This window comes from Pseudophryne corroboree, chromosome 9 (genome assembly GCF_028390025.1).
Source record: "Pseudophryne corroboree isolate aPseCor3 chromosome 9, aPseCor3.hap2, whole genome shotgun sequence".
Classification (NCBI taxonomy): domain Eukaryota; kingdom Metazoa; phylum Chordata; class Amphibia; order Anura; family Myobatrachidae; genus Pseudophryne; species Pseudophryne corroboree.
The window spans coordinates 133,339,974-133,412,062 of NC_086452.1; positions in this window are offsets into that span (position 1 = coordinate 133,339,974).

Here is a 72,089-nt window from a genome sequence, read left to right on the forward strand (position 1 = left end):
CTTCTAGCAGCGATACAGGAACCTGACAGAGTGGCTGTTATCAAGTGTAAAGCCCATACATACAGCCAAGACCCAGTGTCACTTGGTAACAGCCGGGCAGACGAAGCTGCTAAATCAGCAGCCAGCACCCCCATGCAGACAGACAGCACACAACTGATGGTATTCAATACTGTTAACACACAAAAATTGTGTGAAATGCAAAATTTGTGTTCCCCACAGGAAAAGGCAGTTTGGAGGTCAAAAGGATATGGGCAGTAGTCCTCAGGACTCTGGACAGATGGACAGGGTAAGCCAGTGGCACCCAAAGCATACCTTTCAAGTTTAGCGGAAGTGGCACATGGGCTGACTCATCTAGGCAAAGAAGGAATGTGCAAGTTGGTAAGAGCTTACTGGTGCGCGCCAGGTTTTTCTTCCCATGCGGGTAAAAGAGCAATGACATGCCTCACCTGCTTGAGGAAGAATATCGGAAAGGCAATACCAACAGAACCATCCCATATCCCTCCTACAGATGGCCCTTTCCAGGTAATACAAATTGATTTCATACAATTGCCACCCTGTAGAAATTTAAAAGTACGTATTGGTTTGTATTGATGTGTTTTCACATTGATTAGAAGCGTTCCCCGCTGCCACAAATATCGCTGTGTTTACTGCAAAGAAAATTGTGCAGGAATTTGTGTGCAGGTATGGTATCCCTAGGATAATTGAAAGCGATAGGGGTACCCATTTTACAAGTGAAGTCTTTCAGGTAATTTGTAAATTAATGGGAATTAATAGTAAGCTGCATACTCCGTACCTCCCCAGGCGAGTGCGAAAGTGGATAGAGTAAACAGCACTATTAAGAACAAGTTGAGCAAAGTGATGGCTGAAACAGGATTGTTGTGGCCGGAAGCTTTGCCACTTGTATTGTACAGCATCAGAACCACTCCCAGGTCCCCTCTTAACCTGCCACCCTTTGAGATTCTGTTTGGTCAACAACCCCATGTAATGATTGACCCCCAGGATAATTTGAAATGTAACAATGAAGTAACTGTGAAATATCTGGTTAAGATAAGCAAGCAGTTGAGGAATCAAAACAGCAATCTAAAGCTGGTGACTCCTGATCTGCCAGACAGTAATTGTCATGACATTGAACCTGGGGATTATGTGATGATTCAAAACTTTCTACGCTCAGGTTGCCTTATTGACAGATAGGAAGGACCATACCAAGTCTTACTGACCAGCACGACAGCATTGAAGGTTGCCGAGAGAGAGACTTGGGTCCATTCGTCTCACTGTAAGAAGGTCGCTGACCGAGAGAGGTCCCGTTACAAAGAACAGACGGTAGAGGAAATTGTATCACTGGAGTGTCTGTTCCGGGAAGGTTGAGACGGCACCTGAGCACTGAGAATAATAAGATCGGAGGCGGTTGTCGCGCAGGATTTCTTTTTCCCTTTTATTATTTTCTCCACTTCCCATCTCCCTCCTTTTCTCCTCCCCCCTTCTCATTCTTCTCCTCTTCCTTCTGCAAGATGGACTTACCCCAAGAGACTGTGTTCCGGATTTTCCTGTTGACCCTGTTGTTGATCAGAGCAGTCTGTTTCGGTGAGAGTACCAGAGAGGTCAAGGAAGGATCTGGAATGGGTTCTAATGACAAGGACGGACTCGTAGGATTCCAAGAGCAACACAATCACTGAGCAAAGGCGAGTATCAGAAAACGATCTGGTAGCCATGACACTAGAAGACATTGTGAAGGATTGTTAGCTGAAGAGAACTGCATCTGTAGGAATTGTGAAAATATAGTTGAGGACGGGTGCATCAAGAAATGTCAGTCCAGTTTTAATATCAACATAGACCGGCATACATTGAGTGACTATCACTCATTAGTGGGAAAAGTGTTAAATCAGACAGACTGCTGGGTGTGCTCACAAGTACCTCAAGGTCATATTTCTAGTCCTCCTAGTTTGAAGCTCCACCAATATCATGTGGATAGGTCCTTAGTATGTTTTAACATTTCCAATCCCCGAAAGCCGGGAAATTGGGAAGTGACATGAAATAATCAAACCATGGCATTTTCACACAGAGCCGACAGAATGCCCGTAGACTCAGAACTTATACGCCAAATCACCGACGGTGGAAGATATTTCCGGTATAGGTACACTCTAGGAAGTAGGACCATGCGAGTTGGAGAAGTATCACCAGGATACTGTGCGCATATCATACAGCCTGATACGTGTACTGAGCAGATGAGAGAACTAGGGATAGGACTTGTCACATGGAAGGTTTGTAATATGGTTGTGTCAAATTCTGTCCCATATGTTCTCCCCGATGACGCATATTTCATATGCGGGAGAAAGGTGTATAAGTGGCTTGCCCCAAACTCTGAGTGATTGTGTTACGTTGGAAAAGTGTTGCCTGAAGTAATGACCATTACCCATAATAAAATGTAAGACATTCACCGCAATGCTCAAGCTCCTTACACTCACACTCATTACGAACACATCGTTAAAAGACACCTTACAGAGAGGACAGAGCATCCGGCCTCTGATTTGATTCACGAATCCACTGGGATTCAATTCCTTCTCGCGATAGGTATCACCCGTACCGCCAGAGGAGTTATAAATTTTAGGTATATTAATGCGCTAGCGAACCTGATAGACAATATCACCGAAATGTATGATGACACGTTCAGGTGTACTGGGAGGGAGTTGCAAGCCTACAAAACGGAACTGGTCCAGCATAGGATGGTTCTCAATTACATCACAGCAGTAACAGGCGGGTATTGTGTCACCCTAGCAACTCAGTATGGTGTGAAGTGCTGTACATATATTACTAACAGCACTGAGGACCCGACCGAGGTCATAGATGAAAAGATGGATGATATCTTGCAATTGAAGTGGGAGTTCCGAAGGAGGCACAATCTTACACTTGCTGCTGTGGGTAATGAACTGACCGGCTGGGTTTCATGGTTGAACCCATGTAATTGGTTCTCAGGTTTAGGAGAATGGGCTCAAAGCGTTATCATGGATGTAGGAAAATTTCTCTTGTGTATCCTGGGAGTTGTCATAATGATTGGATTGATATTCAGATGTGTTCGGACTTTAATGCATTGCAAGCGCAGTACCAAAGTGATGAGTCTGAGGAGCGAGGGCATTGTAACAACAACTGCTTTAATTTATGACCCATCAATTGAGACAATGTTGTGATAAGACATGATTCCACGATCTGTTTCTTTCACCCGTTTCTCCTTTGTTTTTCTCTAAGGTAAAAAGACATCCACCTGGAAGAAGATTTTGACGCACATCTCTACAGACCTTTGATGAACTTTTTCACTGACTTTGCAAGATACTTTTAGTGACTTTAACTTTCTATGGACACTTGAAAAATAAACGTTATGGTAAGAACTTACCGTTGATAACGTAATTTCTCTTATGTCCACAGGTATCCACAGGATAACATTGGGATATTGCCGAGCGACAGCGAAAATGGCACCAACGCGGTCACAAGCTTTCTGGCCTCCCAGGATGCATTGGGGCCTCCACTATATAGTCCCGCCCACTGACTCAGTCAGATCAGTTCTTTCCACAGCGATTATAGGCAGGAATATTAGGTAGAGACCTGTACAGGCGATAAGAACACACATGCACACCCTTCCATACAAGAAGGAAGAGGTTTTAGTGATTGTCTAGATCCTCAAATCAGATGCGTCAGGGTGGGATCCCTGTGGATACCTGTGGACATAAGAGAAATTATGTTATCAACGGTAAGTTCTTACCATAACGTTCATTTCTCTGGCTGGGTCCACAGGATTATCCACAGGATAATATTGGGATTTCCAAAGCCATTTTAGTGGTGGGGACGCTCCTGATTGCACAGGAGGACCTTTTGCCCGAAGTCTGCGTCATGAGAGGCAAAAGTATCCAAGGCATAATGTCTAATTAATGTATTTATGGAAGACCATGTGGCTGCCCTACATATCTGTTCTGCTGAAGCACCCTGCTGTGCTGCCCAAGATGGACCTACCTTACATGTAGAGTGTGCAGAGACATTATCCGGAATAGGGAGATCTGCATGAGAATAAGTTTCAGATATTACCATTCGGAGCCATCTCGCCAGTGTCTGTTTACTAGCAGGCCAACCTCTCCTATGGAACCCATAGAGGATGAAGAGGGAATCTGTTTTCCTGATGGCACTAGTACGATCTATGTAGATTCTTAAAGCCCGGACCACGTCCAGCTATGCTTCTCCTTCAGATAGTCCCGATACCTAAAAGGCTGGGACTACAATCTCTTCATTCAGGTGAAACTTTGATACCACCTTTGGACGATAACTAGATCTCGTTCTGAGAACTGCTCTGTCTGGGAAAAAAACTTAGGAAAGGAGACTTACATGATAATGCTCCTAAATCTGACACTCTTCTGGCTGACGCCATTGCCAGTAAAAAAAGAACTTTAACCGTTAACCACTTAAGATCTGCTCTCTCAAGTGGTTCAAACAAAGGACCCTGGAGAAATTTAAGAACTAAACTCAAATCCCAGGGAGCTGCAGGAGGAACAAATGGAGGTTGAATATGTACTACTCTTTGGAAAAACGTACATACATCTTGTAGGTCAGCAATCTTCTGCTGAAACCATACCGTCAATGCTGAGACTTGCACCCTCAAGGAAGCAACCTTCAACCCCTTATCTAATCCTGCCTGAAGGAATTCCAAAATCCTAGCTACTTTAAAAGCTCTCGGATTGAAATTTTTTCCAGAACACCAATGAATATAGGCTTGCCATATTCTATGATACACACGGGCCGAAGAAGGCTTTCTTGCTCTAAGCATGGTTTGGATAACTTGCTTTGAAAATCCTTTAGCCTCTAAGATAGAGATTTCAGCAGCCACGCCGTCAAAGATAGGCGGTCCAGATGACTGTGACAACAAGGACCCTGCATTAACAGATCTGGACGTTGAGGGAGCAGTATCGGTGCTTCCACGGACATTCTCAACAGATCTGTGTACCAATGCCTTCTTGGCCAAGCTGGAGCTATTAGAATGAATGCTCCTTTTGCCTGTTTTATCTTTCTTACTACTCTGGGTAACAGAGATATTGGAAGGAACAGATATGCCAGCTGAAACGTCCATTCTACTGACAGTGCTTCTACCAGGACCGCTCCTGGGTCCCTTGTTCTTGATCCGTATCTTAGAACCCTGTTGTTTAGACGAGATGCCATAAGGTCTATCTCCGGTAGACCCCATCTGTTCACCAGTGTCTGAAACACTTCTGGGTGTAGTGCCCATTCTGTCTCTTGAATGGTGTGCCGACTGAGAAAATCTGCTTCCCAATTTAGTACACCCGGGACAAATACTGCTGACAATGCCGGGAGGTTACTTCCTCCATCAGACTCTTGCTGTGAGTCCCTCCTTGATGATTGAGGTATGCTACTGCCATCGCATTGTCTGAGCGGATCTGGACTGGTCTTCCTTGCAGATTGTCCTTTGCCTGAACCAGAGCCAAGTAAATGGCTCTTACTTCTAACAGATTTATCGGCAGGCGACTTTCCCTTGCGGTCCATTTTCCTTGGAACCATAGGCTTCCAAATACCGCCCCCCAGCCCTGCAGGCTGGCATCTGTCGTCAGGACTTGCCACTCTTTTATCCAAAAGGGTCTCCCCTTGTTTAAATTGTCTGTCTGTAGCCACCACGCTAGAGACCTCTTTACATTTACTGGAATCTTTATCATCTGTTTCTTTATCGTTTGATGATTTCCGTTCCATCTGGTCAAAATAAAATACTGCAACGGTCTGGAGTGGAATTGCGCATATTCCACCATGTCGAAGGTTGATACCATCAGACCCAACAGTCGCATTGCTGCATGGACTGACATTGTCTGGGCTTGCAACGCTTCCTGAGCCATGACCTGCACCTTGATTATCTTTTTCTCTGGTAAGAGAACTCTCTCTGTAGGTCTTAATCCAAAATGGCTCCCAAGTGAACCATCCGCTGTGACGGATTCAGGGACAACTTCTCCCAATTTATGAGCCACCCATGTCTCTGTAGACAAACTATCGTCTGTTGGAGATGGCTCAACAGTAAATCTTGTGACTGTGCTAAGATTAACAGGTCGTCCAGGTATGGGAATATTCTTATCCCTTGTTTGCGCAGACAAGCTGCCATAACCACCATGATCTTGGTAAACACCCTGGGTGCTGTAGCTAGCCCGAAGGGCAGAGCTTGTAACTGGAAATGTTCCTTGAGGATGGCAAACCTGAGGTAACACTGATTTGATAGTGCTATAGGCACATGTAGGTAAGCATCCCGTACATCCAGAGATACCATATAATCTCCCGGTTCCATAGCCAACATTATGGAGCATAACGTCTCCATGTGGAACTTCGGGATCCATATGTAGTTGTTCAACATTTTTAGATTTAAAATTGGTCGATATGACCCATTTGGTTTCTGGATTAGAAACAGATAGGAGTAATACCCCTGCCCCTTTTGTGATGGAGGTACTGGGACAATCACACCTGACTGCAGTAATTTTTGGACTGCTTCCTGCAGGGCATTGGCCTTCAACTCTATACGAGACGGGCTGGTGCAAAAAAATCTTTGAGGAGGCTGCCTCCTGAATGGGAACCCATACCCCTGAGATACTACCTTCTGCACCCAGGCATCTGTTGTTGACTGTTGCCATATGTGTGCAAACTGCAGGAGTCGGCCCCCAACCCTGGAATCCTCCATCTCTTCAGGCTGAGGGTTTCTGTTCAGGTTTGGAAGCTGGCTTCTTGCTAGCCCACTGCTTCCTACCCCTGGATTTAAACTGGGGTTGCTTAGGCTCCTCTCTAGCTTTCGCTTTACTTTGCCAATGAAAAGAGCAAAATTTTAAACCCTTGGAATTAGGGTTATAAGCTGCCGGAAATCTGACCTTTTTTGATTCATCCTCTGATTCTAGGATATCCGATGAAGGTTTTCCAAATAATATATTACCCTCAAAAGGCAATGCTTCCAATTCCTTCTTGGACTCCGCATCTGCCTTCCAGGTCCGTAGCCAGACTGCTCTGCGAGTGACTACTGCCAAGGCTGAAGCTTTAGAAGCAACAGTGCCTACATCGATTGCTGCTTCTTCTAAATACTGGGCAGATTGTCTTAACTGGCTAAAAAGATCCTCTTGCTCCTTAGTAGGAGATGGGATGTCGTTCTCTAGTTCCTCTATCCATTTGCCCATTGCCTTTGCTACCCAGGCCGAAGCCATAGCAGGTCTTACCACTGCTCCTACAAGAGTAAAAATATTTTTCAATAGGCTCTCTACCCTTCTGTCTGTAACATCATTCAAGGAGGTAGATGACAACGGTAAAGCAGACTTATGCACGAGTCGCAGAACATGCGCATCCACTTTCGGAGGAACTTCTCTCTTCGAACAATCCCCCGCAGGAAATGGATAATAAGAATCCCATCTCTTAGGAATTTTGTACTTTTTACTGGGTGCTGCCCAAGACTCATCCATCATTTCCTTCAACTCATCTGATGCTGGAAATTCAGCTTTCACTGACTTTGTTCGTTTGAATACAGGTGCTTTTGCTTTTAACGCTGTCTTGGCTGGTTCTTCCAGAGAAAGCACAGCCTTTACTGCATTAATAAGTTCAGCTACATCATCTGAACTAAAGCTCTGCGACTGATCATCATACGGAGTCGAATCTATTGTATCCGCATCATCATCCGATGTATCATCTTGTGTAGTCTGCCATACAGACATATCTGTCTTAGTCTTACCTGCCCCTTGGTTGCTTGTAGAGGCTACTGGAACCAAACCATAGGAAGGGAGCTGCTGTATGGGTTCATAGTGTAACCTAACCCTTGAGGGGGTGCTACTGTAGTTAACCTGTCCGCTATTGAAGACAGAGTCTTTGCGAACATATTCCATGGTGGCTCTACTGGAGGCTGAACTAACTCCTGTTTTTTACTTCGCTGAAAAGCGAAACAGTTTGCACACAAACCCTCATAAGTGACCAATTGATTCATATCAATTACCCCTGACTTACAAGATAAGCATGTTAAGGTTATAGGAGTACTAGGTAAATTCTCCTCATCACTTTTGCCGCTCATAGACATGGTATTAGACTGTTATCGACTACACGCTTTGTGACTGAAAAACACCCTATATGTCAGTATATAGAGGTGAGATCAATCTGACCACAGTGCACCTGATTTGAGGGTCAGAACAGGACTGACATTACACAGAAAAGTCAGCACACATACTAGCAGTCAGTCACATGTTAAAGCATTAGACATTGTCATATGAGAATACAACCTCCATAATAACTTATACATAATTGTACTTCTGTTTAACTGGTTCTTTTTTCAACATAACATGCAGAAAACACAGTAATATACAGGTCTCATATGCAATAGGTACTAAAAATTAACAATGCACACTAAGAAGTAGAAGGAATTTTTAGTACTGTATTCCATGCCTTCAGAGAGCGGGATACAGGGAGACTCACCACACTTCCATATCCAAGCAAAGACGCTCGCAAGACGCTGAGTGGATTCAGACGCTACTGGTGTACCCTGCCGCTCTTGGTAACTGATAACGGACACGGACACTCACCCACGGACGCTGAGCGACACCACGTGTATGCAGACGCTAAGGCCTGCGAAACGGTCTGGGCGGGTTTATATCCAGTGTACACCACCGCAGCGTCTAAGCTGTGACCGAGTACCCTCGTGTAGCTTCTGAGCCGGTAGTGAGGTCATTTAGTTCATGAAACGAGAGACCCGCAGGAACTGGCCATGAACTCGGAGGAGGGACGGCCAGGAGAGCGTCTGAATCCCCCTGTTGACTTAAACTCCCAGGATCGCGGCCTCTACCTAGTCCTGGCGCCTATGATCCCCCGGAGCATAGCGCTGTCACACTCGAGATGTTCGGCGCATCAACACGCTGTTTGTAGTCTCCACCAAATCAGCGTAGCTGTGTCCTGACCCCTCTAGTAAGCGGAAGTCCATATACTCACTGTCTCCCCATGCTCCGGCCACAGCCTGGTAACGTCTGCTGGACCTGCTAGAACATCCGACACAGACGCCCGTCGAGACAGCACTGTACTGCGGAGGTAAGCGTTGTTGCGACCCGGTGGGGAGTTGTTGGAGCGACTCTTTCTAATATGCGTTTAAGACGCTGTTAAGATAAGTTGCTTTAAAAATATAGTGAGACTATAAAAATAAAGTAATAAAAGCTTTAGACTGCCTTCACAGCAGCCATGAGTCAGTGGGCGGGACTATATAGTGGAGGCCCCAATGCATCCTGGGAGGCCAGAAAGCTTGTGACCGTGTTGGTGCCATTTTCGCTGTCGCTCAACAATATCCCAATGTTATCCTGTGGATAATCCTGTGGACCCAGCCAGAGAAACTTTGCTTACCACTTACAGCAAAGATACAAGACATCAACAGATGCCCAAGGACAATCACACTCATTACCACAGAACTGCATTTATAACACATGTTTCTTATCTTCATCTCTACAACCTCCAGGTAGTATCACACATAGTCGACAGGTGACATTCACATATTAGCATCCACATATGTTCCTCCCCCTCATGTAAGATCAACTAAATGTGCTCCCCTATTTGTTGTAACCAAAAGCCGAAAAGAGCTCGGTAGAGTTTGACAGCCCATCCACAGACCCTTAATACGGGATAAGAAGGATTCAATGTATACTTCGCAATACCTCAAAGCTTATCTAAAACATGTATGGCACAATGATACATGCCCCCCAGACATGGATTTCATACATACATGCTTTTACTATCCCACTAGGTCATACATCTCCCACCTTCTCCTCTCCTCCCTCTACCCAATCATTTATAGGTATTTCATTGAAGTGTATATTTTTCTGCTTGATTATTTAGATAGTGGCAGTTATTGTTGACTGCCAAAGGGTGGACTGTCAAAGTCGGAAAAATATCATGATGCGTATGCCTTGTATTAACCCCACGTGCATGCGCACGCTGCTCGTGCACCTAGTCCCCCGTGCGTGCACATACACGCAGGTTGCGTAAGGGATGCTCCAGCGCATGGGATGTGTAAATACGGCGGAGTTTGTGAGCTTGTAGCGTACGACTCGATCGTAACGTATTAAACTCATATAGTGCATTTTGTAGGTAATGTTCCCCTAGACAATGACAGTGAGTATGTTTAGTTTAAGCTGTTCCTAAACAGAGAGATTCCTCTTTACATGATAGGAAGGGTCAGATAAAGGTTGGACGGTGGAGTTTAGTATCCAGCTGTTGGGTATTTTGAGGGTAACATTTTGGTGTTAGTTAGGAAGGGATCACTCGCTCCTGTGTATAGTTATGTACAGTAGTATGTTTTGAACATTAAATGTATTTGCTGATGATTACACATGCGGCGGGAATCCGGAGGATATCACCCACAAGAGCAGTTGGGGAAAGACACTGCCCACCTGTTCAAACCCACCTATGACCTTTCTTGTAATGTAGAGACACATCCCTTTGTCCAATGAACAATGAGGTTACAGTGACCATTGTGTTGTGAATGAATGTTGTGTATAAAAAGGCCACTGTTTCCTGACCGGCCAGTACTCTCTCTCATCAACGTTATCTACCTGATATCGGAGGTCTGGATCCGGGTTGCGCATGTGAGTATTCAAATGTATGGTATGTTCTCTGTAGCCACTGTTATTTCTCTGTTATTCTGTTAGATTTCTAAGTTAGTTTGTAGTGTATAAGTTGTATTGTTTTACCTTTTAAATATACTCAAGTCCACGGCGGTGTTAGAGCTGCTGTGGTTTTAAAGCTAACTGGTGTTGTGTGTTCACATTTCTGCAAGAGGCTCTCTGAGCGTCTCAATCGCTCAAACAGCATACACATTGTTAAGGTTTTCCAGCGTTACATCGCTGTAGTAGTTTACTATTAAGGTTTAGAGTTTAAGCATATCATCACTGTGTTGTATTAACAAGGTTTACTGCATATTACTCTGTGAGTGCATGTGCCGCTCGTGCGTCGCGCTCTCGGCGAAGCGCCTGTCACGCTAAGTGCGTACCCTTACAGTACTCAGTGCGCAAATAGCGTACGCAGTCCGTAATAGTGTATAGCTTATGTTTAATGGTAATAAATTTACATTATCAACCCATTAGAGTGTCCTCTGTTTGCTTCTTTGTCTGTTTTAATACAGGTTGAGTATCCCTTATCCAAAATGCTTGGGACCAGAAGTATTTTGGATACGGATTTTTCCGTATTTTGGAATAATTGCATACAATAATGAGTTATCCTGGTGATGGGACCCAAGTCTAAGCACAGAATGCATTTATGTTTCATATACACCTTATACATACAGCCTGAAGGTCATTTTAGCCAATATTTTTAATAACTTTGTGCATTAAACAAAGTGTGTGTACATTCACACAATTCATTTATGTTTCATATACACCTAATACACACAGCCTGGAGGTAATTTAATACAATACTTTTAATAACTTTGTGTATTAAACAAAGTTTGTGTACATTGAGCCATCAGAAAACAAAGGTTTCACTATCTCACTCACTCAAAAAAATTCATATTCCGGAATATTCCGTATTTCGGAATATTTGGCTATGGGATACTCAAACTGTACATAAATCTTTCTTTCTTATTCCTTTGGAGCGTTAACTAATGACAATACACATTTTATTACATTGCAAGAAATTTATTGATTAAAGAAATCATTCAGGAAATAAAGCAACAATCAAGACTTCTCAAAAATATGAGCAAGCCAATGAGAATGAGAATTTCAGAAAATTATTAATATTGGTTTATAAAGATTCGGAATCAGTTTTCTCCTTTGGAAGCAGATGTACTTCTGATGGGATCATGGCTCTCATTCCGAATAGTTCACTCGCTAGCAGATTTTAGCAGCATTGCACACGCTAGGCCGCCGGCCTCTGGGAGTGTATTTAAGCTTAGCAGAATTGCGAATAGAAATTTCTTAGCAGTTTCTGAGTAGCTCGAGAATTACTCCTTCACTGCAATCAGCTCAGCCCGTTTCGTTCCTGGTTTGACGTCACAAACACACCCTGCGTTTGGCCAGCCACTCCCACGTTTCTCCAGACACTCCCACATTTTATCCTGGCACGCCTGCGTTTATCCGCACACTCACAGAAAATGGTCAGTTTCCGCCCAGAAACACCCACTTCCTGTCAATCACACTCCGATCACTTCAACTATGAAAATTCTTTGTTCGGACGTGAGTAAATCTACTAAGTTTTGTGCTAAAATACTTAGCGCATGCGCACTGCGTACCATGCACATGCGCATTTTTGCCTTAATCGCTCCGTTGCGAAAATCGACAACGAGCGAACAACTCGGAATGACCCCCATGTGACTCTGCAAAATAATATGTAACAATATAAATACATGTAAGAACATAGAACCATGATCTTATAACGAATGCACCAATCAGTTACCATATATGTAAGTGGAGCAGCTTAGTTTTCTCAATACATTGAAACACATTGAATTTTCTAGCTGTGACTGAAATATAAATAGATATTCACACTCCCAGGATGCAATGTGTTTGTGAGCCATTATACAGAATACTGCAAGATGCTCTGTGATTGAGCGTGGCTGCATCGCAGGTGGCAGTGAGCGGCATGCCTAGGAGCGCCTGTGGCTTGGCATGCCACAGTCGCACAGAGACGCTCCCATTCACTTTGAATGGAGAAGTTGTGCATCTATGATTCTCTGAGCATTCTAATGCTCCTCTAGTCTGCATCACATCTTTGCTATAATGTGTGGACTGTGTCATTGTAGGACAGTTACACAGCTAATATTTGTGAAGTCTGGAGCAGATTCTAATATCACTGGGGAACATTTAGTAGAGCTCCTGTTCTGGAAAATAAAAGGAAAGAATCCTGAACATAACATACACCATATGTATGAATACAGTTGTCCTTCTTCCCCCTCTGTGATCAGTGCAGCATTTTGCAGATTCTGTAAGTAAAAGTGGGTGTGGCTTTTACGGGATCAAATGGAAACAAGTAAGAAATCTATCAAAGCTTTTCCATTTGGTGCCTGGCTGTATTATTCTAGTGCACCTGCAAATTCCATCTAGTCATAGCTGCTCTGAGAGTTATCAATTCATGTTGTATTGACAGAGTAAGAAGCCTCACCATCCTGTACAGTAATAACTGAGCAAATGAATAAAACCATAGTTTACTAACAATTTAAATTTATTTTTTTGCACTGGTTTTGAAAACGTCAATATTTCAGTGATGCTGCATACAATACTAATTTAGTATATAGATAAACACACATTTATAATTTTTGTATATGGAACAACCAAACTGGACCTGGAACAGAAACATATCATATTACAATGTTACACATTTGTTTATTATTTGCTCTTTAGAAATCAATGTAATGTAACTGGCTTTAAGATATTGTGTATTTCTATTGTTTGCTTCCTAAGTATATTACACTAGGGTAAGGGTGCCCATAGTAAATACTTTGCAGTTAGAGTTGTGCTTGCTCTTTTATAGTCTGATGCTGGCCATACATCAGGGAGATATCGCTCCTGGCTGGTTGGAACGATAAACTGACAGTGTGTGAGAGCAAACGATTATCAGCCGTTTGCTTCCACATGCTAAAAAACGTCCAGAAACGTTTGGTCCAACTAGATGGGAAAATCAAACTTGTTTGATTTTCCCAACTAATCGTTCATGTGTAGTGGGAACTTTCCCACCAACTGCACGATAAGTAGGCGGACACTGGCCAACAGTGTCCACATGCTTCTGTAACTATCACTGCCGGCTGGGCTGACTTTGTCATCCCAGGATCCCCGGCAGCATTGGTGGCACTGTGGAGCAGGATCAGGTTCAGGGGTCAAACCAGGACCCCAGCATTGGTACCTTGCCTGAGACCACTACCCGCCCACTCCCATGATCGCGGCACCCCACCCGCGGTCACTGCCCCCCTGTGCGTGATCACGGCACACCAGCCCTGGCAGCAGCACTATAGTGTCCCCTTCCCCCATCCTACCCCCCATTATTACCCGGAACCTCTAGCGATAACCAGCTCCGGCAGCAGCACTATGGTGTCCCCTTCCTGCATTCTACCCCCTGCGATCACCCAACACCCATAGTCTTTACAGTTACCTGCCCCCATGCCAAATCCTCCTCCTGTGCCACTCAATGCCTGGAACATGCTTGGCACAAAAATTAATATTCCATTGTAGGCAACGCAGGACAATCTGATCCAACAAACGCAAAATAGATAGATCAGCAACTTTTTGTCTGTTAATTGCCTGAACTACCCCCAAATTATCACATCAAAAAACTACTGAAACACTGGCCCATACCTTGTGCCATAACTCCAACTGATTCCCTGTAAGGCCTTCATCAAACCTTGCTTTCGGCCAGGGGTACGTACACAACCTGCCCTCCACGTACGCTCCAAAACCCAAAGAACCAGAAGCATCTGTGAATAACTGCAACTCAACATTGGATCTGTGTTCAGACTGCCAAATTCGAACACCATTAAAATCTGACAAAAACTCTTCCCAGATATGTAAATCCCAATGAATTTCTTTAGATAAGCGTATTAAATGACCTGGCCTCTTAACACCAGCTGTCGCTCTTTCCAAATTCCTGCTAAAGACCATACCCATTGGAATAACCCTGCACACTAAATGAAATGACCCCAAAAATGATTGAGCCTGCTTCAACATCATGTCAATGCCACCATTTTATCATCCCTCAACTTTACTACTTTTTCATGGGCAAATGACAGCAGCCCTCAATCGTATCAATTTTAATACCAAAGAAGGTCAACACCGATATAGGAACCACAGTCTTTTCATCAGCCACCGGAACACCAAAATCAGTAAACAATGACAATGCATTCAATAAAATATTACCAAAAATATTGGACTCAGCGGGGCCCATGAACAAACAATCATCTAAATAATGAACAATTCCAGACTTGCCTGAATATTCTGAAATGCACCAATGCAAAAAACGACTAAACTTTTCAAAATATACGAACAAGATATAGAACAACTTATAGGAAGACATCTATCAACATAGAAACCATCTGCCAGGTTAAAACCAAAATATCGAAAAAATTCTGGATCAATGGGCAAAAGGCGAAAAGCTGACTCTATATCAATTTTACTCATCAACTCTCCCCTACCAAATGATATAACCTTTGCCAGCGCATCTTCGAAGAAAGTTGATAAATTACCATGGTCAAGAACTCCGGAATGGCATCATGAACAGAAGACCCCTTTGAACATGATAAACGCTGAATTAATCTAAACTTTCCCGGGGTCTTCTTAGGAACAACACCCACAGGGGACAAAATGAAATCCAGAACTGGCGGAGAACTAAAACGCCCTACCATTCTTTCCAAAGCAACCTCTTTATCAACTTTTTCTTTCAAAATCTCCAGAAACTGCTCAACCGAGCATAAATTACGAACCTCACCAGAACAAACTTGGCCCTTAATAGGCAAAGGGAAACCTCTTGAAAAATCCAACCTTAACAAATCAGCGTCTTACAAAAAAAGGCTAAAGAAAAGACAAGATAACCCTGGTAGTGAGCAATCTTATCTAAGGTAATGTTAAATTACTGAAATCAACTTAAAATAAACATTTTTATTAGATATGCCTTAAAATTGAAATGCACATAGCCGTGTGAATTCACAAATATATGAAAATATGTTGGAAAATGGGTATAGTCTTATCTGACTGACCTCAGTCAGAATAAATTATTATAAGGGCACGGTCGTGAATCGAACAAACGGAATTCTCCTATAGGGAACTTCTGAGATGGGGGCATGGTGTTTGAGGGGCTACACCTCAAAACTGATTGGACGTACTGAGCTGAAATTTGGCATGGGAGCGTAGAATCGTCACCCGCTGCTGCATGCCAAATTTCAGGGCAAAATAATAAAAAATGAGGAATTGGGAGTAACCTAAATTTCCACCTGTCAGTTTTTTTCTGCTACTTCCTTATTGGCTTTTTGACAACGTTTTCCCATATAGTGAATGAGAATTTTTTTGGGAAGGCATAACTCAGGATAGAGGACGAATTAAGACTTGGGGTTTGTTTTATTAGATAGAGTATGCCCCAGTGTAGTGCCTTTTGGGGTTGTGGTTTTTCAAAAAGTTAAAGTTTTTTTTTTAATTAAGAGAAATATGCCCCATTATAGAGATAGGGCATTTCAATTTGTTGCGCCTGCGCAGTGGCCGCCAGCAGGGGGTGTACAGTGAGTAGCTGTAGTAGCCTATGCACTGGCTGTTGGGCACGAGGAGATAGAGAGGGAAGGAGTCACGTGGAGCTGCAGGAGGACAGCCAGCGGTTCTCAGCGTGTGAGGCTGTCACTGAGGTCCATGAAGCGGGAGGAGATCAACAGAGCTGCACACCAGTGGGTGAGTATTGTCAGGCAGCCCCCCACTGTGTACCCTGCTTCTTTTCCCCCGCTCCCCCCCCCACGTGTCCGGCCACCCTCCCGTCCCGCTGTGTGCGTGGCCGCCAGCCGGACCACCCCTGGTGGCTGCCTGCATCTCCTCTGCCTGTGGTGCCGTGCAGTGGCGTAAGTACTGCCCCCGCAGCCCTCGCGGTAGCTTGGGGGTGAGGGGCTGCGGGGGCGCCACTGACAGAACAGATTGACATGCGGACGAGCATCCGCATGTCAATCTGCAGGTCTCCTTCCCTGTACGGAGGGACACAGAGCGCACAGCGCGCGCCCCCCTGTGTCCCTCCCTGGCTCTCCGGCTGTCTAATAAAGGAAGTGCCATTTCGTGAGCGATTGGCTCACGAACTGGCACTTCCTTTATTAGACAGCCATAGAGCCAGGAGGGACACTGGAGAGGCGCGCTCCGTGCACTCCATGTCCCTCCAACACAAAGGAAGGGGGGGGGGAAGAGCAGGCACTGTGGGGGAATATCTGGCACTGGGGGGATCAGGCAGTGAGGGGCATATGTGGCACTGTGGGGGAATATCTGGCACTGGTGGCATATACCTGGCACTGTGGGGGACTATCTGGCACTGGGGGCATATACCTGGCACTGTGGGGGACTATCTGGCACTGGGGGCATATACCTGGCACTGTAAGGGACTATCTGGCACTGGGGGCATATACCTGGCACTGTGGGGGACTATCTGGCACTGGAGGCATATACCTCCCCCCCCTGCCCTCCGTTTATTGGGGGACTATCTGGCACTGGGGCATATACCTGGCACTGTGGGGGACTATCTGGCACTGGGGGGAGCATGCAGTGAGGGGCATATGTGGCACTGTGGGGGAATATCTGGCACTGGGGGCATATACCTGGCACTGTGGGGGAATATCTGGCACTGGGGGGAGCAGGCAGTGAGGGGCATATGTGGCACTGTGGGGGAATATCTGGCACTGGGGGCATATACCTGGCACTGTGGGGGAATATCTGGCAATGGGGGCATATACCTGGCACTGTGGGGGACTATCTGGCACTGGGGGCATATACCTGGCACTGTGGGGGACTATCTGGCACTCGGGGCATATAACTGGCACTGGGAGCATATGTGGCACTGGGAGCACGGCCCTAGCAACAAGCACTACCCCCTAGCAATGAGCATGACACCCAGTGCATGAAACCCCTGGCAACGAGCATGACACCCAGTGCATGAAACCCCTGGCAACGAGCATGACACCCAGTGCATGAAACCCCTGGCAACGAGCATGACACCCTGAGCATGAAAACCCCTGGCACCATGCATGGAACCAAGAGCATGAAACCCCTGGCAAAGAGCAGGTAATTTAAAAGTAATTAGAAGCCATACTGTAGAACTTAATGTGTAATGGGCATTACGGTGTGTGGCATAATGTATCACGGACATTGCGGTGTGTGTCATTATGTGTCAGGCATTACGGTGTGTTGTATACTATATCACGGGCATTGTGGTATGTGGTATAATGTCTTGGGGTCATTGCGGTGTGGCATAATGTAAAACGGGCATTGCGGTATGTGTCATACTGTGTCACAGATACGGTGTGTAGCATAATGTATAACGGGCATTGCGATTCCTGTCATAATGTGTCACAGGCATTACGGTGTGTGGCATAATGTGTCGGGGGAATTACAGTGTGTGCATATTGTGTCATGTGCATTGTTGTGTGTGGCATAATGGCTAAGGCCATTGCAGAATGTGGCATAATGTATACTGGGCATTACTATAAGGAGGAAAAATGACAAATAATGTAAGGGGCATGAATCAGGATTATTTTTCTTTCCTGTGGTGGCTAACGTCTGGGCGTGCAGGTTGCAAAACTGGGGTATAAGGTAGTCTTTTCCTGCAATGCCACGCTCCTTTAAGTGAAGCCACGCCCATTTCAGCAAAGCCACATCCCTTTTTGGCGGCGCGCGCCTACAGCGCGCACATATTTGTCCCTATTACTACTGCCAATTAAGGGGGGTATGGGGGGGGGGGCACCGAAGATTTTTTGGGCTTGGGGGAGAAAAATTTCTAGTTAAGCCACTGTTGCCGTGGGCTGCCCGCTGCTGTCGCTCCTGACGGGGTACTACTGGCAGTAGGAGGCGTCTCCCGTAGTACTGTATGTCTCCTGCTGCCCCCCCCCGATGTGTGTCCCCCCCGCTGTGTGTGTGTCCCCCCGCTGTGTTTACCCACCCGCTGTGCCCTCCGCTGTGTGTGTCCCCCGCCCTGCCTGCTGTGTGTCCCCCCCCCCCCTGCCCTCCCTGCTGTGTGTCTGTCAATTTGTTGCGGCTGCGCAGTGGCTTTAGGAGAGCGAGAGTGAGGGAAGGGGTCTCGTGCAGGCTGAGGAGAGGTTATAAAAGTAGCTGCTGGTGGCAGAGCCAGCGGTACCCTGGGTGTGTGCTTACTGCGTTCTCCTCAAGTCCGTACAGAGCGGAGAGGAGCCACAGCAGGAGGAATGGCTGGAGCTGCGCCGCAGGAGGAGGAGACATCTGGTCCTGACTGACAGCACTTCCCCCCTTTACCCGAAGCGGGATCCGCAGCAGGAGAGGCGATACCTGGAGCTGCGCCACACGGAGGAAGACATCCGGATCAGTGGACAGGAGGACAGCACGGCCTCAGCACGGTAATGGGGGGGTGGGGAGATAGGAGGAAAGAGCGGGCAGCTAGTACCGCTGTGTCCCCCCACCACCATCCCAGCCAGCTGCTGTGTGTCCGGATACCCAGCCATCCGCCGGACCGTCCCTAGAGGCTACATGCTTCTCCTCCCTGGGTCTGTGGTGCCGTGGGCTGACAGGGTGTGCGGCTGGGAGTAGTAGGCGCCTCGGACAGCCGCTGACCGCCGGGCACCGTTCCGCTCCTCACGGCCCGACAGGGTGCTCCTGCTGTGCCGCTATGTCTCTTGCTGCAGGCTGTATGAGTGCTGGGGATGCCGCCCCCCCGCTCTGTGACCGGCCACCCCTCCTCCTCCCGCTGTGTGTCCGACCCGTACTCTCCTGCTGTGTCCGGTCACCCCCCTCCCCTCCTCCGGCTGTGTCCAGCCACCCCCTTCCCGCTGTGCGTCCGGCCACCCTTCCCACTGTGTGTCCGCCCCTCTCCCGCTGTGTGTCTGGTCCCGCCCCCGCTGTGTGCCCGGTCTCCTCCCCCCCTCCCGCTGTGTGCCCGGCAACCCCACATCCCCCCCCCCGTGTGTCCGGCCATCCCTCCCACCCGCAGTTTGTCCTCCCCCCTCCCCCCTGTATGTCCGGCCACCCCTCCTCCTCCCGCTGTGTGTCTGACCCCCACCCTCCCCCTCCTCCCATAGTGTCTGGCCACCCCCTCCCCAACCTTCCACTGTGTGTCCGGTCTCCTCCCTTCCTCTCCCGCTGTGTGTCCAGTCTACTCCCCATCTCTCGCTGTATGTCCAGCCACCCCTCCCCCTCCTCCTCTCTTCTAAGTGATTGACCCCCACCCTTCTCCCGCTGTGTGCGTGGGTGGGAGACAGTGTTGCTGTGTGAGTGGGTGGGTGGAGGGAGGTGCTGGCAGGGGAGACAGTGTTGCTGTATGTGTGCATGGGTGGGAGACAGTGTTGCTGTATGTGTGGATGGGTGGAGGGGGGTGCTGGCAGGGGAGACAGTGTTTCTGTATGTGTGGGTGGGTGGAGGGGTGTGCTGGCAGGGGAGACAGTGTTGCTGTATGTGTGCATTGGTGGGAGGTAGTGTTGCTGTATGTGTGGGTGGGTGGAGGGTGGGTGCTGGCAGGGGAGACAGTGTTGCTGTATGTGTGCGTGGGAGGAAGACAGTGTTGCTGTATGTGTGGGTGGGTGGAGAGGGGGTGCTGGCAGGGAAGACAGTGTTGCTGTATGTGTGCGTGGGTGGGAAACAGTGTTACTGTATATGTGGGTGGGTGGAGGGGGGTGCTGGCAGGGGAGACAGTGTTGCCGTATGTGTGCGTGGGTGGAGGGGGCTGTTGGCAGGGGAGACAGTGTTGCTGTATGTGTGCATGGGTGGGAGACAGTGTTGCTGCATGTGTGGGTGGGTGGAGGGGGTGCTGGCAGAGTAGACAGTGTTGCTGTATGTGTGCGTGGGTGGGAGACAGTGTTGCTGTATGTGTGGGAGGGTGGAGGAGGGTGCTGGCAGGGGAGACAGTGTTGCTGTATGTGTGCGTGGGTGGGAGACAGTGTTGCTGTATGTGTGGGTGGGTGGAGGGGGGTGCTGGCAGAGTAGACAGTGTTGCTGTATGTATGTGTGCGTGGGTGGGAGACAGTGTTGCTGTATGTGTGGGAGGGTGGAGGGGGGTGCTGGCAGGGGAGACAGTGTTGCTGTATGTGTGCGTGGGTGGAGGGGGAGTGCTGGCAGGGGAGATAGTGTTGCTGTATGTGTGGGTGGGTGGAGGGGGGGTGCTGGCAGGAGAGACAGTTTTGCTGTATGTGTGCGTGGGTGGAAGACAGTGTTGCTGTATGTGTGGGTGGGTGGAGGGGGGTGCTGGCAGGGGAGACAGTGTTGCTGTATGTGTGGGAGGGTGGAGGGGGGTGCTGGCAGGGGAGACAGTGTTGCTGTATGTGTGCGTGGGTGGAGGGGGGGTGCTGGCAGGGGAGACAGTGTTGCTGTATGTGTGGGTGGGTGGAGGGGGGTGCTGGCAGGGGAGACAGTGTTGCTGTATGTGTGGGTGTGTGGAGGGGGGTGCTGGCAGAGTAGACAGTGTTGCTGTATGTGTGCGTGGGTTGGAGACAGTGTTGCTGTATGTGTGCGTGGGTGGAGGGGGTGCTGGCAGGGGAGACAGTGTTGCTGTATGTGTGCGTGGGTGGAGGGGGGTGCTGGCAGGGGAGACAGTGTTGCTGTATGTGTGCGTGGGTGGGAGACAGTGTTGCTGTATGTGTGGGAGGGTGGAGGGTGTGCTGGCAGGGGAGACAGTGTTGCTGTATGTGTGCGTGGGTGGGAGACAGTTTTGCTGTATGTGTGGGTAGTTGGAGGGGGGTGCTGGCAGGGGATACAGTGTTGCTGTATGTGTGCGTGGGTGGGAGACAGTGTTGCTGTATGTGTAGGTGGGTGGAGGGGGTGCTGGCAGGGGAGACAGTGTTGCTGTATGTGTGCGTGGGTGGGAGACAGTGTTGCTGTATGTGTGCGTGGGTGGAGGGGGGTGCTGGCAGAGTAGACAGTGTTGCTGTATGTGTGCTTGGGTGGGAGACAGTGTTGCTGTATGTGTGGGAGGGTGGAGGGGGGTGCTGGCAGGGGAGACAGTGTTGCTGTATGTGTGCGTGGGTGGGAGACAGTGTTGCTGTATGTGTGGGTGGGTGTAGGGGGGTGCTGGCAGGGTAGACAGTGTTGCTGTATGTATGTGTGCGTGGGTGGGACACAGTGTTGCTGTATGTGTGGGAGGGTGGAGGGGGGTGCTGGCAGGGGAGACAGTGTTGCTGTATGTGTGCGTTGGTGGAGGGGGGTGCTGGCAGGGGAGACAGTGTTGCTGTATGTGTGGGAGGGTGGAGGGGGGTGCTGGCAGGGGAGACAGTGTTGCTGTATGTGTGCGTTGGTGGAGGGGGGGTGCTGGCAGGGGAGATTGTGTTGCTGTATGTGTGGGTGGGTGGAGAGGGGGTGCTGGCAGGGGAGACAGTGTTGCTGTATGTGTGCGTGGGTGGAAGACAGTGTTGCTGTATGTGTGGGTGGGTGGAGGGGGGTGCTGGCAGGGGAGACAGCGTTGCTGTATGTGTGGGAGGGTGGAGGGGGGTGCAGGCAGGGGAGACAGTGTTGCTGTATGTGTGCGTGGGTGGAGGGGGGTGCTAGCAGAGTAGACAGTGTTGCTGTATGTGTGCGTGGGTGGGAGACAGTGTTGCTGTATGTGTGGGTGGGTGGAGGGGGTGCTGGCAGGGGAGACAGTGTTGCTGTATGTGTGCGTGGGTTGGAGACAGTGTTACTGTATGTGTGTTTGGGTGGAGGGGGTGCTGGCAGGGGAGACAGTGTTGCTGTATGTGTGCGTGGGTGGGAGACAGTGTTGCTGTATGTGTTGGTGGGTGGAGGGGGTGCTGGCAGGGGATACAGTGTTGCTGTATGTGTGCGTGGGTGGGAGACAGTGTTGCTGTATGTGTGCGTGGGTGGAGGGGGGTGCTGGCAGGGGAGACAGTGTTGCTGTATGTGTGCGTGGGTGTGAGACAGTGTTGCTATATGTGTGGTTGGGAGGAGGGGGGGTGCTGGCAGGGGAGACAGTGTTGCTGTATGTGTGCGTGGGTGGGAGACAGTGTTGCTGTGTGTGTGGGTGGAGGGGGGTGCTGGCAGGGGAGACAGTGTTGCTCTATGTGTGCGTGGGTGGTAGACAGTGTTGCTGTATGTGTGCGTGGGTGGGAGACAGTGTTGCTGTATGTGTGGGTGGGTGGAGGGAGGTGCTGGCAGGGGAGACAGTGTTGCTGTATGTGTGCGTGGGTGGGAGGTAGTATTGTGAAAGGAACACGTCCATTAAGGCGTCAGCCTTAATGATCGGAATTTCCTTGCTTTTTGGAGTTTGAGTGGAAGTGTTACAACAGGTTTCTGAAATGCCAGATCATGTGTAAGAAGCCTTTATGGGACATGTGAAACCGTAAGGTTTTTTGTCTATGGAATATGTATGTAAGTCCGTCTGCACGGTAAATCACTTAACACTAGTTTGTGACTATATAAAGATATATATATATACAGCTAGAGATAAATCTCAAAACTGTATAAATCTGGCGCTATAGAAATTGTAATATGTATTAAATAAATAACTGTTGATCAATGCAAAAATAGTGATACTGCGGCTGCTGAGCAAAACAGCTGGCTAAGCTGAAAAACACTATGAAACACAAACAAAAGAAATGCTCTGCGCTCTCAATCACTTAAAATTAATTGACTAATCAATTAGAGGTAGTCTATCATGGAGAATAATTGACTCAATGAGGCTTGACTCCTTTAAAAATATTTTATCAAACGTTTAAATACTACATAAACATATAAAACAAACAATACATGAAAAAATTTCGCAGTTTTAGTTATATGTGTGTTCCACTCTGTGACTGTTTATTTTTATTTTTATATCATCTGAAAAGCCTTTTTCAATATCACTTTCCCCTTTTCCTAAGTAATGTCTTTCTTCACTTTCAGCTATTTACATCCATTTATGCCTTTTTTGCAGATGGTTGTATATTTACATCATAAGAAATAAAGCCATTTTTTGATTCTATACGTAATAGCTAAAAATATCCTAAAGATATACTGATTGCTAATCCGGTGTATTTATCGTTTTATTATTTATTTATTTTTATTATTTTTTTTTCTATTTTTTTTTTTTTTTTTTACTATTATTATTATTCTTTATGCCACATATATTTATATACATTTTTTTTTATATAAATCTCTTTATCGTTATAGTTATTATAACTATATATCTATAAAACTGTTGTTGCTCTTATTCTAATATACCTTACCTGGGTTCACATAGATATGGGAATTATATAATTAGTTTGCACATGAATATAATAGTTGAGAACTTTTTCAGCGTACTCTAAGATTAACATAGTAATATTGTGCATATATATATATATATATGTTTCTATATCTGTGTGTACTCATGCGGATGCAGAAGTACTTAGTATATTTATTTTGTGTTACACTTAATAATAATAATCAAGTAGAATTAAATTGTGTTACATAATAAAGATTATCTATAATAAAATCAATGCATATTTTTTTCAACCAACCACTTCCTAAGTGTAAAGAGGGTTAAACTATGATCAGTCTTTCCTTTCTGTGTTTAAATAGTCGCCTTAATTAAGATCTGATCACTCTGAATATCTAAAGGCAGGTTCTTTATGACCTCTAATTTATTTAATTTGTGCTATATTGTTGCTCTTGACTCAATGCTTCTTGGCTCTTTTTGATTGTTTTAATTGTGATTGATTTTTTTCACTTAGTCTAATTTATGTGTGATATAGGAATGAGTTTTATTCCAATGTGACTACTAATTAACACATCAGAATCAATTTGGTGCAATCAGCTAGGTATAAATGCCACAGCTCTCAGTAGGAGGGTATTTGTCTTGAGGAAGTCTCCGTTGCTAGGAGACGAAACGCGTTGACGCCCCTTCTACCAGTTCATCATTGGACACCTGATACCGGACAGACAGGCTCCTTAGCTTTTCAGCTCCCGGCACCATCCGGCATTTACATTGCGGCTAAGTGACCATCAGGAACCGTACCTTCGCTGTGAGACAAAAGGTGATTTCAGCTACACGGCATTGTGTGTTATTTGGTGCCACGACTAAGAATACGAACGGATCTCCGCAGTGAGACCACTGCATTATCAGCCATCAGCGGACTGAATTTACCACACTGCTACTATCAGCTGAATTAATCACATCCCCTGTTGGGAAGTTCCTAACACATTATCATCATATGGTCAATTGCCGGTTTCTCTAACGGAGGTTAGAGCACTTCAGCAAGTTTACCTTCCAATTATTACTGAGGCATCAACTAAGAATCATCACATCTACCTCATGCATTTGCATACAGGACCCTGTGATAAACTCCAGGAACCAGCACGGGGGTAAATATTATTGTTTGTTTTGCCTCAATAGTTTTTACTAGTTTCTGCGGAGCCGTCTGTGGACAGTACATATGATTCTACACTGGGACGCCAGTAGTAGAATCAATTGACATTCTGATAGAGAGTTCTCTCTCAAGTTATCCAATTTTGCACCTTAGTTACATTGTATACTGCCTTACCAGCACTTATAATTATAGATACAGTGTTTCTATTCATATTAGAGGTATTAACCTCTGAATTTTTTAAAACTGCAAAAAATTTTCATGTATTGTTTGTTTTATATGTTTATGTAGTATTTAAACGTTTGATAAAATATTTTTAAAGGAGTCAAGCCTCATTGAGTCAATTATTCTCCATGATAGACTACCTCTAATTGATTAGTCAATTAATTTTAAGTGATTGAGAGCGCAGAGCATTTCTTTTGTTTGTGACTATATAAAGATATATTAAAAATTGAATGGTGTGGCCGTCATCTTGTAAATTATATAGCCCATATACAAGTTCCCAGGGCAATAAGTTTGAATCATACAACAACAAATATTGAATAAACCTTTAGGCGCTACCACTTTCTAGAGATCATGTGATGTCCTTAAATATTGGTCTTTAAATGTTAGTTCCAAATGAAGTCACTTGATTCACTTGGACTGTTCCTTCTTCTAAGGCGGGAGAGCGGGAACGTGCGCGGTGATTGAAAGCCCGGGCCGGCAGTTGCGTGGAGTCAGTGAGAAAATCAACTTGAAGAGGAATGAACCTTTAGAAGAAGGAACAGTCCAAGTGAATCAAGTGACTTCATTTGGAACTAACATTTAAAGACCAATATTTAAGGACATCACATGATCTCTAGAAAGTGGTAGCGCCTAAAGGTTTATTCAATATTTGTTGTTGTACATTAGTCTTTTTGGTGATTGGGAGTCACCCGAATATACCTTGGGCTGCTTTACTCCCATTAAACGCTATTTTCTATTCCTCCTGTATATATTCTGTATAAGTTTGAATCATAGTTTACTAATGAATTGTTTTTGATTGAGTCATATATACGGAGGTATGAGGCCCAAATGCCAAGAAAAAATGTCTGTGAAGCCGTTCTTTTTAAGAATAGAATACACATGGTCATAACATCAGCCAGCCATATAGTAGTGCCTCCTGTGTGAAAAATGGTTAGTTTACAGTATGTTAAGACACACATCTGCAAAATAAAGAGATATGAGGCACCAGTGCTTAGAGATAACTATCTAGATAGACAATTGCTCTATATCAAACGGTCATATAATGGTTGCACAAGAGGAATCTGTTTAGCTTTAATGTGAATTACAATCGCTGCTATATAGAGTTAAGAGGTACATGTGCCTCAATTGTCAGCAGCTGTCAACCATTCCACATGCTAAGTTCACAAATACCACCTGTATGGAAACAAATAAATTATGTTGGATCACACACACATATATATGAGATAAGGAGGTATGAGGCACCAGTGCCTTAAGTCACACACATATGTGGAATAAAGAGGTATGAGGCACCAGTGTTTGAAGATAACTATCTAGATAAACAATTGCTCAATATCAAACAATCATATAGTGATCGCACCAAAGATATTATTTACCTTTAATTTGGATTACAATCGCTGCTATATAGTGTCAGGCCCGGGTGTTTTTGTGAATCCGTTAACCCGGAACCAACCACAGGTGTAGGTGCTGGGGTATGAAGAAAGCAGGGAGGACGAAGAAAGTTCAGCTTCATATATTTATTAAATAACAATTCAGTAAGGAGTTAAATGACTAGTTGTTAATCATCATTATACTGAAGTATTGCAAGAATGGCAGAAATAATATGCAAGAGAAAACTCAAAAATAAATAAAAGAAATGTTCATGGAAACATATGCAAAAACAAGCTGAAGAATAAATGTTGAATTGTCCAAATATAAACAAGCTTTGATGCTGAACTGCAGATTGTGTTTAACTGGTTAATGCAGACATGGTGAATTAACTGTAAGAATTTGCAATGGAGTTTTGAGGGTTAACTGAGAGACTGTGATGAATTATCCTTGTAATGACAACATAGCAAATAAAAAGTACTGAATTGGGTTACTTGCGGGTTCCGGAGATCACTGTGAAACTGTAGTAGAAGACAAGGTGATGAATGGGTTAAATGCAGAGTTGAACAAACGAACAGCTGAGAGAAACGAATCCTCCAGACTTTGAATGATAGGCAGACTGACAAGGTAACCTCATGCAGGACACTGGGAATCCAACTATTTCCAATAGGAGTGCAATTAACTGACAGCACAGCGGAGAGCCGGTGGATCTTTCAGCAGTGAAGGCTGCAGACGGACCTCTGGGAACGGAGGCGATATCTGGACCACGGGAATCACACAGGAATGCACGGAGAGAGCTCAGAGCTAGAGCACAGCGTTGATACAACAAAGCACTGGCCCCGAGTAACAAAATCCCAGCCTACTTAAAGGCAGCACAAGCACGGGATTGGCTTACACCTGCCCACAGGTGTTTTCACAAGTGCTCTGTATTAGCTATTTGGTCTCCAACATGGCCACCTCCTATACAGCAGACACACCGCAGTGCCTTAGGCCATTTGGTCCCCGCACTCACAGTTCCCAGACTCTGCATTACCTGTGCCATTGATCACGCCGCGTTCCCACATGGGCACACAGCACCGCGAGCAACCGCACTGGCAACGGATGAACCCCAGAACCCGCAAAGGTGAGAGACCGGTTCGTGACATATAGAAGTATGAGGTACATATGGACAACAAAGACCAGCTTGCGCTTGACAATCAGAAAATATGACAATTTATTGTAATAAAAATATTTACAACAGTTCTCCCGGGAGTATGATAAAAACAATCCAATATAACATGAAATCTACTCAATGAAATACCCCTGAACCTTGATAATTCATTAGAGAATACTTTCTGTGCAAAGAATGCCTAATGTTGTTTGATGCGGACTACAAATGCTTTCATTAAAAAAGATATTGTAACATTAATGATAAAAATTAAATGCAGATCTGTATACAGAGAAGTAAAACTCACTTGATCCGTGAAAACAGAGTCCCAAAGGAAGTCCTATTGCTAAAGCAGCACGTGACGGTTCAATTAATTAAAAAATGTAAGTAACCTTGAATAAATGAATGATAACCAAGTGGTATGAAATTAGACTGTGTAAATACACAATTACCTGCTGTGATGATTGCGGCAGAGAGAGCCCGGAGTGCTGTTGTTTAGGTCAGCCGCTGTGTCCCTGCTTGGGGACGGGAGAGCGAGGTCCGCACTGAGTCGCTGGGTTGGGATGGAATGTAGCCCCGCATGCCGGCGGCCACTGTTGACGCTTCCCGGACGACAAGCTGTTAGCCTGTGCGGCCTGATGTCACTGAGCTCTCACCGATGGCGGAATGACGGGACTCCCACTGGCAGCTCAGGAGAAGCCTCTCTGTAGTTCACCTGTGAGAAGGTGAAGTGATGATGTAATCACAGGGGGTCTGTAGTGTTCGTGGGCTGCAATCAGACACACTGGTAATGATAGTGTGGTAGTTAGTTTACCACACAGAGCTCCAGGTGAGCTTTGCTGAGATGCACAGCCAGCGTGATGAAATGGCTCCAATCAGCTGATATCTGGCTGTGAGCTGAATGATGAACAGCCAACGTGGCAGTGCTCATGCTACATCTGATCCTTTGTGGCAGAATGTTCCCAGGGGTACACAGGAATAGGGGATAACAGCCTGCATCATTAAAGCGTTTCAACGCCAGCAGGGCATCTTTTTCCAAAAGGCAGGTACTTTAATTGAGGCATATGTACCTCATATAGAAGTATGAGGTGCATTTGCCTCAATTATCAGCAGCTGTTAACCATTCCACATGCTAAGTTAATAAATACCACCTGTATAGAAACAATTATGTTGGATCACACACACATATTTATATATATATATATATATATATGTGTACTGAAAAGATATCAGCGCCACGGATGCAGTATCTTATATGTTAACACTAGAATGGGATCCCTGCAAGTAGTGTACAAAAATCTGCTTAATGTGTTGGCACTCCCTTTAGTATATCAGGGTGTCAGCTCGTTACCCCAAATAGATATAGGTATTGGTACCGTTACCTATGAAAATGGTTATGTGGACAAAGGATGAGGTGGTAGAGAGCGACCAATGGTGCCGAATAAATGCTAAAAGCAGAATGATGATATAAAAAATGTGTACAAATTTATTGCAGTGGGACGCACTATACAAAACTGGTTATAAAAACATACAAGCTCATATAAAAAGATATATATATGACCCATACAAAAAGACAAAATTAAAAAAGATTATTAAAATTTAAAACAGAAAAGAAAAGAGCATGGTGACATAAAACTATATGTATTACTTAAAAAAACGTTGAAGTATCACTTTAGCACAGAGGGTAAAAAATACTTAAAAAGTTTAAAAAGCACAAAAAGAAATAAAAAGGCGTTCAAAAGGATATAAAAAAGAGGAATCAAATAGCTTAACTTTGTGGTGAGGTTAGACCAAAGAGTAGCACCCAACGCGTTTCGTCCTATCTGGACTTCATCAAGGGGTGATTTGAGACTAGAGACAGACCATACTTATATACCCACACTAAAAGGAAGTGATGTACACATCACTTCCTGTGATCAATTAACATGACTATTCAGATATTGCCCAAAGTATGTATTGCACAGTATGTAAGTTACAATTAGTGATTGGAGCTTTGGAGAAGAAAAAACAGGTGAGAAACAATACAAGAAACAGCTAAAATCCATAAAAGACGCTCAGAGCCACGGACTTCCGGTAAGGATGAGGACTGGTATAGGATGAGGAATGAGAGAGGGTAGGTGCACCCAATTTAGCCAGAAGGAAGAAAGAGGAGCTATCAAGCAGAAAGACCGTAGCAGGTACCCTCTGTTGCCTTAATAACAGGTATTGCAGAGCGTTAAACCTGCATATAAGTCCTTAATGTGGTACACTCCTGAAAGGTTAACTTGAGAGAGGTAGGGGAGAGGTGAACAGTATTGGCTAATGCCAGTAATTTGACAATTTAACTTATAATATGTGTCACTCTAACTCCCTTTACCATTTTTTCTTCCTACATGCACCCCAGAAAATGAGGCAAGAAAAATGAATAAAAACCACTGTTTGAGCTCACTGAGTGTCATAATCAGCTATTCCCTCCTATGCATTTCCAGCTTCTACCAGCAACATAATAGCAAATTGTAAATGATGTTAATCCTGTTTAAATTATAAATGATACAATATCAATGAATGCTGTTTTGAGTTGGCCCACTGAGAATAAATAAGAATTTACTTACCGATAATTCTATTTCTCGTAGTCCGTAGTGGATGCTGGGAACTCCGTAAGGACCATGGGGAATAGCGGCTCCGCATGAGACTGGGCACAAAAGTAAAGCTTTAGGACTACCTGGTGTGCACTGGCTCCTCCCCCTATGACCCTCCTCCAAGCCTCAGTTAGGATACTGTGCCTGGACGAGCGTACACAATAAGGAAGGATTTATGAATCCCGGGTAAGACTCATACCAGCCACACCAATCACACCGTACAACTTGTGATCTGAACCCAGTTAACAGCATGATAACAGAGGAGCCTCTGGATAGATGGCTCACAACAACAATAACCCGATTTAGTTAACAATAAGTATGTACAAGTATTGCAGACAATCCGCACTTGGGATGGGCGCCCAGCATCCACTACGGACTACGAGAAATAGAATTATCGGTAAGTAAATTCTTATTTTCTCTGACGTCCTAGTGGATGCTGGGAACTCCGTAAGGACCATGGGGATTATACCAAAGCTCCCAAACGGGCGGGAGAGTGCGGATGACTCTGCAGCACCGAATGAGAGAACTCCAAGTCCTCCTCAGCCAGGGTATCAAATTTGTAGAATGTAGCAAACGTGTTTGCCCCTGACCAAGTAGTTGCTCGGCAAAGTTGTAAAGCCGAGACCCCTCGGGCAGCCGCCCAAGATGAGCCCACCTTCCTTGTGGAATGGGCTTTTACAGATTTTGGCTGTGGCAGGCCTGCCACAGAATGTGCAAGCTGAATTGTATTACAAATCCAACGAGCAATAGTCTGCTTAGAAGCAGGAGCACCCAGCTTGTTGGGTGCATACAGGATAAACAGCGAGTCAGATTTTCTGACTCCAGCCGTCCTGGAAACATATATTTTCAGGGCCCTGACTACGTCCAACAACTTGGAGTCCTCCAAGTCACAAGTAGCCGCAAGTACCACAATAGGTTGGTTCAGATGAAACGCTGAAACCACCTTAGGGAGAAAATGAGGACGAGTCCTTAATTCCGCCCTGTCTGAATGGAAGATCAGATAAGGGCTTTTACAGGATAAAGCCGCCAACTCTGACACGCGCCTGGCCGAGGCCAGGGCCAACAGCATGACCACTTTCCATGTGAGATATTTTAACTCCACAGATTTAAGTGGTTCAAACCAATGTGACTTTAGGAACCCCAAACTACATTGAGATCCCAAGGTGCCACTGGAGGCACAAAAGGAGGCTGTATATACTGTACCCCTTTTACAAACGTCTGAACTTCAGGAACTGAAGCTAGTTCTTTCTGGAAGAAAATCGACAGGGCCGAAATTTGAACCTTAATGGACCCCAATTTTAGGCCCATAGACACTCCTGTTTGCAGGAAATGCAGGAATCGACCTAGTTGAAATTCCTCCGTCGGGGCCTTACTGGCCTCGCACCACGCAACATATTTTCGCCAAATGCGGTGATAATGTTTTGCAGTTACATCCTTCCTGGCTTTGATCAGGGTAGGGATGACTTCATCCGGAATGCCTTTTTCCTTCAGGATCCGGCGTTCAACCACCATGCCGTCAAACGCAGCTGCGGTAAGTCTTGGAATAGACAGGGTCCTTGCTGGAGCAGGTCCCTTCTTAGAGGTAGAGGCCACGGGTCCTCCGTGAGCATCTCTTGAAGTTCCGGGTACCAAGTCCTTCTTGGCCAATCCGGAGCCACAAGTATAGTTCTTACTCCTCTCCGTCTTATAATTCTCAGTACTTTTGGTATGAGAGGAAGAGGAGGGAACACATACACTGACTGGTACACCCACGGTGTTACCAGAGCGTTCACAGCTATTGCCTGAGAGTCCCTTGACCTGGCGCAATACCTGTCCAATTTTTTGTTTAGGCGGGACGCCATCATGTACACCTTTGGTTTTTCCCAACGGTTTACAATCATGTGGAAGACTTCTGGGTGAAGTCCCCACTCTCCCGGGTGGAGGTCGTGCCTGCTGAGGAAGTCTGCTTCCCAGTTGTCCGCTCCCGGAATGAACACTGCTGACAGTGCTATCACATGATTTTCCGCCAAGCGAAGAATCCTTGCAGCTTCTGCCATTGCCCTCCTGCTTCTTGTGCCGCCCTGTCTGTTTACGTGGGCGACTTCCGTGATGTTGTCCGACTGGATCAGCACCGGCTGACCTTGAAGCAGAGGTCTTGCTTGGCTTAGGGCATTGTAAATGGCCCTTAGCTCCAAGATATTTATGTGAAGTGATGTCTCCAGGCTTGACCACAAGCCCTGGAAATTTCTTCCCTGTGTGACTGCTCCCCAGCCTCGCAGGCTGGCATCCGTGGTCACCAGGACCCAGTCCTGAATGCCGAATCTGCGGCCCTCTAGAAGATGAGCACTCTGCAACCACCACAGGAGAGACACCCTTATCTTTTGTGACAGGGTTATCCGCTGATGCATCTGAAGATGCGATCCGGACCATTTGTCCAGCAGGTCGGACTGGAAAGTTCTTGCGTGGAATCTGCCGAATGGAATTGCTTCGTAGGAAGCCACCATTTTTCCCAGGACCCTTGTGCACTGATGCACTGACACTTGGCCTGGTTTTAGGAGGTTTCTGACTAGTTCGGATAACTACCTGGCTTTCTCCTCCGGGAGAAACACCTTTTTCTGGACTGTGTCCAGGATCATCTCTAGGAATAGAAGATGTGTCGTCGGGATCAGCTGCGATTTTGGAATATTGAGAATCCAACCGTGCTGCCGCAACACTACTTGAGATAGTGCTACCCCGACTACCAACTGTTCCCTGGATCTTGCCCTTATCAGGAGATCGTCCATGACAGTTCTGTACCACAAACCTGAGGTACCCTTGGTGAGAAGGGTAAATTGGGACATGGAGATAAGCATCCTTGATGTCCCGAGACACATAATCACCTTCTTCCAGGTTCGCAATCACCGCTCTGAGTGACTCCATCTTGAATTTGAACCTTTGTATGTAAGTGTTCAAGGATTTCAGATTTAAAATAGGTCTCAACAAGCCGTCCGGCTTCGGTACCACAAACAGCGTGGAATAATACCCCTTTCCCTGTTGTAGGAGGGGTACCTTGATTATCACCTGCTGGGAATACAGCTTGTGAATGGCTTCCAATACCACCTCCCTGTCGGAGGGAGACATCGGTAAAGCAGACTTAAGGAAACGGCGAGGGGGAGACGTCTCCAATTCCAATTTGTACCCCTGAGATACCACCTGAAGGATCCAGGGGTCCACCTGTGAGTGAGCCCACTGCACGCTGAAATTTTTGAGACGGGCCCCCACCGTTCTGTTCCTGGGACCTGGCTGTTTGCTGCAGCATTTTTCCTCTCCCTCTGCCACGGGGCAGAAATAAGGAGCCTTTTGCCCGCTTGCCCTTATGGGGCCGAAAGGACTGCGCCTGATAATATGGTGTCTTCTTATGTTGAGAGGCTACCTGGGGTAAAAATGTGGATTTCCCAGCCGTTGCCGTGGCCACCAGGTCTGTTAGACCTACCCCAAATAACTCCTCCCCTTTATAAGGCAATACTTCCATATGCCTTTTGGAATCAGCATCACCTGACCACTGTCTTGTCCATAACCCTCTTCTGGCAGAAATGGACAGCGCACTTACTCTTGATGCCAGTCGGCAAATATCCCTCTGTGCATCACGCATATATAGAAATGCATCTTTTAAATTCTCTATAGTCAGTAATATACTGTCCCTATCTAGGGTATCAATATTGTCAGTCAGGGAATCCGACCAAGCCACCCCAGCACTGCACATCCAGGCTGAGGCGATTGCTGGTCGTAGTATCACACCCGTGTGAGTGTATATACATTTTAGGATATTTTCCTGCCTTCTGTCAGCAGGTTCCTTAAGGGCGGCCGTATCCACGGACAGTAGTGCCACCTGTTTAGACAAGCGTGTGAGCGCTTTATCCACCCTAGGGGGTGTTTCCCAACGTGCCCTATCCTCTGGCGGGAAGGGGTATGATGCTAATAACTTTTTAGGAATTAACAGTTTTTTATTGGGGGAAACCCACGCATCATCACACACTTCATTTAATTCCTCAGATGCAGGAAAAACTACAGGCAGTTTTTTCTCACCAAACATAATACCCTTTTTAGTGGTACTGGTATTATCAGAAATATGTAAACATTTTTCATAGCCTCAATCATGTAACGTGTGGCCTTACTGGAAGTCACATTCGTCTCTTCATCGTCGACACTGGAGTCAGTATCCGTGTCGGCGTCTGTATCTGCCATCTGAGGTAACGAGCGTTTTAGAGCCCCTGATGGCTTTTGAGACGCCTGGACAGGCACAGGCTGAGTAGCCGGCTGTCTCATGTCATCAATCTTTTGTAAAGAGCTGACACTGTCACGTAATTCCTTCCATAAGCTCAGCCACTCAGGTGTCAACTCCCTAGGGGGTGACATCTCCATTACAGGCAATTGCTCCGCCTCCACACCATTTTCCTCCTCATACATGTCGACACAATCGTACCGACACACAGCACACACACAGGAAATGCTCTGATAGAGGACAGGACCCCTTTTGGGGAGACAGAGGGAGAGTATGCCAGCACACACCAGAGCGCTATATATATACAGGGATAACCTTATAGAAGTGTTTTTCCCCTTATAGCTGCTGTTTTATTAATACTGCGCCTAATTAGTGCCCCCCTCTCTTTTTTTAACCCTTTCTGTAGTGTAGTAACTGCAGGGGAGAGCCAGGGAGCTTCCCTCCAACGGAGCTGTGAGAGAAAATGGCGCCAGTGTGCTGAGGAGATAGGCTCCGCCCCTTTTTTGCGGACCTTTCTCCCGCATTTTTATGGATTCTGGCAGGGGTTAAAATACATCCATATAGCCCTGGGGGTTATATGTGATGTATGTTTGCCAGCCAAGTTGTTTTTATTGCTGCTCAGGGCGCCCCCCCCAGCGCCCTGCACCCTCAGTGACCGCAGTGTGAGGTGTGTATGAGGAGCAATGGCGCACAGCTGCAGTGCTGTGTGCTACCTTGGTGAAGACTGATGTCTTCTGCCGCCGATTTTCCGGACCTCTTCTTGCTTCTGGCTCTGTAAGGGGGCCGGCGGCGCGGCTCTGGGACCGGACTCCGAGGCTGGGCCTGTGTTCGGTCCCTCTGGAGCTAATGGTGTCCAGTAGCCAAGAAGCCCAAGCTGGCTGCAAGCAGGCAGGTTCGCTTCTTCTCCCCTTAGTCCCTCGATGCAGTGAGCCTGTTGCAAGCAGGTCTCACTGAAAATAAAAAACCTAAAACTAAACTTTCACTAAGAAGCTCAGGAGAGCCCCTAGTGTGCACCCTTCTCGGCCGGGCACAAAAATCTAACTGAGGCTTGGATGAGGGTCATAGGGGGAGGAGCTAGTGCACACCAGGTAGTCCTAAAGCTTTACTTTTGTGCCCAGTCTCCTGCGGAGCCGCTATTCCCCATGGTCCTTACGGAGTTCCCAGCATCCACTAGGACGTCAGAGAAACACAGTATCCGTTTATCGTGGATGATTTTTGTCCTCATTAACACTAACCCCAATGGCACGGGACAAGAGAAAAATATTTTTGTGTTATAGAAGGGAAAATATGGAGCCGTTATTAGGTTCACTGAAAGCCGCGTTGGCCGTATAGTTACCACTCGTGGAGCTAAATATGAGAAGAGGGAGAGAAGAGGGGGATGCCGCCTTGGAGTCCTATATGCGGGCGTCCTTGGTCACGGGCAATCTTCACTGCTCACCAGCCGCATGAAGTTCTGTTTGTTTGAACCGCTCCGATCAGCGGTAATCAGCTGTTCTCGCTACTCCCACTTCTGAAGCGTTGTGCCGCTGACGGACCAGGGAGTCACGTGTGCACACCACCTGACTCACACTCCTGCACCTGACGTACGTTTCACAAAGCTTGATCACAGGAAATTTGGTAGCCTGTGGTCACATACTTTTAAAGAGAATTACTACCCATCCACAATCTTCCTTAATTGTTAATCAAATAAAAGTACCGGGAGTGAGTCATGGAAATATATATATAAGGGCTACCTAATTAAAAGTCATAATATTCCAGATACAATTGAAAAAAGAGAATTTTATAAATAAAGTAAAAGTAAAATACTATATAAGTATGAAAAAAATCCACACAGGACATATTGCAGTGAAGAACTGTATAAGATTTAACATAATCTAAAGAAGATAAGAATAAAGAGTAGTGGTGATATGTAGGAGATTCCAACAGAAATGAATATATAGGAACAAAATTACAATGAAGTTGATAAATTTGGACACAGGAGGTCATTCCGAGTTGTTCGCTCGCAAGGCGATTTTAGCAGAGTTGCTCACGCTAAGCCGCCGCCTACTGGGAGTGAATCTTAGCATCTTAAAATTGCGAACGAAGTAATCGCAATATTGCGATTACACACCTCGTAGCAGTTTCTGAGTAGCTTCAGACTTACTCGGCATCTGCGATCAGTTCAGTGCTTGTCGTTCCTGGTTTGACGTCACAAACACACCCAGCGTTCGCCCAGACACTCCTCCGTTTCTCCGGCCACTCCTGCGTTTTTTCCGGAAACTGTAGCGTTTTTTCCCACACGCCCATAAAACGGCCTGTTTCCGCCCAGAAACACCCATTTCCTGTCAATCACATTACGATCGCCAGACCGATGAAAAAGCCATGAGTAAAATTACTAAGTGCATAGCAAATTTACTTGGCGCAGTCGCAGTGCGGACATTGCGCATGCGCATTAAGCGGAAAATCGCTGCGATGCGAAGATTTTTACCGAGCGAACAACTCGGAATGAGGGCCACAATTACATGAGGAAACATTCTGAAATTACAACATTCCTTTTACCATTTTTATGCATCATATACAAAAAGGGGATACATATAATTATATGTGCACATGCATTATATGCATACCCATATATTTACATCCCCATGTTGTAATTAATTGATAGTTCTATTAGTACATGCAGAGCCAGCAAACAGGGAAATCCCAAGGTGTATCAGTGAATGTTGTTATAAAATCACTCAATCAATATTTGCTGGTCTTAAGGATAAGAAAAAAAATTTTTATAAGAAAAATGAAAGACTAAATAAATAAAAAATAATAATAAATAAAATATAATAAATTGAAAAAAACATGAATGTATACATAGGGTGACATCAAACAAATGTGCATATCCATGTATACATATCTATACACACCTGCACAGTTACTCATGCCTCCACACACCGCATAAATTAGTTGTGAACATAAATACTGTATAATGTGTTTAAATTTTAGAGTGAACTGTGTGTATATTCATGTAAAGGAAGCAGTAAATCAGCGGTGGCCAACGTGTGGCTCTTGAGCCGCATGTGGCTCTTTCTTCTCACTGATGCGGCTCCCGCTGCTTCTGACAGTCTGCACTCTCCACACTTTGACCCGTGGCCGGCTCCCACCTTGCAGGGCTGCTGGGAGCCAGCCTGTCTAGGAATCTTGCCATTGCCGTGAAGAAGCGGCGCCTGTGTGGATTAACTGTACGCCGGCTCACTGTCATGCAGGTGAGGGTGGCTACCAGTGACTGGAGAGGGAAGAGATAGAGGTGGAGCAGGCAGAGGGGCACAGAGTGAAGGTGGAGCAGGCAGAGGGGCACAGAGTGAAGGTGGAGCAGGCAGAGGGGCACAGAGTGAAGGGGGAGCAGGCAGAGAGGCACAGAGTGAAGGGGGAGCAGGCAGAGAGGCACAGAGTGAAGGGGGAGGCTGTCTTATTTCAGTGTATTTTTTGTGGATCTTTATTATTTCAGGCCACACCCCATTTTTTGCACGTACACCTTTGACCCCGCGCATAATACAGGCTCTCTGAGTTTACTACAGATATTTTTGGGCTCTTTCCCTCTGACAGATTGGCCACCCCTGCAGTAAATTATACTGCTGCCATAGTGAGTGCTATTGTGTGATGTGATTAATGTATGACAAATATAAGTGAAGCAGAAAAATATGCTACTACCATAAATAAGTGATAATAGTGACCCGAAATATTCAAAATAAAACAGTGATAAAAAGGTGGTGATGAAAACAATGAAGAGGCGTAGCTATATTTGAGTTAAGGATGAGAAAAAATGATTCCTTGCTCAATTGGTATATCATATATTGTGGAATGGTGAGTGTATGTTGAAGAGAAAATATAATAATCATAATGTATGTGTGTGTGTGAAGGTCTTGAGTTAGAAGTACGGTCTAACCTATTAGATGACCTAAAAAGATTTTTCAAGACAATAGTACAGGGATAGATAATGTCAAAGTCACTTGGGAAGGAAGGCTCCAAAATTAATATTCTCATTTAGACCCTTGGGGTTAAGAACCCCCGAGTTTTGAAGGTCCATTTACATTCCCTTTGTAGCAAGTTATTAGTTATTAGTCAGCATCTTCCCTGTTTGGGTAATATTCTAACCAATAAGACAATTTATCCAATCTCACAGGAATAGGGGCCCTATTTAGCATTGGAAACCACAGGAGCACGTTTATGCTGTCTGTTAAAACCTCCTCTACCACCTGAGGTACGCAAGCAGTCTCTAATAGGATGCAACCCCCACAGCGGATACAAACGTGCCAAAAATGACAACTAGACCCTAGGGTACATTGGCCATTATTAAAAGCATAGAACCTACCATGATAGTTCTTCCCTGCAGTCCATCTACTACTTTTACTACCATGTTTCTCACTAATCGCTTCAGAACCACTCTTCTGTGGTTGTCTAACATCTAAAAAAATCTCCACATCTTTCTTACCAAAATCCATTACAGCTCTGCCATGCTGTTTCCTACATAAATCCTCTTAGTTCTCCCATGCCCTAATCTCGCTAATTCATGTAACAAATACATATATCTGATTACGTTCAAATACTCGAGGTCTTGTCTCTAAATAACAGGCTGCAAAGACCAGCATACCTTTTTGACAATTAGAATATGATTTATACGCCTCTTCATCTATAACCGATTTTTTTCTGGCTGCAGCTAATGCCTTCTTTGCTTTGCTAGTAAACGCAAACATGTTAACATATCTGCCCTCTCATATACGATTCCTAATTCTGGGCCATATGACTCTTAAAACAGCCATTTTAGCACATTGCAGAGAATCCTCAGGACCCTGCTCTGAGTACATACTAGAACTGCTGTTTGTGCTTTCTTTTGTGCTTTCTCTTGCAACCACTGCAATTACTATCCTCTGAATCTGAGGACTCAGAGGAAGATGTGGATGAACCAATCTCCTTCCAGCGCCTGCGCCTATGTTTTTACTTATCTGCAGCTTTTTGCTTACATGTTTTCTCCTAAACCGCTGTTTTATTTCCCAATCTGGCTACCGTACCCTCCTGACTTGCTTCAACGTCAAAATAAGATTCACCATAAAACCTAACGCCATCGTCCAGAGTGGATTGGACCACAGCTGCCGAATCCCCTGAATACTCCTGTAGTTCAGGGACAATCAAAGATTCTGCCGGAGAAATGCAAGGGGAAACATCCAATAGACACTCATCATGTATCTCATTATGTCCCCTTTCCCTGCGTGCCCTAGTGCGTGAACCTGTAGCCGCTGGTTCACTTACACTGCACTCATTAATCATGGAGGGCTTCTGTCCCCAAAAACTCTCCCCTCAGCCTGACCCATAGTAAGAACAGGGACCAGTGCTGATATTACTGAAGTAAATATAGACGCCACCTTAGACGAGTTCCAGCCAGCACCTTTGTGCCCTAAATGAACTGCGTCTGCAAATGAACACCTAGGAACCGAGTTCCTGGATTGAGTTATCTCAGACACCACACTTCTGCCCCTCATATTAAAGTTAACCGGCTCAACTCTCTGTTGCAAGCCAGTATTTTCCAGGCTTGAACCCCCCTCGTGCTGACCCACTCCCTCTGTGATTACATAGGCACCCCATAAACTGACCCTCTCTCTGTTAGCACCTCTATTGGTTGCTCCCAATCCTTGCACCACCAATTGTTTACTTGTGCCCCTTCCAGATTGCTCACCTCTGGAAAATCCCATTCTGTAACAAATGTCTCTGCCTGCCACAGTCCCCTGAGGGCCCACGGAATGACCGCGGTGCACCTCTGTAACATGCTATTCTAAGGTAACCCCTCTCAAAGTTACCGCTCTCTGCATCACCCTACTCTGTGATTCCACCAGGGCACCCACACTCTGAGACATCGTTCCTTCGGTTTGCCATTCAAAAGCAGTAGCACTTACCCCACTAAGTATGCCACCAGTGCATGACACCGACGAGCTGGTCACCTGGCCTCTGCGTGATGCAGCTCTGCCCGCAACACCTCTCTCACGAGGTCGAGCCCGACCCCTGGCGGCAGTATTACCCCCCACATTAACTACACCCTGCTGTCTTCCCTGTGCTGTAATTTCCTGTCCCCCCACTTAACACAGACTCATCAGTACCCCTTCCACCGCTTTCAATAAAACAGATAGTGGTATCCGCAGCATGACTGGGCCTATACATGTTAAAGGAAAAAATAGTTAGATAAAGGAAAAATTTAAGGAAAAAGGGGGAGAAAAATAGAAAGTAGTAAAGACTGAAAGGAAATGGAGAAGAAAATACAACAAATTCACAGTTATAAACAGTTCAGTACAATACAAACACAGAGCACTTCACTGTTCAATTTTTCCTGAGGAAAAGAGGGAGAAATTAATCAATCCTCGCATCATAAGGGCTAAGCCATTCCAATCACCTGATTCCTCAGCAACCTCATAAGTCATGCAGTTACCATGGACACATCTCCACCTGTCCTTGCTGCTTCACTCAGTATACTACTCAGAATTTTATGTCACTATAGACATATGAAATGTCCACTGTTCTCTTTACTTAATACCATTAAAAACAAACTATTAAGCTTTAAATTGTCCTTATATCATCCAGGTAGAGGAACTCATTTCCAAAGAGAACTGGATGTAGAGCATGAAACATATGGGGTGTGTAGATGGTCTGTCCAGTGCACAGCAAGCTGTACACCTACACTCCGCTCTCAGGAGATGCCTAGAAGTACAGATAGTCTTACAGGGATCTACTTTGCTGGTGATAATTACATAAACATTTTAAATTGGTTTATTCTAATTCCTAAATAGGGGTGAATCTCCTGTTATCTTTACTACCATAATTAGCCCTTCCAGTAAGAAAGATGAGTGGAATTAGTTATATATATATATATATATATATATATATAGCAAAGTCACAGAACTGAGTCCCGGGAAGCCGCACTGACACTCTCCATTAGTTAAAAATAGGTGTCCGGTTAATTCATAAATAAAGTCACATGCCAAACACTCGGGATGAGGTTTAAGACAGAACCAGCACTCTGTATAGTTTTCAAGATAGATTTTACTCCAAGCCGTGCTCCAAACATAGGTAATCACATCGACATCAGCATGAAAGACAAAGGCATATACTCATCACTGGTAACTTCCCAAACAGCCGTTTTCGGTGAACAACCTTCCTCAGGGGAATAACCATGCATACGGTCTAGCTGCCATGTGAAAAAGTGCTTGTGTGCCGTGCAACTTTTGCATCAATTGTGAGCACATTATATGTGTTCACAATGCTGTACTCACCGCCAACACCTGGAGTCCAGTGTCGCCCAGATGAGACCCATCCCGCCGTTGCATATACACCCGGAGATACGGGCCGTGGAACGCACGCCGGTCACCACGTGCCCGGAAGTTCCGGCACGTGGAACGCAGGTTGCGTGTCACGCGGCGGAAGTGTCCCCGGACGGTGTAATGCAAGTTGGCAAGGGGTCCCCGGGCAACAAGAAACCGTCCCCCATGGTCCTGGTGGCAGTAACAGTAACCAAAAATACAGCAACTCTTGATTCACCATAGAATACAATGCTGGCCACAGGATTAACATAAGCAAGAGCAATAATCATAACGAAAAAACGAAGATTATACACACAGGGCACCTATGTGCCATCGATATTAAATGATGTAGTAATGTTCTAATGTGCTCATAGAAATATTCCTGTGGAATAAGTGCATCAGAAAAGGAAAACAATAATAAACCAACATGAAAAATAATAAAAATTAAATTAGACATGAGGGATAATAGATGAAAAATACAGACATATATACACAGAGGCACAAGAAGCAATAGGTTTCATAGTGCTATTATTATAGTGGACACACTAATCATCGTGTCCACCAGCAAATCAAGGAATCCATCAGAACACTGCACCCTAAAAAAGGGTGTCAGGGAGATACTTCATAGAGCCCATAGGGCGTCATAGCGTCCATCAGATCACTGCATCCTAAAGAAAGGGTATCATGGAGAATTCTTCATTGAGCCCATGGGGCGTCATGGAGTCCATCTGATATATCCATCGACATTCTTGCTGAAGTAGCAGTCTATGTCTGTCCCCTCCCCTCCTCAGGGGGGGTACATGATCAATCGGCATGTAGGTGAATTCACTCAATTTATGCCCAGCAGAGACAAAATGCTTGGCAACAGGAGGTGTGCTGCCATCAACCTTCTGATAAGCTTTTTTAATCGAGGATCTATGCATGGCAATTCTCTCTTTAAGCATCCGTATGGTTTTACCAATGTAAAGCTTCTTGCATGGACAAGCAATCATATAGGTCACATATTTGGTTTCACAGGTCATTCTGTGCTTCAAGGTATATTTGGTTCCCTTATACGGATGTTGGCAGAACTTGCCAGTTAGCATAAAGCTACAGTTAACGCATCCATGACATCGGTAAGCGCCAGGTTGAAGCTGTAGCCACTGTGTTCCTCTGCCCACGCGTGGGCTAATATCTGAGAAGGTTATTCGCTCCTTCATATTGCGACTTCGTCGGTAGCAGAAAAGTGGCAGCTGTTCACAATGTTGCCCCATCACGGGATCTGTTTGTAATATATGCCAGTGTCTACGAATGGATTGTCGGGCATCATTGGAAGAAATCGAGTATGTGCTGGCAAACACCAATCGGTCGGACTCCGATTTAGCCCGAGGTTGCAATAGATCCTCGCGTGAGAGCTGCATGCACTTGTCGATGGCTTGGCGTACTTCCGTCTTCTGGTAACCCCTACTAATAAAGTTGTCGCCCATCCTGGTGAGTGCCTCAAGTAGTGTCCTACGATTAGAGGTGATTCTGGCAACACCAACCAGTTGGGAATAGGGTAAACCCCTCTTCAATGCCATGGGGTGAAAACTAGATGCAAGAAGGAGGGAGTTTTTGTCAGTGGGCTTCCTGTATATCCCTGTGATTATGGAGCCATCCTGCACTCGTACAGACACATCAAGGAAATTAATCTCGGACATGTCATGGGTGCAAGTGAATCTGATGGATCCCGAAATGCTGTTAAGTATGGCAACAAAATCAAGCAACCTCCGTTCACCCCCAGTCCACAGTACAAACAGGTCATCGATGTAACGTACGTAAAATTTAATGTACCTGGAAAAAGTGGAATCACCCATAATGTATCTCTGTTCATATTGATACATGAACAGATTGGCGTACGATGGGGCCATATTGGACCCCATCGCGGTGCCCTTCAGTTGTAAATAAAACGAGTTGTTGAACAAAAAATAATTTTTGTGAAGTACAACTTCCATCAATAACAAAATAAATTCCAATGGGGGACCCTTGTACTGCGGACTGAGGGAGACGGATTCTTTTACAGCAGACAGACCCTCGGTATGCCCAATGTTGGTGTATAAGCTGGTGACATCCAACGTCACCAGCATACAGCCACTTCGGAGCGGGCCAACGGCATTCAGTTTAGAAAGAAAATCGGTGGTGTCTCTGATGTAGTACGGGGTGGCCTGTACCACTGGTTGAAGATGGAAATCAATAAATTGGGAGATCGGTTGACCTAGGGACCCACGGGAAGAGATGATAGGCCTTCCCGGTGGTTTGGAGAGAGACTTGTGCACTTTCGGCAAAGTGTATATTAAAGGAATTTTAGGAAAATCCTGTCTTAAGAAATCAGTGGTGGGTTCATCAATCCAACCGTTAATGAGGCCTAGAGAGATGATCGAATCAATTTCTCTCTTAAACCTTTCTGTCGGGTCACTAGGAAGAAGTTTGTAGCATTGTGTGTCGGACAGTTGCCGTAAGATCTCATCAATATAATCCTGGCGATTCATCATCACAATTGCCCCGCCCTTGTCTGCGGGGCGTATGATGATCTCAGGATTATCGCGTAAGGCTTTAACGGCCTCAGATTCCTGTCTAGACAAATTGGAAAAATGCATACGACCTTTCCGTATTGAGGCCAAAGTCTCATCACGGACCAGTCTCATAAAGGTCTCAATTGAGGCATTACTGGGTGGTGGATCAAAGGTACTCCTACCCCTAAAGGTCAGTTGTTGTCCAGTTTGTTCACCCTTGCGAAAAAAGAAATCTTTTAACCGCAACTGTCGTTGAAATTTGTATAGTTCAATTTCACAGTCGAATTTATTCTGTCGGTATGTCTGTACAAAAGAAAGACCCTTAGAAAGGACCGTCATTTCTAATTCGGAGGGTGAATAAGTGGACAAGTTAATGACTGTTACTTCCTGCCTCCCTTCAGATTTTTGCTTGCGGTTTTTGTGTCTCCTCCCCCCTCGCCTGCAGGGTTTTTTGAGTTCTTGTTGCCCCTTACTAAACTCCTTGTATTGGCTCTTTTGTCTAAAAAAGCGGCTGAATTTTTACTGTAAGAGGAATGATCCGAGTCACTCTGTGAAGTGTGTGACTCAATGTCAGTAAATTGCGGATCAATCCTTCTCCTGTAGCCTGATCCAACCCTCCAGGGTCGTCGGCCAGAGGAGGAGTGTACCCACGGGTAAACCCTAGATTCCTTATAATCGTCCTTTACCTTTCTGTATTTAGATTTCTTAAAGGCCAAAAGGTCACTTTTAAATGATGCTAAGTTATCCTCCAACTGTGTCAACCAATCAGTAGAACGGTCTGCTTTCAGTGCTTCAAGACCCTGTGCTTCACAAGCTGTAATCTCTTTTTTTACACTATCAATGTCGCTATTGACTTGTTGAACAATTAATACCATAAGATCAAAACTGCACTGATTGAGTATCAGACACCACTGTCTGCAAAACTCTTTGTTGTTACGACCTATAGTGGGCTGGTTCCTAATTCTCAAACCACGTGGTATGAATTTTTCTTTATGATATTGTGAAAGCGTAAGCCCATGCAACTCTAATTCAATTAACCTCTTGCGTAACTTCAAGAGGTCACTATTAATCTCTGACGGTGTGTCCATGTCAAAAGCAAGTTGATCTGTGGTATTAAACAAGATCTTAGTCACATCTTTATCTAAAAATCTCTTAGTGCCTGTTAAATCCCCAATATCACTCTCCATGCTGTATTAAAGAGAGAAAAAAAAGTGCAAGTGCCACAAACAAAAAAAAAAATATGAAAATACACACAAATGACACAAACCAAACAAAAAGAGTCCACTTAAAAAATTGATAGTGGTGCAGCTCCAATAATCATTTAGCAAAGTCACAGAACTGAGTCCCGGGAAGCCGCACTGACACTCTCCATTAGTTAAAAACAGGTGTCCGGTTAATTCATAAATAAAGTCACATGCCAAACACTCGGGATGAGGTTTAAGACAGAACCAGCACTCTGTATAGTTTTCAAGATAGATTTTACTCCAAGCCGTGCTCCAAACATAGGTAATCACATCGACATCAGCATGAAAGACAAAGGCATATACTCATTACTGGTAACTTCCCAAACAGCCGTTTTCGGTGAACAACCTTCCTCAGGGGAATAACCATGCATACGGTCTAGCTGCCATGTGAAAAAGTGCTTGTGTGCCGTGCAACTTTTGCATCAATTGTGAGCACATTATATGATATACAGGAAGCCCACTGACAAAAACTCCCTCCTTCTTGCATCTAGTTTTCACCCCATGGCATTGAAGAGGGGTTTACCCTATTCCCAACTGGTTGGTGTTGCCAGAATCACCTCTGATCGTAGGACACTACTTGAGGCACTCACCAGGATGGGCGACAACTTTATTAGTAGGGGTTACCAGAAGACGGAAGTACGCCAAGCCATCGACAAGTGCATGCAGCTCTCACGCGAGGATCTATTGCAACCTCGGGCTAAATCGGAGTCCGACCGATTGGTGTTTGCCAGCACATACTCGATTTCTTCCAATGATGCCCGACAATCCATTCGTAGACACTGGCATATATTACAAACAGATCCCGTGATGGGGCAACATTGTGAACAGCTGCCACTTTTCTGCTACCGACGAAGTCGCAATATGAAGGAGCGAATAACCTTCTCAGATATTAGCCCACGCGTGGGCAGAGGAACACAGTGGCTACAGCTTCAACCTGGCGCTTACCGATGTCATGGATGCGTTAACTGTAGCTTTATGCTAACTGGCAAGTTCTGCCAACATCCGTATAAGGGAACCAAATATACCTTGAAGCACAGAATGACCTGTGAAACCAAATACGTGACCTATATGATTGCTTGTCCATGCAAGAAGCTTTACATTGGTAAAACCATACGGATGCTTAAAGAGAGAATTGCCATGCATAGATCCTCGATTAAAAAAGCTTATCAGAAGGTTGATGGCAGCACACCTCCTGTTGCCAAGCATTTTGTCTCTGCTGGGCATAAATTGAGTGAATTCACCTACATGCCGATTGATCATGTACCCCCCCTGAGGAGGGGAGGGGACAGACATAGACTGCTACTTCAGCAAGAATGTCGATGGATATATCAGATGGACTCCATGACGCCCCATGGGCTCAATGAAGAATTCTCCATGATACCCTTTCTTTAGGATGCAGTGATCTGATGGACGCTATGACGCCCTATGGGCTCTATGAAGTATCTCCCTGACACCCTTTTTTAGGGTGCAGTGTTCTGATAGATTCCTTGATTTGCTGGTGGACACGATGATTAGTGTGTCCACTATAATAATAGCACTATGAAACCTATTGCTTCTTGTGCCTCTGTGTATATATGTCTGTATTTTTCATCTATTATCCCTCATGTCTAATTTAATTTTTATTATTTTTCATGTTGGTTTATTATTGTTTTCCTTTTCTGATGCACTTATTCCACAGGAATATTTCTATGAGCACATTAGAACATTACTACATCATTTAATATCGATGGCACATAGGTGCCCTGTGTGTATAATCTTCGTTTTTTCGTTATGATTATTGCTCTTGCTTATGTTAATCCTGTGGCCAGCATTGTATTCTATGGTGAATCAAGAGTTGCTGTATTTTTGGTTACTGTTACTGCCACCAGGACCATGGGGGACGGTTTCTTGTTGCCCGGGGACCCCTTGCCAACTTGCATTGCACCGTCCGGGGACACTTCCGCCGCGTGACACGCAACCTGCGTTCCACGTGCCGGAACTTCCGGGCACGTGGTGACCGGCGTGCGTTCCACGGCCCGTATCTCCGGGTGTATATGCAACGGCGGGATGGGTCTCATCTGGGCGACACTGGACTCCAGGTGTTGGCGGTGAGTACAGCATTGTGAACACATATAATGTGCTCACAATTGATGCAAAAGTTGCACGGCACACAAGCACTTTTTCACATGGCAGCTAGACCGTATGCATGGTTATTCCCCTGAGGAAGGTTGTTCACCGAAAACGGCTGTTTGGGAAGTTACCAGTGATGAGTATATGCCTTTGTCTTTCATGCTGATGTCGATGTGATTACCTATGTTTGGAGCACGGCTTGGAGTAAAATCTATCTTGAAAACTATACAGAGTGCTGGTTCTGTCTTAAACCTCATCCCGAGTGTTTGGCATGTGACTTTATATATATATATATATATATATATATATAAAAACAAAAAAAGCAAATAACAGTATGTATAGAGCAACTTTTTATCAAACTAATTGATTTTAACACGTCGAAACGCCCCTTTTTAACACCTCTTGGTTCCAATCCTTTTTCATTTTGTTTAATATAAAACTGATATTAAATGATAATTGATTTGAGTTTTTCTGATGATAAAATAGATATTTGTGCTTCAGCAATGGCTTGGCATATGTTGTAATAGCTGATTATGTATAATTGTAGCTGTTATTACAAATAGTGAAAAGTTGCTTTTTTTTCTAAAGAAAATAACATATATGAACAGATTGTACTGCAAATGGTGTTAGGTCCTGAGGCTATCTGAGAATTTTTAAATAGACAGACACCTACTTAGTAAAGTAATCTATCCATCTTTGTGAAATTGATACCATAAAGCTCTCATTGTGTGAAACCACATGTAGTTTTTTAAGAAGTATGTAGTATATTGACAGTTTTTGCCTATATTTTTTTCTAGTTTATACAAACGCATGAGGTGCAAAACAAAACTGTGTTTTTACATTTTCATATCTAATATGTGTTTTATTCTTTTTGCTATTATTGGGGTACAATAAAAAATATAATGTGTACATTATGAAAATGACAAAATGATTGTTTGACTAGTCTGCAAAAGTTTAACTAACAGATAAAAATTGTGGTTTCAAGAGCCATGAGGTACTACATGCCTCTGTAGCATAACTAGTTAACATATTGATAGGCGAATATTAGTCACTGTTTATTACAATTAAAACGTATAATTTAGAGGGTTTCTCTGCTGTAACCCTTCTGGTAAATTGGTATGAATAGGGTTTTCCCTGCTTAGTGAATATTTACCAAAATGCTTACACCAACAATGAAGCAAAACTTTTCCAGAGCATGCTGTCATGTGGAGTTACACAACAGATGGAAGTCTGAAGGTTCCCCACCACATGTTTTAAAGATTATCTAAGAACTAATAACCTCAATGAGCTATGAGGCACTACATGCCTCTGTGGCATAAGTTGTTAAATTGATGGGCGAATATTAGTTACTGTTTATTACAATTAAAACATATAATTTAGAAGGTTTCTCTGATGTTACCCTTTTGGTAAATTGGGTTGAACAGGGTTATCCCTGCTTAATAAATACATACCAAAATGCTTACACCAACAGTGAAGCAAAACTGTTGCAGTGCATGCTGGTATGTGTAGTTAAACAACAGATAGAAGTCTGAAGGTTTCCTACCCCATGTTTTAAATATTATCTAAGAACTAATAACCTCAATGAGCTATGAGGCACTACATGCCTCTGTGGCATAACTAGCTGACAAATTGATGGACGAATATTAGTTACTGTTTATTCCGATTAAAACATATGATTTAGAGGGTTTCTCTGCTGTAACCCTTTTGGTAAATTGGGTTGAACAGGGCTATCCCTGCTTAGTGAATATTTACCAAAATGCTTACACCAACAATGAAGCAAAACTGTTGCAGGGCATGCTGGTATGTGTAGTTCAACAACAAATGGAAGTCTGAAGGTTCCCCAGCACACATTTTAAGGATTTCTCTGTTGTAACCCTTTTGGTGAATTGGGTTGAAAAGGGTTATCCCTGCTTAATGAATACATACCAAATTACTTACAAAATGAAGCAAAACTGTTGCAGGGCATATTGGTATGTGTAGTTTAGCCAGAGGTCTGAAGGTTTATACATATACATTTTATATATATATATATATATATATATATACTGTATATACTTGCCTCTGAGAATTGGGAAATCAAGAGCAAAACAATATAGATATTTTTATTTTATCACAAATGAAACAGCATTTAGAAAATTCTAATTTATATTGTACGCCAGCGGGTAGCAAATATTTTAGTATACACGGTATCAGACCCCTTAGATTTTTCATTGTCCTTGAATTGACTTACCATAAACTTTGTTGCTGTAAAATTACAAATGACATGTTCAAAATAAGGTAATTTTCAGACATGTTTCCTATATGTATACCTATGTAAGAACAAAACAAGTTGTACTTTTTTACATTCCCATGTGTAAAATCACAAATTACTTTGTAAAATCACAAATGACATGTTTTATAATAAGGCCATGTTTAGACATGTTTCCTATATGTATGCATATATACATAGATATATATGTACAAAACAAGTTGTACTTTTTTTGCATTCTCACCCATAATTTTCATGTTCAAATGTCAAGCTGCACTTGTTTGACCTTAAAAGGCAACAAAAACATGCTTCATTCTAGAATAAAGCATTGCTTATTACATTGGTTGTTTCAAAAAAAGGTTACCTATTTTTTACTTTACATTTTTTATTTTTTTCCCCACATTAGTTAAACAGAAACGTTGGCTTTTAGTTCCACTCTCAAAGCATGTGGCTAGTGTTGCCGCTCTGCTTTGGCAAAATGTTTTAGTTAACTTTCATCTTCTTTCCATGATTGGGGATATTTGCTAATGAGTTTTAAAGCCCGCAGTTCAGAGTCTTGGCAAGATATTTCCTTGCAAACTTGGTGCTTTTAAAAGTTTATTATATTATCTTTACTATTAAAATGTACCTTTTGGCTGCTCACAGCTGTGGCCATTATCTGTGCTCTACCAATCTTGATAAGAATTCAGCCTTTCCATTATCTAGGAATTAATGACCTCAATGAGCCATGAGGTACATGATTGTTTAGACTTTGGCTTGGCCATGCAATTATTGGCATCTAAAAGTGGGTGGAGGGGATGATGGGGAATCTGTCAGCGTAATATCATAATGGCCTTCAAACATTTTGAGTTTTGTGTAACTTTTCAACTAACCTGCAGGTTATTAGGAGACTCCACTGCTGGCTGAAGAGATTTTCTTCCCCTTTATAAAAAATGCTTTTCTAGTCCCAATACAATTACGTGGATTGCTCCCCTTAACCTGTTGGTTCCAATGAGGGTGCATCTTGCCTGTATATTTCCTCTCTACAGAAATTTTAGTGTAAAGTTAACTAGTGCAGTAATAATACATTTGTAAAGTGGCAGAAGTCCACTTTACAACACTGACACTAGCTACATGCTCTGAGAGTGGAACTAAAATTCAATGTTTCTGTTTAACTAATGTGGGGGGAAAAGTAAAAATTGAAAGTAAAAAATAGATAACATTTAATTGAATCAACCAATGTATTATTTATTCTAGAATGAAGCATGTTTTTGTTGCATTTTAAGATCAAACAAATGCAGCTTGACAGTTGAACATGAAAATTATGTGTGAGAATGCAAAAAAGTACAACTTGTTTTGTACATATATATCTATGTATACAGTATATGTATACATATAGGAAACATGTCTAAACATGACCTTATTTTAAACATGTCATTTGTGATTTTACGCGAGATAATGTAAAAAAGTTCAACTTGTTTTGTTCTTACATAGGTATACATATCGGAAACATGTCTGAACAGTACCTTATTTTAAACATGTAATTTGTGATTTTACAGCAACAAAGCTTTAGGTAAGTTATTTCCAGTGCAATTACAAATCTAGGGGGTCTGATACCGTGTATACTAAAATATTTGCTACCCGCTGGTGTATAATATAAAATAGAATTTTCTAAATGCTGTTTAATTTGTAATAAAATCAAAATATCTATATAGCGTTGCTATTAATTTTCCAATTCTCAGAGGCAAGTATATATATATAATGTATGTGTATACACAGCGTGCATGGCAATATAAGTTCAAATAACTTTAAAACATGTTGTAGGAGCCTTTGGACCTCTGACTGTTGTTTAACTACACATACCACTATGCCCTGCAACAGTTTTGCTTAATTGTTTGTGTAAGAATTTTGGTATGTATTCACTAAGCAAGGATAACCCTGTTCAACCTAATTTACCAAAAGGGATACAGCAGAGAAACCCTCTAAATGATATATTTTAATTGTAATAAACAATAACTAATATTTGGCCCATCAATTTGTTAACTAGTTATGACACAGAGGCATGTAGTGCCTCATGGCTCATTGAGGTTATTAGTTCTTAAATAATCTTTAAAAAATGGGCTGGTGTAAGCATTTTGGTATGTATTTATTAAGAAGGGATAACCCTGTTCAACCCAATTTACCAAAAGGGTAACAGCAGAGAAACCTTCTAAATTATATGTTTTACTTGTAATAAACAGTAACTAATATTCGCCCATCAATTTAACAACTTATGCCACAGAGGCATGTAGTGCCTCATAGCTCATTGAGGTTATTAGTTCTTAGATAATCTTTAAAACATGTGGTGGGGAATCTTCATACTTCCAATTGTTGTTGAACTACACATACCAGCATGCCATGCAACAGTTTTGTTTCATTGTTGGTGTAAGCATTATGGTAAATATTCACTAAGCAGGGATAACCCTGTTCAACCCAATTTACCTAAAGGGTTATAGCAGAGAAACCCTCTAAATGATATGTTTTAATTTTAATAAACAGCAACTAATATTTGCCCATCAATTTATTAACTAGTTATGCCACAGAGGCATGTAGTGCCTCATAGCTCTTGAAACCATAATTTTTATCTGTTATTTAAACTTTTGTAGAAAAGTCAAACGATAATTTTGTCCTTTTCATAATATATACATTATATTTTTCATTGTACACACAGAATGATAGCAAAAAGAAAAAAAACACATATACATGAAAATGTAAAAACACAGTTTTGTTTTGCACCTCATGTATTGGTATGAACTTTAAAATTATAGGAACAATATTTTAATCAAATTACACGTTTTATCAAAAACTTGCAATATACTTCATACTTCTAAAAAACCTACATGTGGTTTCACACAATGAGAGCTTTATGGTATCAATTTCACAAAGACTGATAGATTGCTACACTAATTAGGTGTATGTCTATTTTAAAATTCTCAGATAGCCTCAGGCCCTAACCTGTGAAACTGACCTCTTGCCCATTTGCAGTACAATTTGTTCTTATATGTTCTTATCTTCAGAAAAAAAAGCAACCTTTCACTATTTGTAATTACAGCTAAAATTATATGTAATCGGCTATTACAACATATGCCAAGTCACTGTTGAAGCACAAATAACTATTTTCTCTTCAGAAAAACTGAAATCATTTATCATTTTATATCTGTTTTATGTCAAAGAAAATGAAAAAGGGGCTGAACTAAAAGGTGTTTAAAAGGGGCATGTCCACCTGTCAAAATCTATTAGTTTGATAAAAGGTTTCCCTATACCTACTAGTAACAACTTATTTTCCATATTACAGCTCCACATACAAAAAAAAACCTCAGCACAGGTTGGAGCAGTGAAATAGATTTTGGTTACATCATAACTTTGAAATTATGCAATGTGTAACATAAATACACACTGCTATCATTCCTTTCCAAAAATATTATGACTAAACAAGGCTATGACAGATAACCGTAAGAGCTATTATACAAATATCTCTCAATATGATTTAACAAAGTCATTTTCTAGCCACTATTCAACTAGTTTTCTATATATTTCAAATGGTATCTACACCACACACTAGGTGATTTGCTCCAGGAGCAATTTCACCTAGAGCATCCTCTTGCCGACAATGTGCATACACACTATACGATATCCCTAGCGATATCGCACAGTGGCGTCGAGTGGATTTACTTTGGCCTACACAGAACAATTTAAGTTGTGTTGCCTGGAATGTTTGTAAAATACTTAAAAACAATTGTTGGCCAGATACTACAACAACAACAACAACAACAACAACAACAACAAAAACATCATATGATAATACAGGTTGAGTATCCCTTATCCAAAATGCTTGGGACCAGAGGAATTTTGGATATCGGATTTTTCTGTATTTTGGAATAATTGCATACCATAACGAGATATTATGGTGATGGGACCTAAATCTAAGCACAGAATGCATTTATGTTTCATATACACCTTATACACACAGCCTGAAGGTCATTTTAGCCAATATTTTTTATAACTTTGTGCATTAAACAAAGTGTGTGTACATTCACAGAATTCATTTATGGTTCATATACACCTTATACACACAGTCTGAAGTTCATTTAATACAATATTTTTAATAACTTTGAGTATTAAACAAAGTTTGTGTACACTGAGCCATCAAAAAACAAAGGTTTCACTATCTCAGTATCACTCAAAAAAGTATTTATTTCGGAATATTCCGTATTTCTGAATATTTGGATATGGGATACTCAACCTGTAGTGATTTTACCATCAATGCACAGAATCCCAGACTGGTAATTCAATAAAATAAAGTAAAAATTTTCTTTTTTCTTTATTCTACAGCTCAAAACATTACAAATCAGAAGCTAGGAAAAGGGTGTTGTATCTGCACACTTAAAATTTCTCTAAAAGAAGTGAGGTGATTCCCAACACTTGAAAGAAAGGGCCCCTATGATAATATATTTTAAATCTTTATCAATATTGCGGGTGCTACCAATTACAGCAGGTAATCAATATAATGACTACAATCCTTTTATAGGAGAGCTATCCTTTGTTCCTGTATTTCTGCTGCACCAATATACTCTATGTGAACATGATTATGAACCCCGTTTATGGATCACACCAATAGCATTAATACTGAAACTGTGGTGGACCATATTATATACATAAAAAATCAGGTGCATTATAGGCATATACAAGTTATATTGAATAACTATAAGCCTGACCAACTATTAACAATAAAGTAATATTTAATACAAATGGAATCAAGTGCTCTCCTTATAGCATAAAACAGTGTAAATGCTGTAACCCTGCTTGAGATACAATATTATTACGTACAACTAGTTACAAAAATTAAGTTATACATTCTATATTGTAATATTAGCAAATTGTATCAATTATGTTGCAAATGTCCTGAGAAGTCAACAGTATCCTCCAGAGGATTAAAGCAATTTATGTGACACAGTCACTAACCAGTACAATTCTAAACATTGGAGGAAATTATTAGAGTATATGAATACACTGCATACTCAGACCTGAGATCGATGTATTGTGAAAAAGACACAGTGCTGATTTAAACAGCATATAATAGCTGTCTATATAAGGATATTATTAGTCAACACCGTGTCCTAAAGACACCTCAAGTTAATGATGCATCAATGATGTAATTGATGTAATTATTATCTTCCTTACGTCTTTTCAGCAGAATGATAAATTACATCAATGGTGATATACTACAATGTACATTATAATTAATTAATAAAGTCCATATTTAGATAGAAGGAAACACATGAATATCTTTAATGTGATGCATATTTGATTGGTATAACATGCAACTGTTTTGATATAAAAGTGGGGTAAGGATAGAAATACATTCTCCCTCACAATCACACTGAATGAAGTATTTGGGCACACTAGTTTGTGTCTAAAACCCACAAATATGAAGGGATCTTCCTTCTAGGGAATATTTTATGAATATTAAACGTATATAGGTGACCCACAATCTATAAATCTCTGGCGTGAGAAGGGACTTGAGAGAGAAATATCACTACTCATTGACAGTAATTGTTGGTTCTAGACCCAGTGCATCCAGGAATATCAATATAAAGTACCACTAACAAGTGGCACGGACAAATTCTTAGGTCTAAATAGTATTACCCTCTAAGATAAATGGCCTCATATAATAGTGTACAATATTCAGACATAAACAACACATGGGTACAATTTTTTAATCTTTAAATATACATTTATTATCTTTCATTGCACATTAATGTATGTTTTGTCCATGTCATTTTAACCTCTATGTTTTGCTGTGGTTGATGATTAACATATATATTTTAATGTGAACAAAATTAAAAGTTAATTTTGAATACTCTTTCTTTGTGCACCAAAAAATACAGCTCTTTCTTTGTTTCGTACAATTCAGAAGCTACAAAGTTTTTATTTGTGAAACACATACATTTTGTAATGAGTTGGACTGATAAAATTATATAACCTTATACTTTTTATATAACCTTATACTTTTTTTTTTACTTCCTTGAAATCCCAAACATGCCACTATATACTCTCAACATTCATTTATTGGGAACATTCATTCATTAAGCCTTTAGAGATATGTCTCTTTATGCTGGGGTAAGAAATACCATGGTCTAGAGTACAGTATTACTTAAATGAAATGAAGTGTGTATCAGGACTGGGTATTATTCTGTACCCGAACTGGGGCTTACAGTTTGGTTTGGATTGTGGGCCATGTTTAAAAAGCTGGGAGGCTTTGTTAGGCTTCTGCACATAGAGTTGGCAATAGAGTGTACTAGGTGCTGAATAGGGAAGTCGAGATGAGAGATTTGAGAATCAGCATGATAGGTTCTAGTATTAGGTAACTGGCCAAGAACTGATAATGCATAATAGGAACCAAGCTGGAAAAGATAATGAGTGAGGAAACTGTGCTGAAAATTGTATCTAGTAGGAAGGAACCAGTAATGCATCTAATACCAGGCTGGGGCCAGTATTGCATTAGATAACTGGCCTGGAATTGTTATTTCTTTAGATAACCGGGCTGGAACCAGTGATGTGTGACAGAGATACTACACGTGACTATACAGGGCCCTGGTGGACTAGGATGGTGTCTGAAGATATCATATTGAACTGAAGCTGGCCGGTTCTCCAGGAAGGGTTTGCTAGTTCCTGATTGGTTGCCAGAGTTAGCTGAAGCTAAAAAGTATTTCTATTAGAGAAGCTATGGACAGCTGACATAATTTATCATGGCGGTGCCCATGCACTAGAGCTGGAATAAGTTCAGTGAAGAGGGAGCCACCATTTCATGATGCAGCATCGATGGTAATGCCACAGAGAGAGTCCTTCAAAATAGAAAACACAATTAATGGAAACCTTTCACATTTTACATGCATTTATGTTGTTATGCTAAAAGATTACGGTGGTCATTCCGAGTTGTTCGCTCGTTATGTTTTTATCGCAATGGAGTGATTAATCTCTAACGTGCATGCGCAATATCCGCAGTGCGACTGCGCCAAGTAAATTTGCTATGCAGTTAGGTATTTTACTCACGGCATTACAAGGGTTTTTCTTCATTCTGGTGATCGTAATGTGATTGACAGGAAGTGGGTGTTTCTGGGCGGAAACTCGCCGTTTTATGGGTGTGTGTGAAAAAACGCTACCGTTTCTGGGAAAAACACGGGAGTGGCTAGAGAAACGGGGGAGTGTCTGGGCGAACACTGGGTGTGTTTGTGACGTCAAACCAGGAACAACAATGACTGAACTGATCGCAATGGCAGAGTAAGTCTTGAGATACTCAGAAACTGCTAAGAGAGGGCTAATCGCAATATTGCGAATCCGTCGTTCGCAATTTTGAGAAGCTAAGATACACTCCTAGTAGGCGGCGGCTTAGCGTGTGCAATGCTGCTAAAAGCAGCTAGCGAGCGAACAACTCGGAATGAGGGCCTACATACGGTGTATGCAGAAGCATTGTTACAGCAGATTTACTAGTACGTTACACCCAGCATGAATGCCAAGGGATGGAGTGTATTTGTTGATGATAAATAGTGGAATACAAAGCTGTTAGCCCCAACACTTCAGAGATTACTTTAATTAGAAGAAATGGATTCCATTTGTAATTCATCATCAGTTCCCAGACTGTTAATAGCCCCCCAAAAATGGAAAATGTAACACTGTTGTGTGCAGTTATTGAATAATACAGTAGCAGAACAGTGTATGTGACCTTGGATCAAACATTCATTTTAATTATCCATTGTAGAACATTTTTTTTTTAAACTTTGATTTGTGAATCAAAGATAACTGCCATTTCTAGTTATTTAAGGAGGCATGAATTAAATGTAAATATTTTTTACTAAATTCCTCTTCCTTTGCCCCTAACAGATCTTACATTAATTTGTGTATCCCTTTAGTAAATGAAAATAAAAGAGCAGCAACATCACCATCAAATATTACACTTTGAAAATGTGCCACATATCAGCTGAACCGACTGGTGAATTTATTTGGAATTAAATATATCCAACTTACTGTAAATGTACAGTATGTTATGTATCAGCAGCAATATGAAAAGAAATGTATAAAAAAGAAGACACTTCTGATACATTTTTATCTGTACACAGTAGGGTCAATTATTATCATGTTATTCATTTTGCAGAATTATTGGTCTACATCACAGCGTCCAAACTGTGGCCACTGAGCTACATTTACCTGATTTTAGCCTAATGACCATTGTCTTTTGCAATTAAAAATATTAGGCTGATTCTGAGATGGACACTACTATGCTGCGGCATCCTTGGATGCAGCAGCAATGTGAAAACAAGCTAATGGTACAAGAGGCAGCTGAAACAAAAATACCCTTCTGCTGGCATCACAGATTCAAGTGCTGCATCCAAAGATGCAGCATCATATCACTGTTGGAACTTTTGGTCACTATGGTTGCAGTGGGTCTGGGACTCAGGGTCGACAGCACAAAGGTCGACACACTTTAGGTCGACACCAATTGGTCGACACACATTAGGTCGACAGGGTCAAAAGGTCGACAGGGTCAAAAGGTCGACAGGAACAAAGTCGACATGGAAAAAGGTCGACATGAGTTTTTAATGTTTTTTTGGTGTCGTTTTCTTCGTAGAGTGACCGGGAACCCGAATTAGTGCACCGCGTCCCCTCGCATGGTGCCTTCGCTCCGCTACCGCTTCGCTCGGCACACTTTACCGTTCCAATCGTAGTCCACGTGGATCGTTAAGTATGAAAAGGTTCAAAAAAAGAAAAAAATCATGAAAAACTCATGTCGACCTTTTTCCATGTCGACCTTGCTCCTGTCGACCTTTTGACCCTGTAGACCTTTTGACCCTGTCGACCTAATGTGTGTCGACCAATTGGCGTCGACCTAAAGTGTGTCGACCTTTGTGCTGTCGACCTGGAGTCCGGATACCGGTTGCAGTCATTGCCCATCTGAGTATGTCTAAGCTTACAAAGGCCAGGAAATCTGCAACAGAGGATGCAGAACCTGACTTCGGCACACCTAAAAATGGGGCACCACACCCGCATTTTTTGAAAAATTGTCCCATCACCACCCCCAGCTCCACACCCAAATCTCTATCATGCTGCTGCTTTGTGGCACTGTGGGTGATCAAACAGAGATCACAATGAGATTGACACATGCACTTATCAGTAAACACCATTGGGTTTATGTACAACTCGGTATCAGACCTTTAGTCAACAAATACTACTATTTACCTACAAATAAATTTATATCTTTAAAGTTTTTAAAACAAAAATTGTCAAAATCAAAATTTCATTTCTGTATTAGAATACATTGTGGCGTTTATTAGCGGTTACATACGTATGCACTTTGCATATTTAGGTGCTTTGCGGATCACCGCACACCACGCATTATAGTACAATAAGAAATCCCTGAGAAAAGTCATAATGTTACACATAAATACATTCTTACATATCACATAAACTACACATAGTCACTACGCGTCCAGAGCACTGTTTTAATTTATAGCAACATTAGTAATAAATCAGTAAACCAGCATTACACATACCACAGATTTAAAATGACATTATTGCCCCATATTTAGTGTCATACTGATCAGCATGTTATTAGTAGTAACCCAGTCATTTCGAACATACTGTCGCACACAACGATCGGATGATATGAGCAATATTTGTTATAGACATATAAATGTGGAGAGCAATGTGTGTAAATTAGCCAGATTAAGCCACTTTCACAGCGGGATCCTGAGGGCAAACATGTGTGTCTCCTTCAAAGAACAAAGCCTTCTCCCTCCTGTGGACTGACCTATAGGCGTCAAGTTACTGTAATGCCTCACCCCTGGACCAATACTAAACGTATTGTTTGCCTTTGGTGTATTGTCAGTCTTCAGCAAGAGGACTTCTGAGATAGGAGATATGCCCTCTGTCTCCAGGCAGTATTTATCTCAGAAAATCTTGCTGAATACTGATCACCTGGATCCAGGGGGGCGCATGCATATATATATATTGGCTGTAACTGTAAGTCTCTCAAGATGTGTTGTTACTTGCATTTGTCTGTTGCCTGTTATTGCAAATTAATACTTTTACTTGCTATATTAAAACTGATAGTGGGTTGTACTGCAATTCAACAGTATACTATCGTACTCTATTTTATTAAGGTATTAGTTTGCATGGAACCGCACCAGGGGTGCGTTATGCAAACAGACACAGCTTGCATCCGCAGCAAACTATTTTGTATTGTTTTAAAATTAATTGACTTTTACAGTTTGGGGGCTCGAACCAGGCACTACACACTTAAAAATTCACAAAACCACACGGACTTTGGATTGTCATCAAAGGGTGTAGAAGCATCACATATCTATATAAAGTACAAAACTTTTTTTTTTCATCTTATGCTGACAAACCATGTCCGTTTTTGTGTAATCTGTAAAGTACTAGTGTGAATTCTGTGACAAAAAAGAAAGCTATTTCTTTGTCTTAACTGCGTACGATTAATAAGTATATCTTTTACATGCTATTTTTCTTTTGTGGGTTTATTGTATTATTGCCACAGGTTTAAGTAAATCATATAGTGTCTGATTCAGATGGGATTGTTTATTTGCTAATAATTTGAGAAAATGTTCTAGTTGTGCGAATGTTTAAAATTGCATAGTGCAGACACAGGCCTGAAATTGTAATCAAGCCTTGCTCGCATTTAAACACAAGGTCTGCCGGAGCTTGATTAGCAAACAGTGAGTGTTTTATAAATTAAATACTTACTGCTTAGTGCTAAAGTAAACTGGGTGCATTCATGCCATAACAGGAGCATGCTTTTACACTCCAGCCTCTGACGCATGATATAGGGGACTGGTCTAGCTGAATGTGTATAGGTTCTGAGTAATGCAAGTCCTTTGTTTATAAGGTATTAGTGGTGCTCAGGGTCTGTATAAAATATTGGCTGACTACGCGAATAGATGCATAAGTGCATAATAGAGATAAGTGAGTGTACGAAAAGCACATTGTGTAATTATCGCAAAGGTGGGAAATAAGGAGCCTTTAAGCAAATTATGGACTAATATATATAGTTACTATTGAATGTGGTGCAAGATAGCTATCCAACCTGAAAGGGGCCATTAATATTGCCTATATTGCTAGTGTATGATAAGACCTCTGGGATATTACTGTCGGTTCTGGGTAGTGACTTTTTCTGTACAGAATATATATATATATATATATATATATATATATACATATATACACACACACATGAACAGTGTGGATTTTGAAAGTAAACTTGTGAGTGCATGAACCAGTAAAAGGTATACCGATGTGGTCGCTGCTTAAACAGAGAGCCAGCGGCATATGCCCACAACCATTTGTTAATTTGATTTTAACATAGCCTACAGACAAGGTCAAAAGAACCACAGCAGGTCAGGGGGTGAAAAAGCCTATACCATCCATAATTCAAATGATACTTTGCAGGTGTGAGGCTGATAGATGAGTTTTTGAGATGCATACCTTAATTAAACATCTCCATAATCATAGAGTGCACAGATAACAAGTACCTGTGTGCTGTGTGTTCTGACTGTATGCCTGCGTGTTATACGCATTGCGTATCATACGCAGACATGATTTGTGTAAAGAAACAGGTCAAAAGAACCAGAAAAGATGGGGGTGGGGGGGTGAAAGAGCCTCTAACACCTCTATACAAATGATACTTAACTGGTGTGAGACTTGTAGGAAATTTGTTGCTTCTCTCAGTGGAAAGTACTGGTCTGATAGCTTCTACTAAGCAGTCGAGACAAGGAGTGCTAATAACGGAGGTGAAAGAGCCTATACCACCTCTAATTCAAACAATCTGTCTCCATACTCCTGGTGGTAAGTGGCATGGTAGGACCTCACTGGATACGTTTGCTGCTTAATTGTCAGTACGTGGTATCACACAGGAGAAGATGTGTGTGGGAGAATCTTATGTAAATCTCCCACCGGCGTCTTTAGGTAGAACATTTAGTGTTTACAGAAAGCCGCAATGGGAGCTAAATATTTGTGTGAGATGACCATGGCAACTAGGGTTCAAGTTAAAGAGGAACCAAAAGGGTCCGCAGGATATATATAATGCATAAGAAATAAGTTAAGTACGCAGTGGCATTCACGGATGACTTGGACCATATGAATGATGAAGTTAAAATATAATTTCCCACCATTGGTAGCTTTGACCCAGAGGTATTGCATACTGTAAGTAGTGATGTGCACAGGAAATCTTTCGGGTTTTGTGTTTTGGTTTTGGGTTCGGTTCCACGGCCGTGTTTTGGATTCGGACGCGTTTTGGCAAAACCTCACCGAAATTTTTTTGTCGGATTCGGGTGTGTTTTGGATTCGGGTGTTTTTTTTTCAAAAAACCCTCAAAAACAGCTTAAATCATAGAATTTGGGGGTCATTTTGATCCCAAAGTATTATTAACCTCAATAACCATAATTTCCACTCATTTTCAGTCTATTCTGAACACCTCACATCTCACAATATTGTTTTTAATCCTAAAATTTGCACCGAGGTCGCTGGATGGCTAAGCTAAGCGACCCAAGTGGCCGACACAAACATCTGGCCCATCTAGGAGTGGCACTGCAGTGTTACGCAGGATGGCCCTTCAAAAACATACTCCCCAAACAGCACATGATGCAAAGAAAAAAAGAGGCGCAATGAGGTAGCTGTGTGACTAAGCTAAGCGACCCTAATGGCCGACACAAACACCTGGCCCATCTAGGAGTGGCACTGCAGTGTCACGCAGGATGGCCCTTCAAAAAAATACTCCCCAAACAGCACATGACGCAAAGAAAAAAAGAGGCACAATGAGGTAGCTGTGTGACTAAGCTAAGCGACCCTAGTGGCCGACACAAACACCTTGCCCATCTAGGAGTGGCACTGCAGTGTCACGCAGGATGGCCCTTCAAAAAAATACTCCCCAAACAGCACATGGCGCAAAGAAAAAAAGAGGTGCAATGAGGTAGCTGTGTGACTAAGCTAAGCGACCCTAATGGCCGACACAAACACCTGGCCCATCTAGGAGTGGCACTGCAGTGTCACGCAGGATGGCCCTTCAAAAAAATACTCCCCAAACAGCACATGATGCAAAGAAAAAAAAGAGGCGCAATGAGGTAGCTGTGTGACTAAGCTAAGCGACCCTAGTGGCCGACACAAACACCTGGCCCATCTAGGAGTGGCACTGCAGTGTCACGCAGGATGGCCCTTCAAAAAAATACTCCCCAAACAGCACATGACGCAAAGAAAAAAAGAGGTGCAATGAGGTAGCTGTGTGACTAAGCTAAGCGACCCTAGTGGCCAACACAAACACCTGGCCCATCTAGGAGTGGCACTGCAGTGTCACGCAGGATGGCCCTTCAAAAAAATACTCCCCAAACAGCACATGACGCAAAGAAAAAAAGAGGCGCAATGAGGTAGTTGTGTGACTAAGATAAGCGACCCAAGTGGCCTACACAAACACCTGGCCCATCTAGGAGTGGCACTGCAGTGTCACGCAGGGTGGCCCTTCAAAAAAATACTCCCAAAACAGCACATGACGCAAAGAAAAAAAGAGGCGCAATGAGGTAGCTGTGTGACTAAGCTAAGCGACCCTAGTGGCCGACACAAACACCTGGCCCATCTAGGAGTGGCACTGCAGTGTCATGCAGGATGGCCCTTCAAAAAAATACTCCCCAAACAGCACATGACGCAAAGAAAAATTAAAGAAAAAAGAGGTGCAAGATGGAATTGTCCTTGGGCCCTCCCACCCACCCTTATGTTGTATAAACAGGACATGCACACTTTAACGAACCCATCATTTCAGTAACATGGGTCTGCCACACGACTGTGAATGAAATGACTGGTTGGTTTGGGCCCCCACCAAAAAAGAAGCAATCAATCTCTCCTTGCACAAACTGGCTCTACAGAGGCAAGATGTCCACCTCCTCCTCATCCTCCAATTCATCACCCCTTTCACTGTGTACATCCCCCTCCTCACAGATTATTAATTCATCCCCACTGGAATCCATTATCTCAGGTCCCTGTGTACTTTCTGGAGGCAATTGCTGCTGGTGAATGTCTCCACGGAGGAATTGATTATAATTAATTTTAATGAACATCATCTTCTCCATATTTTCTGGAAGTAACCTCGTACGGTGATTGATGACAAGGTGAGCGGCTGCACTAAACACTGGAGGGAGGGCAACTTAGGTAGAATAAAGCCAGTTTGTGCAAGGGCCTCCAAATTGCCTATTTTTCCTGCCAGTATACGTATGGACTGTCTGACGTGCCTACTTGGATGCGGTCACTCATATAATCCTCCACCATTCTTTCAATGGTGAGAGAATCATATGCAGTGACAGTAGACGACATGTCAGTAATCGTTGGCAGGTCCTTCAGTCCAGACCAGCTGTCAGCACTCGCTCCAGACTGCCCTGCATCACTGCCAGCGGGTGGGCTCGGAATTCTTAGCCTTTTCCTCGCACCCCCAGTTGCGGGAGAATGTGAAGGAGGAGCTGTTGATGGGTCACGTTCTGCTTGACTTGACAATTTTCTCACCAGCGGGTCTTTGAACCCCTGCAGACTTGTATCTGCCGGAAAGAGAGATACAACGTAGGTTTTAAATCTAGGATCGAGCACGGTGGCCAAAATGTAGTGCTCTGATTTCAACAGATTGACCACCCGTGAATCCTGGTTAAGCAAATGAAGGGCTCCATCCACAAGTCCCACATGCCTAACGGAATCTCTCTGTTTTAGCTTCTCCTTCATTTTCTCCAGCTTCTTCTGCAAAAGCCTGATGAGGGGAATGACCTGACTCAGGCTGGCAGTGTCTGAACTGACTTCACATGTGGCAAGTTCAAAGGGTTGCAGAACCTTGCACAACGTTGAAATCATTCTCCACTGCGCTTGAGACAGGTGCATTCCACCACCTTTGTGTTAGGCGCCGAGGGTCCGCTCGTCAGTGCGGCCGGCGCCTAGCAACGGGGACGCCACTGTCGGATCGTGTTCCCCGTTGCTGGGTCTAAGTTTATATCATCACTGGTTTCCTGGCTGTGTAGCATGCAGCTGCACGGCATGTTGTAATTATCACTCATCTGTTTCCCTGGCCATGCAGCTTGTCAGCTGCATGGCATTTAATCCAATCAGCCTCCAAACAGCTGATTGGAAGACTCTCTGCTTAAAGCACTCCCAGGACTCCTCACAGACGCCGGTGATAGCTTCCTGTTTGCCTGATTCTGCTGCAGAGAGAGTTCCCAGTCCCGGTCTGTTCGTTTGTTCCTGTTCTCAGTGATCCAGTACTCGGAAGTTACCATCTGTTCCTGGAGTCTGACCGAGCACCTTTAACATCTGGTGGTGTTCGTGAGTCGCGGCGCAGCCGTGTGTTGCGGCTTGTCCGCTACTATTTATTATTGTGTTTATTTTGAGTTCTGGTGCCTTGCGGAGGATTCCGCTTCCACAAGATCCACTCTGGTGTCCAGCGGTGCCGGATAGGAGTGTCGGATCCGTGGATCCTTGGTTGTCCTTTTCCCTGGCGGCTAGTCCGCACATACCTTTTGATTTAGTTAAGTTAGCTTGTAACCCCTGGCTTGGTTGCTTAGTCAGAGGGCCCCTTGTTATCTCCCTGTCTCGGACTTCCCCTTGTCTCCCATTAAGACCTGCGGGGGCATCGGGGTTGGGCAGACATAATCCGCCCTTCGAACGCGGCTGCCATGGGCTCAAGCAACCATAGTCTCGCAGGGGATTTCTGATAACACGGGCGAGACAACGGAGTTAGGGCGCCAGGGGTTACTAGGCTCTCCAGCTCCCACAACCTGTATTTCATTCCTGTACTCAGATCTCTGCCATAAGATCTTCTCCAGTCTGGAGTACAGGAATCGTAACATTATCACCGGCCAGACAAAAGAAAAAATTTCAACAGGAGTTAATTTTTTCACTTATCCAGTAGGGAGAATTTTGTCGGCCTCATGAATCCCACCGGTGTTGGGCCAAATCCTGGCCAGTTTTTGGTTAGTCAGATTCAGGAACTTACCCAGATGGTTCAGGATCTGTCCCTCCGGGTGAGCTCACAGGAAGATCTGTTACGGACTTCCCCGAGGGTCATCCCTGAACCAAAAATGCATCTGCCTGACCGTTTTTCTGGGGATAGAAAACAGTTTTTTAATTTTAAAGAGTCTTGTAAATTGTATTTTCGTTTAAGACCAGTTTCCTCAGGTACGGAGGCTCAGCGGGTTGGAATTATAATTTCTCTGCTTCAGGGGGATCCTCAGACCTGGGCTTTTGGTTTAAAGACAGACGATCCGGCCTTATCGTCTGTAGACGCTTTTTTGAAATCTTTAGGGCTATTGTATGACGACCCTGATAGAGAGGCATCCGCAGAAAGTCAGTTGCGTGCTCTAAGACAGGGTAGGAATCCTGCAGAGAATTATTGTACGGAGTTTCGCCGTTGGTCGAACGACTGTGGCTGGAATGATCCTGCCCTGCGCAGTCAGTTTCGCCTCGGCTTATCTGAATCTATAAAAGACAGCCTCCTTCAGTATCCCGCTCCTGAGAACCTTGATAAACTCATGGAGCTCTCTATTAAAATAGATCGTCGGCTCAGAGAGCGGAGGACTGAGAAAGGGGCATCTGTAGTTTCTTTTCCCTGTGTTTCTTCCGTTCCGATAGACATGGAGGAGCCTATGCAGATTGGTCTCTCCAAATTGTCTCCGGAAGAAAGAACCAGGAGGCAAAATTCTGGTCTGTGTTTGTACTGCGGAGGTAAGGGACATTTTGCCCGTAGTTGCCCAAACAAGTCGGGAAACTTCCTGACCAAGTGAATAGTGAGGGGGTTCACTTTGGTCTACAGCTCATCTCCTCAAATAATTCACTATTGGTTCCTGCTAAAGTTTCTTATGACAGCCTCTGTTCCTCGGTCTCTGCTTTTGTGGACAGTGGAGCTGCAGGAAACTTTATGGACTTAACATGGGCCAAGGCCTTAGGTATTCCTCAGTTAACCTTAAGTAGGTGTATCACCATGCATGGTTTAGATGGGAGTCCCTTATCCAATGGGGTTATTTCTCTATGTACACCTCCTGTTTTGCTCTCGGTGGGAGCTCTACATTCTGAAAAGATTGAGTTTTTTCTTACCCATTGTCCAGCAGTTCCTGTGGTTCTGGGTCACCCTTGGCTGGCCTTTCATAATCCCATCATAGATTGGCAGTCTGGGGAGATTCTACAATGGAGTACCATCTGTGATAAAGAATGTATTACACTTCCTATCCGAGTAGCTGCTGCCAGGCCCGCACATATTCCTGGAGAGTACCAAGATTTTTTGGATGTGTTTTCCAAGGGCAATGCGGATATTTTGCCTCCCCATAGGCCTTATGATTGTACCATTGAGTTAATTCCTGGTGCCACGTTGCCTAAAGGAAGGTTATATGCATTGTCTGGTCCTGAAACTGTGGCCATGAATGAGTATGTGAAAGAAAGTCTTGAGAAAGGGTTTATCAGGCCATCTAAATCCCCTTTAAGTGCAGGTTTTTTCTTCGTAGAGAAGAAGGATGGTTCCCTCAGACCCTGCATTGACTTTCGAGCCCTGAATAAAATCTCAGTAAAGAATACTTACCCTCTGCCTCTGATCTCTGTCCTCTTTGATCAGCTACGTTCGGCTGTTATTTTTTCCAAGATTGACCTGAGAGGAGCATATAATCTCATTAGAATCAGATCGGGGGATGAGTGGAAAACGGCATTCAGTACTCAATCAGGTCACTATGAGTATCTGGTCATGCCTTTCGGCCTATCTAACGCTCCGGCAGTCTTTCAGGATCTCATTAATGATGTGCTCCGTGAGTTTCTGGGAAGATTCGTTGTGGTCTATTTAGACGACATTTTGATTTATTCTGACTCTATAGAACAACATGTTACCCAGGTGCGTCAGGTACTTAAGAAATTACGTGAAAATCACTTGTATGCCAAACCGGAGAAGTGTGAATTTCACGTCACGGAGGTATCCTTTTTAGGGTACATTATTTCCCCTCGGGGATTCCGAATGGAACCTAAGAAGCTCCAAGCCATCCTGAGTTGGGCGCAACCCACCAACTTAAAAGCAATTCAGCGCTTTTTAGGGTTTGCGAACTACTACAGAAGGTTTATTCACTCTTTCTCTGACATAGTTGCTCCCATTGTGGCACTCACTAAGAAGGGAGCAGATCCTACCAATTGGTCATGTGAAGCTAAAGTATCTTTTCAGGCCTTGAAACAAGCCTTTGTCTCAGCCCCTGTCCTTAGACATCCCAACCCAGAATTGCCTTTCATCGTTGAGGTAGATGCCTCGGAGGTTGGTGTAGGGGCTATCCTTTCTCAGAAGGATCCAGATTCCCTTGAGTTACATCCTTGTGCCTTTATGTCCAGGAAATTCTCATCTGCTGAATCCAACTACGATGTTGGTAATCGGGAGTTGCTGGCTATTAAATGGGCTTTTGAGGAGTGGAGACATTGGCTTGAAGGAGCGACCCATACCATTTCTGTTTTGACAGATCACAAAAATCTTCAATACATTGAATCAGCTAAGCGACTGAATGCCCGACAGGCTCGTTGGGCTTTATTTTTCACTCGTTTCAAATTCATTATCACCTTCAGACCTGGTTCCAAGAATACCAAGGCAGATGCCCTCTCACGCAGTTTTCTTCCCGCTCAAGACAACAGTCCTGTTACTCTCATACTTCCGCCTTCAGTCATTCAGGCAGGTCTCACACAGGATGTTTTTTCTCAATTGAAGCTGCTTCAACATCAAGCTCCGGGAAATACTCCTGCTGGTCGTCTTTTTGTTCCTGAGTTTTTGAGAGCAACTGTTTTGGAGGAATTTCATGATAGCAAAGTTGCAGGGCATCTGGGAGTCGCTAAAACTTTTGAATTGGTATCCCGCGCAGTGTGGTGGCCTGGTCTTTCTAAAGACATTAAAGAGTTTGTTTTTTCGTGTCAGGTCTGTGCACAGCATAACGTTCCCCGTTCTTTGCCTATTGGTCAACTTATGCCATTGAATGTTCCTCTTAGACCATGGTCGCATATCTCCATGGATTTTGTGGTGGATCTCCCTCTGTCAGCTGGATGCACAGTCATATGGGTGGTAGTGGACCGTTTTAGTAAGATGGCTCATTTTATTGGTCTTCCCCGATTGCCATCTGCCCAGGGATTGGCAGTCTTGTTCCTCCGTCATGTTTTCAGACTCCATGGGTTACCCACTGATATTGTTTCTGACAGGGGTCCACAATTCATTGCACAGTTTTGGAAGTCTTTTTGTGCTTCGTTAAAAATGAAATTATCATTAACCTCCGGTTATCATCCACAATCAAATGGACAGACTGAGCGAGTGAACCAATCCTTAAAACAATATTTGCGTTTGTACTCGGCCAAACTCCAAAATGACTGGTCTGAGTTTCTTCCATTGGCAGAGTTTGCTTATAATAATGCCTGTCATTCCTCTACCAATGTGTCTCCATTTTTTGCAGTTTTTGGTTTCCACCCCAGAGCTAATTCATTTTTCCAACATTCCTCTGTCTCCTCTCTGGCCCTGACCTCTCATCTTAAACTTATTTGGAAAAAAGTGCACATAGCTCTCAGAAAAGCAGCTTTCAAGGAAAAAGATTTTTCGGACAGGTTCCGGCGGCCGTGCACTTTTAGAGTAGGAGACAGGGTGTGGCTGTCGACTCGCAATATCAAACTTCGACAAACATCAGCCAGATTGGGTCCTAGATTTATTGGACCATTTCTCATTATCAAAAAAGTCAATCCAGTTGCTTTCCGGTTACAGCTACCAAAAACGTTACGAATCGGAAATACCTTCCATTGCTCTTTGCTCAAACCATATGTTTCATCTAGCAGATTTCCTCGTAAAAAACCTCAGGGGAGATCACCAGTTAATGTACAGGGTCAGAAGGAGTTCGTGGTTGAGAAGGTTCTCGATTCCAAGCTGTCCCGGGGTCGGCTTTATTTTTTGGTGCATTGGAGAGGTTATGGTCCTGAGGAAAGGTCGTGGGTCCTAGATGAGGACCTTCATGCCCCAAGGCTCAAAAGGGCATTTTTTCAAGAATTTCCTCAGAAACCCGGATTTAGGGGTTCCTTGACCCCTCCTCAAGGGGGGGGTACTGTTAGGCGCCGAGGGTCCGCTCGTCAGTGCGGCCGGCGCCTAGCAACGGGGACGCCACTGTCGGATCGTGTTCCCCGTTGCTGGGTCTAAGTTTATATCATCACTGGTTTCCTGGCTGTGTAGCATGCAGCTGCACGGCATGTTGTAATTATCACTCATCTGTTTCCCTGGCCATGCAGCTTGTCAGCTGCATGGCATTTAATCCAATCAGCCTCCAAACAGCTGATTGGAAGACTCTCTGTTAAAAGCACTCCCAGGACTCCTCACAGATGCCGGTGATAGCTTCCTGTTTGCCTGATTCTGCTGCAGAGAGAGTTCCCAGTCCCGGTCTGTTCGTTTGTTCCTGTTCTCAGTGATCCAGTACTCGGAAGTTACCATCTGTTCCTGGAGTCTGACCGAGCACCTTTAACATCTGGTGGTGTTCGTGAGTCGCGGCGCAGCCGTGTGTTGCGGCTTGTCCGCTACTATTTATTATTGTGTTTATTTTGAGTTCTGGTGCCTTGCGGAGGATTTCGCTTCCACAAGATCCACTCTGGTGTCCAGCGGTGCCGGATAGGAGTGTCGGATCCGTGGATCCTTGGTTGTCCTTTTCCCTGGCGGCTAGTCCGCACATACCTTTTGATTTAGTTAAGTTAGCTTGTAACCCCTGGCTTGGTTGCTTAGTCAGAGGGCCCCTTGTTATCTCCCTGTCTCGGACTTCCCCTTGTCTCCCATTAAGACCTGCGGGGGCATCGGGGTTGGGCAGACATAATCCGCCCTTCGAACGCGGCTGCCATGGGCTCAAGCAACCATAGTCTCGCAGGGGATTTCTGATAACACGGGCGAGACAACGGAGTTAGGGCGCCAGGGGTTACTAGGCTCTCCAGCTCCCACAACCTGTATTTCATTCCTGTACTCAGATCTCTGCCATAAGATCTTCTCCAGTCTGGAGTACAGGAATCGTAACATTTTGCCTATATCGTGGCCAGATGTGAAGGCTTGAATGGCCTTTTGCTGCTCCTCCATCCTCTGAAGCATATAGAGGGTTGAATTCCACCTCGTTATCACTCCTGCTTCAGATGATGGCAGGGCAGGTTCAGGTATTTTTGGTGGTGCTCCAGTCTTCTGTACGCGGTGCCTGAACGCCGAAAGTGGCCCGCAATTCTTCGGGCCACCGACAGCATCTCTTGCACGCCCCTGTCATTTTTTTAAAAAGTCTGCACCACCAAATTCAAGGTATGTGCAAAACATGGGACGTGCAGGAATTTGCCCAGATTTAATGCACGCACAATATTGGTGGCGTTGTCTGATGTCACAAATCCCCAGGAGAGTCCAGTTGGGGTAAGCCATTCTGCGATGATCTTCCTCAGTTGCCGTAAGAGGTTTTCAGCTGTGTGCGTATTCTGGAAAGCGGTGATACAAAGCGTAGCCTGCCTAGGAACAAGTTAGCGTTTGCGAGATGCTGCTACTGGTGCAGCCGCTGCTGTTCTTGCTGCGGGAGGAAATACATATACCCAGTGGGCTGTCACAGTCATATAGTCCTGAGTCTGCCCTGCTCCACTTGTCCACATGTCTGTGGTTAAGTGGACATTGGGTACAACTGCATTTTTTAGGACACTGGTGAGTCTTTTTCTGAGGTCTGTGTACATTTTCGGTATAGCCTGCCTAGAGAAATGGAACCTAGATGGTATTTGGTACCGGGGACACAGTACCTCAATAAAGTCTCTAGTTGGCTCTGAATTAATGATGGATACCGGAACCACGTTTCTCACCACCCAGGCTGCCAAGGCCTCAGTTATCCGCTTTGCAGCAGGATGACTGCTGTGATATTTCATCTTCCTCGCAAAGGACTGTTGGACAGTCAATTGCTTACTGGAAGTAGTACAAGTGGTCTTCCGACTTCCCCTCTGGGATGACGATCGACTCCCAGCAGCAACAACAGCAGCAGTAGACGTTACACTCAAGGATGCATTGGAGGAAT